Source organism: Papilio xuthus, unplaced genomic scaffold (assembly GCF_000836235.2).
Source record: "Papilio xuthus unplaced genomic scaffold, Pxut_1.1 DF826923.1, whole genome shotgun sequence".
Taxonomy (NCBI): Eukaryota; Metazoa; Arthropoda; class Insecta; order Lepidoptera; family Papilionidae; genus Papilio; species Papilio xuthus.
The window spans coordinates 4,043,508-4,115,596 of record NW_013531726.1 but is presented as its reverse complement, the minus strand read 5'-3'; the positions used below and the strand labels follow the sequence as shown (position 1 = coordinate 4,115,596).

At 33.8% G+C, this 72,089-nt stretch overlaps 1 protein-coding gene across 1 annotated transcript; it reads left to right on the top strand.

The window, feature by feature from the left end:
• Positions 1 to 27,235: 27,235 nt before the first annotated feature.
• Positions 27,236 to 39,620, top strand: LOC106122604 (protein sax-3). The gene is made up of 15 exons (XM_013318673.1): positions 27,236 to 27,556; positions 33,603 to 33,795; positions 33,877 to 33,980; positions 34,061 to 34,214; positions 34,367 to 34,571; positions 34,725 to 34,908; positions 34,982 to 35,433; positions 35,506 to 35,791; positions 35,863 to 35,978; positions 36,252 to 36,463; positions 36,643 to 36,797; positions 37,306 to 37,437; positions 37,926 to 38,080; positions 38,503 to 38,934; positions 39,006 to 39,620. The coding sequence occupies exons 1-15, from the start codon at positions 27,448 to 27,450 to the stop codon at positions 39,024 to 39,026; spliced, it is 2,910 nt and encodes a 969-aa protein (XP_013174127.1). The 5' UTR covers positions 27,236 to 27,447; the 3' UTR covers positions 39,027 to 39,620.
• Positions 39,621 to 72,089: the final 32,469 nt, after the last annotated feature.

Here is a 72,089-nt window from a genome sequence, read left to right as displayed (position 1 = left end):
GGATATTAAGTGAATTGTGGGCATAGCTTGGACGTCGGGCCTTGTGTATTAAATGGAAGACGTTTGTGACAGGCTTAGGCGCAGTGAGATAATATAGTTTACCTTGATATTAGTAAAAACATTTTGACACGATTTTTTGCTTTTTATTATATTTTTATGTGAGTGAGAAGCGCTCAGAGTGTCTATCATGAACATTTGCGATATACGTTTTCGTAACGTCAACAACGAAGTATTACAAAATTAGTATGATATCTACAAGTATTTTATGCCCGATAGTGTAAAAATTTGATTCAAATTTTGTCGATTGCGTTAGGGATATTATCTCGCAAATGTTCGTGATACGCCCTCAGATGCAACATGTTTTTGAAATCCTTACAGTTAAGAAATTACTAAATTACTTAAATTAGAAATGTTAATAACAATCGGTAATCTTAATATAGTAAAATTACTTCGATTAAACAGTAGAGTCTGTGTGTATAACGTGTATTTTAACACACAAACTCTACTTCAATGTAGGGCAAGTCAATAAAAGTCTGTTAAATCACTCATGGTTTGGCATTACATTTCCTAGTTCCGTTTCTCCATACTTTATGTCTATTTATCATTAGCCAGTAAACAAAATTCCTTCACTACTAAATATTTTGTATCCTGTATATTATGTCGGAGTAAAAGGTCTGACGCGTGAACGTTACACTAACGAACCCTGTTTATCTTAGTCCGTTATCCTGTAATATGGAGAAGTTTTTATTAGCATCTGGTCTAATAAAATCTTTACGATTCTATCTCTTGCTAATAAGTGGTACTAATTTATGTTGTCTTAATGTACTAGGTGCTATAACTCATAGTGGATTATAACTTAATTTACTTAAATTATTTATCGACTATTTGTCGCTCATGGCTCCGACCGCGTACTAAAAAAAAACTTAATAAGTAGCATATGTGTTCTTCCAGACTATGCTCTACATCTGTGTCAAATTTCATCAAAATCCGTTGAGCCGTTCTGCAGATACCTTCAAATAAAAATAAATACATCCATCCATCTAAACTTTGTCATTTACAATATTAGTAAGATATCTAAAACTCCGCATTTATTTTGGAGATTTATTGATGTGAGATAGGTGTCTACGGACTGTGATAGTGAAGAATTGCGTATCTTTTTGCACAACCTTGGATTATATTCCTGTTTATATTACATGTATATAACAATTGAAGTTATAAAAACAAAATAACACGGAACCAGAATAAACAAACAAATCCAATGAAACAGCAGCAAGGGTGATACATACGGGCAATAAAATTAGCAATAAATTTGAACGTTGTACGTTGGTCTGTCCCACACCTGCGCCGTCATAGGGATGACCAGGCCGTTACTCAACAGAATTGCCCCCAAAGGCTGTGCAGCATAACAAAGCCGGTTCTTATTAATAACATGTGAACTAATTCCGTGGCTGCTTTATGACTTAAGTCTAGTAATGTTTATGACTTTGGTAATTAAGTCGCCTGTTTGTTTTGCTTTAATGATATAGACATACATATTTCAATTATCATCAAAAAGGGTGTCCCAAACGATGTTCAGTATTTAAAAATCTTTTTGTACAGATATTTCTGCATTAAACTCACCGTCTATCGAAACTGTATACGGATACAATAATAATCCTAACAGAAAAAAGACTTTCGTGCGAATAAGTGCGGGCTATTTTATTTTTCGAAAATTTAGCGAAGGTCATTAGTCGTATGAAAATGTGTTTTGCTAGTGTAGGCAACTATAATACATTTTTAGAAAGTAGATTTCATTATTAGCAAGTCATAAAACATTTATAGAAATAAAAATTTCCTTTATATCATTTTTATTGAAAGATTCCTTTCTATATAGATTCTTTGTTTCAGTGCAAGCGATAGTCGACGAGGTGTAGAGTCGGCGTCAAATAGACATGCCATACGTCTGGACGTCGATAAAGCTACCTGATACAGACATTCTTGCAAATCGATAAGTCTGAAGTATTGATATAAGTGGGTGTTATTCGATTGTAATCGATTCTATGAAATATGACGAATTTCAGAGTCAATAGTTTAATATTAAGTGAATATTTGCACCACGAATAAAAAAAAATCTCGTAGTATAGTAAACATTTTCTATAATAACATTTATAAAAAAAGTGTTCGTACTAAATCTTTTCAATCTTTTATTTAAAAAGAATATGTCAAATTATTAGTTACTTTCAATGTGATATATCCGATAGCAAACTTTTACCGAAAAGTAAAGATGAACAAAATAATGATATTGCTTTAAAAGAAACGTTGTTAAAAACTGTATTTATATTACACAAATTTATGTAAATATATGTGAATATTTTAAACAAGTCGTCTAAGGATTTCCATAAGGGCAGTGAATCGTAAACCAGCTCTGAAAATCGGTCCGCAACGAACTAATCCCCGAGCGGAGCCGGGGGCAGAGCCTGTAATAAATACAGAGCAGTTAGTGACCGCAGCGTGCATTTTGTAGTGCGCACTAACCAGCTTAAATACTAACATAAAATTGAGGATATGTGTTGCACGCGGTGTCTGTGTTGTTGTGTAAAAATGAGATTAGCTCGGTAACAAAATATAACACATCAGTGCTGCAGTGTACTATACACGTGCTTTGCTTTTAGATGAGTGATGTGAGCATTTCACATTTTGTACAGAAGTGGATACAGAGTATATAGTGCGCAGAGATGTTAGGATAAAAAAACATCATTTTGGACCAACGCAATATTTTGGTTTGTTAATTTGTAACAATTTATTTATTTAATGAACTCAAGCTTACGGTTAATGTACTCTTTACAATATCAAACTTATATAATTGTAATTTCAAAGTGTATAATAATATGAAAGTGATCTAACAAAATTATAATCTTACTGTCTTACTTCTTACTAATATTATAAAAGCGAATGTTTGGATGGTTGGTTATCTGTTTAAAGGTATCTCCAGAATGGTTATGGATCTTGCTGAAATTTGGCATAGATGTAAAACATAGTCAGGAAGAACAAATATGCTAAGAATAATGTGTTTTGTAATACTGCGCGGACAGAGTCGATAGCTAGTTGTTCTAATAAAAACAAAAGACGTAAGAATTCTTGATTGCGTTCAATGTGACTATCTCACATAGTTTGTCTTCGTAAATGACGTTTCAACTTATCAACAGTGCGACGATTCGTATAATGATTTCGTAATAAAGCTCAACAAGATGTAACCGTGAACGCCACTCGGGTAATTTAAAATTAACTTAAATAACGCATTAATATTATTACTTGAAAGTAATAAAAGTACTATTAAATTGCACTTTCGACACCTCGGGCTACCGGCTTAGGGTGATAGACGATATTTATGGGCTGAGATAAAAGAAGAAAACTTGTTCATTGGTTCCCCATTATCCTTAATAACTAAGGATTAGTGAGGGCGAAGGATAACCTTACCGTAAATTAGACGAAGTCAGTCTTTTATAATGGATCTTTATTATCTCGTTTTACGGTCCAGGTTTCGCTTGTGTGCTCTGATAAGTGTAGTTTACGGCACATATATTAAATCGCTTAATTGGAGGCACCTACGCGTTCTTATTGTAATTTAAAACATCCTCTAAATATATTTATGATGTTCTCTATGTAATCTATACAGAAAACTAGCTGTCGCCCGCGACTCCGTCCGCGCGGAATAAAAAAACATAATTAGTAGCCTACGTGTTCTTCCAGACTATGTTCTATATGTATTCCAAATTTCAGAGCTAACTTCAAACAAACATCCATCCATCCCTCCCTCTATCCATCTTCAATGGATGGAGATGGATGGACATTCACATTAATAAGATTAGCAAGATACTTTAACATTTAATAGTTCGTTAGAATGGTAATATTACTATGATTACCTGAAAATATCTTCTCACTTTTTAGTACTTTATCGGCTGGCATTAATAGTCAATAAATTTGAGAAGTGTTCCATAGGTCAAAGGATTAATCAGGTTGTGTCGTTACGAACATTTCTCAGCGTAAAGTTATTACATACTGACGATCTTATTAAAGTTATAATCCAAGTTCAATTATGAAGTTATTATCTTATTATCATCATAACATCGTATCGAAGATGATACGAAGGCTATAATTTCATACAACAAATATAAAATGTCGATAATACGTCAAGAAAATTAATTTGCAGTCTTCCTTTTAGAAAAGTTTTAGCAATTATATTAATGTCAAGATGCTGCATTTAATATTGTGAAATGCTAGCGAATGTTCTGTCATGTTAAATCCTATTACAGTGAACGATGTCAGCAGATATGAGATTCTCGTCTCGCATCGTACACGAGGAAACGTAAAATATCCAAGAAGTTCATAATACGATCACAGCGTAATCCAATTTATTTCCCCCTATTCGTTACATACTAACTTTGCTTCGAGTTACGAAGATGTATTTGACCGTTTTATTTACTATAAATTTTATATTATTGAAAATGAAGTTGGCAGAAGGAAGCACAGAGTTAATTCAATCGAAGCTTTTGTAACATATCTACAAAGGTTATTGGATCAGTAGCAGCTTTTTTAAAGCTACATTTTCATAGCTCTAGCTAGTTGAGTGGCTACTTAAAGATAAAGAATGATGTAAAGGAAAATTAAATTAATTACAAAAGCCCATAGGAAAAGTTGTTTAAGTAAAATAGTATGTCCCAGATTGTTTTAGTCAGAGTACATTTTTATTAGTCGTTTGTAAATTATACATTACGTTTTTGCTGATTTAATAAAAGAAAACGCTATGCAGGGACACCTCCATAAGACAGATGTATCGCGACTGTAAAAAAATATGGCTTTTGTTATAAAATATTAATCGATCGTTATCACGCACGGACCAAGATACGTACAGTGGTCACGTCTGGAGTTATGCGTGCCATTTATCACGCTACCGTGTTTATAGCGAAACCGCTATCAAAGCAATATGTCAAACGCATCCGCCGCAACCGCGCGCACGTCACCTGCACACATTTGTCAAAACTCGCGAATACAAACAATTTCATTGCGCCTAATCATTCGCACATTCATTGGAATATCGCCCTTAGTACAATAGACTTTAGTGTTATTGTTAATTTTTTCCTGTGGTAAAACTGTTTAAGTTACGCGAGTTCTCCGAATATTGTATCAAAATGTATTAGGCTGTCATCTGTGGTCTCGCATGGACGTCGGAAACTGCGAATTTATTGTTAAACTTTAATACGCAAACACATCATATATCGTCTTCGGAAGTAAGAAATATTTTATACGGCTTTGGAATTTAAAGTTTCACTTTCAAAATAATATAACTAACATTACAAAAAACGAATTGTAGCAGAGTTTGATGACGATGCTGTTTACATTACCAGCATATAATTTTTAATGGACATTCGCATACGTTGGGGCAAATATTAGTTTGGTTTTAGATGTAAAAAGTGCTATAAGTTTTAAATTATCCCCAACAGCGAAAGACTCGACGTCTAATGTTATACTCAGTTATTTCTGAAGAATCACCATAAAGGAGGAACGAATTTTGTTTTCATCCTCCTCTACTTCCATCAATCTTCAATCGATAGATAATCGATCCAGAATCGTGTACAGTTAATCGAGTCCTTGCGAAGTGACGTCCTACGACTTCCATAAACTTGAATTATAAATCGAATGCACCTTAAATCGCAATTGGATCACGTAGCCAGTTCATTTCCCGGAATCTTCATGGCGTTTCGAAGTATCCGAGGCGGGAGGCACCTACCTGCGCCCCCGAGGGTGTCCGGGTAATTTATGAGCCGAGATAACGAGGGCTCACAGTGGCCTTATCGACTTCCCCTCCTATTTTTTTCTTGACTCTCTAGTGCCTTTTTTCACTAGCAAATCGTCTATTACCAAAGCGAGATATCGAACGAATAGGCTATGCCATTGATACTTATATCTCGAGACTCGATCATTTTCTGGCGTCTTTATGGTTACTGTCGTCTCTTCCTATACTTTACTGGTTTCGAATTCGATTTCGGATAGTGAATGATTATTGATTCTTCAATACCTATTTTATTGTCTATGATAAATTTAATAGGGGTTGGAAGCTAACTGTGATAATAATTCCAATGTTTTCTTAAGTTTTTTTTTATAAATTATAACACGATGAACGAGCAAACGGCCACTTGCGTTTGCCGGAATGGATAAGCGAACGATGCCCAATGACCAAAGGAGTTTTTCCCACCGAGTGGAAAGACGCCGAAGTCATAGGGTTCCTCAAACCCTCTAAGCCACCTACAAATCCCACCTCGTATCGCCCCATCAGCCTTCTCAAAACGTTTGGGAAGATTTATGAACGCCTGGTTTTAGCCCGCCTTCGCTCTTTTATGGAAACGAAAGCCATGCCCATTGCCGAACAGTTTGGATTTCGCGCCAAACATTCATGCACTCATCAAGTGCACCGCATCACGGAGTACATTCTTTCCAAACGCCAACGCGGCCTTAACACCGGAGCTCTCTTTCTCGACGTAGCAAAAGCGTTTGATAAAGTATGGCACAACGGGCTCATATACAAGCTATATGAGTACGGAGTACCCGACCGTCTCGTATGCATAATACGAGATTTCCTAAGTGATCGCACGTTCCGCTACCGCGTCGAGGGAATATGTTCTCAATCGCACCCCGTTCGAGCCGGGGTGCCTCAAGGGTCGGTGTTAGGGCCGGTCCTATTTACGCTCTACACCAACGATATACCGCGCGTACATGGTGTAGAACTAGCATTATTTGCCGATGACACCTGTATTTACACGTCTGGTCGTAAGCCCGAAGCTATTTGTCGACGCCTTCAGACTGCAGCCAACACCCTTGGTGCCTGGTTTCGGAAATGGAGGATCGAAATAAACCCTACCAAAAGCGCGGCGCTCTACTTTTCCCGCCGCAAAGTTACTCGTCTTCCATCCGTCACACTCATGGACAGCCCAATACCATGGGAAGACAAAGTTAAATACTTAGGTGTCATCCTGGACTCTAAACTCAACTTCTCCGCACACGTAACCCGGGTTAGAAACCGCGCGGCTTTTATACTAGGACGTCTTTCCGCATTACTCAATAAAAAGAGCAAAATGTCCCTTCGGAACAAGGTGACACTCTATAAATCAGTAGTACGTCCCGTCATGACGTATGCTAGTCCGGTATTCGCGCACATAGCTCCGAAACAAATACATCGACTTCAGGTGATTCAGAACAGATTTTTACGTAGAGCCACGGGAGCCCCGTGGTACATGCGCAACAGTGATCTGCACATAGACCTGGACTTGTCCACCATAGCCCAGCACCTGAAGTTGGCGTCGCGTCGTTATTTTGACTCCGTCGTCGGGCATCCTAATCCGCTAGTTGTAGGTGCCGTCACCTACAATCCAATCGTGCTCGGTAAATTTCGCCGTGATTATCGTAGACCTAGGCACGTCCTCGACTTTCAAGATGACGCAACTACCATCGCTCAGGCTAGGGTTAAAGAACTTCGCAGTCACACCACACATCCCAGTCGCTGCCGGCTACGGCAATCATTCTCGCGATATGGCCTCATAGCAGGCAGATTTTCACCTGTCAACGATAGAAGCGTAGCTGGAGTTTCTTCCGCCACTTCTTCTCCCAGCGCTAACGCTTTCCGAAGTGGTAGTAATATTAGATGCATAAGGGCTAATAATAATCAGGAAACAGCAACCGACCAAGCCGAGGTTCGGCCCCCTCGGGCACCCTTGAATCGGAACGCTAAACGCGTATCGAGTGACAGCCCAAGCCCCCTCTCGGGGGCCCTTGAGCCCCGTCACTCCATGGAGCGTCCACCGAAGCGACCTAAGAGCTCGGCGGCCTCCCAATCCGGTAATAATAACGAAGTAACGGCCCGAGCCGAGGTTCCCGAGGGAGCCCTCGAGCTTAGTTACTCTTAAACGAGGTTTAGGCTAAGTGCCATCTGCGCTCGGCCACCTCAAGCCCGGTGAAGCTGTAAATGCCTCCTCAAGGCAAACAGTGGCAATCAGTCACAAAAAAAAAAAAAAAAAGAACGATGCCCATAGACATCCACAATTGCAAATGCGTTGCTTACCTTTGATCGACGGAGGAGAAGATGCATAGAAATAAAGATAGTTAACACAAAAGCTTTCATTTTAGTAAAATCTTGATAGAACATAAGTAGTGAAATGTGATACGAATCTTATTCTATTCTTTTATTTACTCTAGACGAGAAAATTACTAAGTTAAAGCTCAAAGTTACTTTCACGTTTCTTCATCAAGATATATGGCCTCGTAAACTTAATAGAATCTTTCTAAAACTACTTACAACAAATTTAAATTGTCAACGTTAGATAAGATACAAAAAACAAATGAAAACAAATGAATTTCGAAACACGCGAGATACGTTAGTTTACGTGGTTTACCTTTCCTTTTAAGCCACTCCTAGCTGCGATGAATTTCAAAGTATACATACGTGTTGTAAAATTTACCAGACACGAAGCAACGCCGAAAATTACATCGACGCTTCTAGGAAAGTCGAGAAATGTTTTTCTTACTTGTGGTTATTTCTGTTGGAGCTTGTTGCTCTTTATTGTTAGGAGCTTCGTCTACTTTCTGTTGTCGGTTGGTTAATTTTAAAAGAAACGTAAGAACATCGTTGCGGTACTATGTTGCCGAACAATGATGCATTCCTTTGTTTGAACGTTTTAATTATTTTTTGCCGGAAGTTGTATTCGTATGTTTTCTTAAATTTTAAATATAGAATTCTTGTTTAACATTCTTACAAATTCGTACTATTGTTGAACTTTAAGAAATGGTATGTGTAGTACAATAAAAATTTCTGTAATTACGGACTGGACTCTATTATAAATATAAAAATTTAAACTATATTTAGGCTCTTTTGGCCAAAATGATCCACAAAATGAATATAAAATTACTTCATTGTGCATTTAATAATATTAATTCAAAAACATGTTTTGAGAAAACTGTATTTGCTTGTGGCAAAAGAGTAAAGACCACTATGTCATATGATGGAAGTATGAAAAACGTAACTGGGATTTTTTTTGAATATACATTGCCTTTTTACCTTATTTCACGCTGAGTCCCGCCGCCAATCAGAGTTCGTCGTCTGATGAATGCTCTCCATTTCCTGACCCGTTTTCACGCCAACAATATAACTATTATTTACCTGTGAAACATTGCCTCGTTTATGGTGGTCTTTTATTTAAAGCGGTTAATATTTTATTTTAATACTTTTTTATGAACACTTAAAATTTATTTTCTTTTATTTCCCGTGAGGTATTTAAACAAAATGTAACGAATTATAACGATTACATTCAGAAGATCTTCTTTATTTGTCTTCCAAACTAATGTATTGTAAACCTTAATACTCTTACTTTCGAATGTTTTGATGGATGGATATTTGTTTGAAGTTATCTCCAGAGCGTCTACATAGATCTCGCTGAAGTTTGGCCTATATGTAGAACATTGCCTGGAAGATTAAATAGGTGGGCGATAGCTAGTGAACGATAAAAGTTTTCTACTCGAAATATAGTTGTAAACCTTCATGATTCAATGCAGAACGTGTCCTTTGTTGTTAAGTTGACCAATAATTAAGAAAATTTAAACTTGAAACAAATAGAAAAAAAAAGAAAAACTTTTTTAGATTATTCATTACAGAACTTTGTTCACTAAGGAATCGTATTAACTTACTTCGTTTCTATATTTATTTATGCGGCTTTTATAGCGCCCTTAAAGTTAAGGAACAATGGACGGACCTAATGCTGCTTAGCATTTTCTTCCAGTCAACCCACCACTTTGTGAGAATTCCAAATAGATTCTTTGAAATAAATGTATGTGGAAAATAGAAAAGTATACGTATTATTGTTTTTCACAAACATAAGAGACCATTGGCTTTCTATATCTTTTTTGTGTTGCAACTAATACAATTTCAAATAGGTATTTATTAATTTACAATTTTGTTAGGATCAACAACATACCTCTCGATTTCGTTAGTGTTTCCTAATTTTTAAATTATTGTATGAAATTATCAATCATTGCAATTTTACATGAATTAGTACTCATTGCTGATGACATTTTATAATGCATTACTTTAAAAAATGGTTTAAGTCATTGTTAACTTTCCACTTTATGAATCTCAAAAAGTTTACAGCACTTAATAAATCGCTAGAAAAATAATATAAACACATCATAACTGTATTCAATTAACAATCAATCCAGTAGATTTTAAAGGTTGCATCCTTATTAATATTCGAGATATCGGTATGAAACTTCGGAGATGAGATTTGAGCCCTTAGGATATAATTAAGGCCATTTCACATAAAACGGCAGCTGTATAGCGCCTCGACAGATCGCTCAGACGATTACGAAGAAAAGATGTTTGATAAACAGTCCACTTATCAATTCGCTAGAGGCGTGATTGCTTGAAGGTAATATAAATTTTATTAGTTGACGTACTGAGTGATATATCCGTCCTGTATAGTTGTGTGAATGTTAAACTATAAAGTTTGAAAAGGAGACGTTATTGTTTGTATTCATTCGCCAATTTGCGTGATTTGTATTAATAGCTTATTGTATCGTAACAAACTAAGGGCCTATCCATACTAACAAAGAACTGGGGGGTTAGACAAAGCGCTGACTGACTGAACGACTGAAAATAACTTTCGATAAGTCACGTGATTGTTGCGCGTCAGTTCAATACATTTTTGAAGTTCGCTATGGAATCGCTTTGAAGTGATTGCATTTTGTCTAACCCCTGTAATAAAATTTTTATGATCACTCTGTATAAAATTGATACTTTCCTTTTAATTTACAGTTGCTGTTTTTGTAAGACCGTTGCTTACATTTTACAAAAGAATTCATATAACTAAATTTTACTGTGGAGTACTCATTATTAAGAGATAAGATTTGGTAAAGGAAGACATATATTTTCTCAAAATAACTTTGTGATATAAAACCACCAGTGCGTATCAGAGTTGGCTGTCATCATATATTATGTTTCAAACCACGATACGATTGAGACAAGGTACAGAATAACGATTCACGTTCGAACATTATTTACTCAAAACATATTCCCTTTCTGGTCGAGGTATACTATACCGAAATCCAATGCACATGAGAATAAATCGTAGACGCGTCGTAACAAATATAGCATCCGATATTCCCATCGAAATGCTATCTAATATAAATTGGATTTTGAAATATGGTCCGAATGTGCCGCGCGGTAATATTTTAGCGAGCGCATTAATTACCTTGGCAATTATTGATCAATATGATCCCGGATGAATATGAAGCAAGTAAGCCATTAATTTCCACGTATGTACAGCCTATAATATTTATTAGGACACATTACCTAATTAAAGTTATTTAAAATTCTGATGTGATCGAATTTTACAGTCATAACATTAAAATGTTGTATTTCCTGTGTTACATTAAAATTACATACATTTAATTACAATGGCAATTAAAATGGCAAGAACTGGATGAGAGTGGCCTAGGATCGTGCTCAGTGGCGTGCAATGAGAGAGGCCTATGTCCAGCAGTGGACTAGTATAGGCTGATGATGATGATGATGATGATGATGATATTTAATTAGGACAATTTTTTAAAAAGGAACTGTAAGTACTAAAACTATATTCTAAATATTGACCTTACAAAAGTTATAATTTAACGGTAAGATTATAAATTACAGAATCCAACCAAGTGGTTAAGTTTTTTTCTATAAAATTCTGAATAATCCCATCGATATCCACAGTAGGAAAAAGATTAAATGCATTAGTCTTAATAAAACTGTACGGTACAAAGAATTGAGATTTGTTGAACACGCCGATTAGAATACAGTACTGTAAATTAAAGTCTCCCGGGCGCCATAAATACAGTACCGTCGCCCAAGGGGCGTTTTGGTACCGCTCCTTTTGTAACCGGTATAAATTAATTTGTCCCGGGGGTATATTAAACAAAACATCGATAACCTGTGACTACATTAAATATGTTTTTCTTTCTAATGCAATAAAAATATATTTTATAAATTCGCTCATACACCAAAGTCTCATTATAAAAGAAATCATTTTCATTATCTGTGGTTTGGAATAAATTGAGGAATGATAACTGGCATGTAAGAAAAATTCGAAAAGCAAAATTATTGCGATTTTATTCTGAATAATAAAGTTAATTCGAAATATGAAATTGAGAAAAGAAAATTAAGAAGAAACGAAGAATCAAATCTAATTAAGATCAAATGATATTCTTGTCGACGTAGATTAAGTTGCAAAGTCGACGAGTAATACCCAGTTTGCGAGAGCATAAACGGTCGGAAACAATTTAAGTTTCTTTATAATAAGCTTGGAGCGAATCCAAATATGAACCAAGAAATTTCTTGTTCGATAGCTTTATCGTACGAGCTGTTATAATGCTTCCTTTACATAAAATTGGCAAGATTAAATATGTACCAAATAACATTTAATATTAAAAATACTATGAACCTAAATTTTTAAAACATAGACATTGTTTGAAATATATTTTTGCTTAAATATATGTCAACCCTTTCATCGCACGCTGATATCAGACATTACCAAAAATCCTGATTCATCATCATCAGCTCACTATACGTCCCCACCGAGGGGTTCAGAGCCTACCCTAAGCGAGGGATGACTAGGCCATAGTCAACCACGCTGGCCAAGTGCGGGTTGGTTGACTTCACACATATCTTTGAATTTCTTCTCAGCTATGTGCAGGTTGCATCACGATGTTTTCCTTCACCGTTAAAATCCAGATTATTGAAGTATGGGTAGGCTTCCGAAGTTAGATTTGACAAATAAATAAATAAAGTATTTATATCAGAAGCAGTTTTCGTGATACGTATGGACAAAACATACTCATTTATAATTTCTTTCAGGTCTATAATATAAATTACAGTTAAAGGGTGTTTTAAAATCTTCACTAAACTTACCAGTTCTTTTCTCCAGTAAAAATCGTTGGCGCGAACCATTCATATTATTCATATGTTATCAATTTAAGAAATTTCTACTCCGATCACGTAATTCTACGATTTTTCACCATCTTATTTGTTCGTTTTGAAATATGGCACGAGAATTTTGTATCTAGATTTATTACAATGACTTGAATGGGCCATAGTTTTCATATGTTAAACTAAACTTAAAGCAACTTTGAACTTATAAATTATAGAATTCTTATATCATCAAATCATTTATTAACTTCTTGGTCATTATTATATATTTAGGACAAAAAACATGTTTGGTGACAAAAAACCCTCGGAATGTTTCCGAGATTTTTCGCATTCCAATAAGACAAATAATAATTATAAAAGTGATGAAACATTTTAATAAAGTCTGTTATGATTTAATAATAAAAATAAGAAAAATATGAAGTTGTAAAAAAAAAACGTGGCTGAATCGTAAATCTAGTACGAGCGTTGTTTGACAAAAAGAAGAATATTTTCCTGCGTTTATTTTTATGACGGTTGGACATTATCATAGAGAAGGTGCGGGCCACTCGAGTATAGAGGCCATCCCGTCCGAATTACGGTCCGTCCGGAACGATCCTCTTTTGTCCCTGACGTCGGGTACTATAAATGTCGCCATAATGCGATAAGGCGAACCAACAATCATTTGCATATTAAACTCGAAATAGATAATGAAATTAAAAAATCATTTGAGTAAGAAATCTTAAGAAACTAATTATTATAGCATTTTTGTGTCGAAAATCGATTAAAAAGTTTTTTTTTTCTAAAAAGTCTCAAAAAAAAAATTACATTCATTATTTATAATTCGTTTAGATCTTTTTTCACCATCTCCATCTCAACCAGAGAAGAAATTACAAGTTCTTCCAGCTATAATTACCAGCGCTATCTCATTTATGATAAAACTTTGCAGTAACAAGCAAGCCAACCTCTCGGAACTTTTTACAAATTATTTCCTGAAACCTTCTGTCTTATCGTATTAGAATATTCATCAGTTTTAAAGGGGTTTTGAGTTACCAAGTCTTAAAGAATCCCAAGAGTATCGACTATTAAAAAGCCTCGGGGAAAATCGTAAAAAATCTCAAAGGCGAAATAAAGAAAACTTATTAACAATTTCTATAAAGTTGACTTTACTTTTAAAAGCTCCCGTCTCTATAAAATCTTTTTAATTAAAAAGAAAAGTCGAAGTCTAAGGAGGGAGTTGCAAATCCGGCTCAGCTTACAACAGAGAATATTGAGGATTGAAAGTTTTCCCTTTATAGGATTTAAGCTTTTCATGTTTCGTACTTGCATCTTAAGTCCCGATCAGGTATCAATATGGAAAAGCGAAAATGGAAGTAGAAACCTATATACGTGGTAACTATAAAATTATTTTAAATGATTTCATAATTATTTCCATATTTTAGACATTATAAGTTGGAATCATTTAGAATCGATAAGAAATACCAAGTCTTTTTTTGTTTTTTTTTTTTTACGTTTGATAACCTAGCGCTTGACCACGATCCCACCTGGTGTAAGTGGAGATTTGGTCGAAAGATGGTACGCGCTAGCTTAGTAATTGCCTATTCACTCCACGAAAAGAGACTTGACTTAAAGTCCAGTGTTGGATTTGAGGGGACATAAACATTTACATTTTAATAAGGCTAGTGTTGCGCTGATGTACCGGCACAGTGTCGGATTTTCTTCCTAACAATATGCATGATATTTTCTAAGTTTATTCAGACTTAAAAACAAAGATATTTATTTAGTAATTCTCAGGATATGCAGCAAACTACATAAAAACATAACAATCCAAAGTTTGTCCCGGTTTACGGTAACAACCAAAACAAAATACTCTCGTAGGAGGGTACTATACAAAAGAATCTGCACGAGAACTAAATATTCCTCGTAGCGTTAACTTTCTTAAAAACGTATAAAATTTACGTTCGCCCCGCGTGCTTCTATTTATGTTTGTAATATTAAAACAAAAGTTAGTCTAGACTCACGGAAGGCGCAACATTCTTTAGTCTCGGGCTCTAATATAAGAGTTAACGCACACTGCTTAGCGAAGCTATTGTTTCTGCCGAGACGCCCTGTTATTGTTGGCGAGGTGATATTTTACAAGTATCCCGACAAACACTAACCGTGTTGTTCTAAGACGAAAAATCTTCTTTAAAAACATATTGTTATCTCTATTTTGTCAAAGATAATGAGAGGGATGACGATATGTTTTATAAAGAGGTTTTGGTCTTAGAAGTAAGGTTTCGCTAAGTCTCGTTTATGCAAGATTATACCGTGATACTGTTTAACACATGACTTGGTGATTCATGATGCAAGTAATATTATGCAACGGTATTTGCATTTTCTTTATATTTACATATATAAAAGATGAACTAGTCTGTTGTAGGTCACCTAATAGGGAAGTTTCTGGGCCCGAAAAATTGAAGATATTTTAAGAAAAAAAAAACAGACAACGTTTTTATAGTTATCTTTGTATTTGATACAGACATAAAATATTACGTGTCTATTTCTTATGAATTTTCCAAGTTTTTAGGTAAACATTAAAGCTGTTCTATTTTTACTGTGTAGCAGAGTCTCGGTTTAATTGTTTGCGCGCAACGAAGCAAACGAGGTGAACTTGGATTTAGCAGAGCTGACATCCTTTATTTCGTACTCTTGAAATGGTACCAGAATAATAAACGAGATCACTTTAATGCAACTGACGTAAATAGAACTTTTTGAAATACGTATACTTTCAAACCTCAACAAAGATGTTTATAGATCATCTAGTCATCGCCCGCGACTCCGTCCGCGCGGATTTAAATAAAAATAATTAGTAGCCTCTGTGTTCTTCTAGACTATGTTCTACATCTATGGCGAATTTTAGTGAGATCCATATAGCCGTTCTCAAAATACCTTTAAACAAAAATCCATCCAATCATTCGCATTTTTAATATTAGTAAAATAGTTTTTGAAACGGAAGTACAACTATTTGGCAATCGAAAAATATTAATAAAATATAAACATTTAAATAGTAAACCAAAGATAGCATAAAGGAAGGAACACACAAATCATTTCCAAGCTATTATTCAATAAGCTTTGCGATAGTAAATTTCAAACTGTATCATTTAACCGGCGCCGTAAAAATCTTACTTCATTTCCTGTACAGACGAAGTGTAAAAAGTTTTCTCTCACTGAAAACTCGAAGCCAAGTACGCGAAGAAAATTAAAATAAAGCTTAAAACTTGGCGTACAAGTTTTACAATGTGTATGTCACCGGTAAATTGTGTATTTCGCCATTTATAATTTATCTAAGAAAATTGCAAATACTCGGCAAAATACATATGAAACAAAGTAATTTATAAACTGACGTGTTATATTTCAACAATTTGTAGGTGACATTTAATAAGTCCCCGTCACTTAGAGATTCTTTAGTAAAAGTATAGAAAATTACAGCCAACGATGTAACCTTCATAAAGTTTCCAAATAGAATAATTGAAATAAAATAAATCTTTACTTTTGTCTAGGTAAATAACAGACGGGCATTACACAATTTGCCGGTGACATCTACAAGAACAGAGTCTAACAAAAACAGCTTCTAGTTTTCCGTATCTCCAGACGGTTTATTCTAATGAAATTCAAATAGATGGGAGCAAAGTGGGAAACTTGCATGTCACCGAGTTACCTTATAAGGTTAAGCACAAAAAGGCTTTGTTCTCATAAGTTTTTTGACTAACAACTTGTGGATAACTGGTCTACATTGAAAGTAACTAGAAACATAACCTATTTTATATTTAAATGAGCCGTAATCGAGTTTAATAATTGTTTTTTTTACTGATAATAATGGCAGATAGAAATGGTTATGGAATTGCAAACTGGCTTCTGTTGACAACATTTTTTTTCTTACAGTTATTTCTAAACAGTAGCATCGAGTGTTATAGCCTCGAGTACTTATGGTGTCTTTTAAGTTATTATAGAACAGATATAGCCAACTTTATTAGACCAGAAATCTACTGACGTACTGACCCTTTGCCATCTACCAATTATAAACATCGTGAAATCTTAAATGAAATAATATGAAACAAAAAATTGCGTAGTTTTTTTTTTTTTTATAAAACGGAAATCATAAAACTGACAATCATTCTTAGTAAATACATATTAGTGTGGGCATTGCGTCTGAAAATGTTCCGTTAAGATGTTTTACGAAACATTTTTTCTTTCTTTGTGATCGACAGGAATAATATTCAGGATCGACCAGTTAGCCACTCCTATTGTGCAAAATAAGTGGGTCATCTTTAGAAGTATAATCGTAAATGGAGAAATATCATATATTTATATCAATACATTTAAACAACATATTTTATAAGATATTATGTATGAAAACTTTAATAATTCAAAGTTGTAAGTATTGAAAGTTGTTTGATACTCGTTAAAAGTTAACAACAGACGTTCTAAACTAAAACTTACAACTAGAAAATAGCGTACATTATTAGTTTTTAGATGAATGCGAAACTATGAAAATTTAAATTGAATAAATTTGTTGTTGTTTGTATTTTATAACTTAGGTTTTAATTACACGTCCTGCTTTCATTTTCAAGTATATTTTACTATGAAAAAGTATTAATAAACTGTTATATAATTACTAAAGACTGTGAACAAGGAAGTACTTGAAGGAATGAAGTTTTTAGGTTAGGAAAGACTTGGACATCCCACGCGGTCTCTATGATTCAATGCACGAACGAGAGAAACGCTGCCGCGGGAAATTGAGTTAAATTAATGCATCATCTACGCATAGTGAAAGGAAATGGACTAACATCAAACAGTATGACCGCGCCATCACTTTAGTACCAATATGATTAATCATTTTGAAACCAAAGATGCCAATAATGGAAAGTAGTTCCACGCCCCCTTAATGACTTTAAGAATGAAAATAATGGATGAGGTTTTTGAAGACTTTTACCGTTCAAATACTCGAGAAAAGAGATATTACGAGCACCCAAAACCATGCATGTATGCATAAATGTATTAATGTAGAAGAAGCGAGAGAGGTGTGTTAGGACCGCGACAAATGGAAGTCTATGGTCTCTGCCTATCCCTCTGAGTTACGGGCGTGAGTTATGTTCTTATTGGTGATTTTAGTGTCTTCAATTTTTTAAGTAATTCTATTTCTTGAATAAAGACGGTTGTGTTTATGTTACTAGAATTGGGATTGATAGAAGAAAATAAATAGCCCCTTCCTAGTCTGAAGCCGTAGGATTTAAAGTCTAGACGTTTAGAATTAACTAGTGGATTTTACACATCTCTATACTACATCCAGGATAATCATAGGATAATTCTTAAGCGTCATTTTGTTATACGAAATAATTTTTCGTGTTTACCCAAGAACATCAAATCTTTGTTACTGGAGTGAAAGCTTCGTTAACTTTCGATATATTTGAAAGAATTAAAATTAAGGTGTAGCAACTTTTGTTAATTTCTGTTATATATCGAACAGAAAATTAGGTTATTATAATATTTTTAATCATACACGCTTTTAATTCCAACAATTTTAATGAAAGCAATCATAAAATTAATTTGGTGAGATTTCGTCGAACTTTTTTTTAATATAGATTTTAATTTTAAATTATTTGGAAACAAATTTGTAACAAGATAAGGATTAAGTTTCTAGTAAATTACATGTCCAATCTGAACATATTGAAGCGGATACCAATTATTGACTTTAAAACGCAAAAGTAACAGTATATTTGGTGTTATTTTTATCAGAAATACATTCAAAACGTGGATTTAACGCGATATTATCGTTGGATTTTGATTTTCAGTTAATTAGTTTTTGGAATAAGTTGTCAACTTAAAATTTGTGTTTGAACTCGTTTTTAAAATAACAGAACAGTTAACACACGTTAACCGTTGAACCCAACTTTCAAATTCGGGCAAAGTAGGTGACATTGATGTGTAGTTACAGAAAATTGGGTAACTTTTAGTGCAGATTCTACCAAACAATCCTTACCTTGAAGATAAATATGACTGTATCATCATCAGGTCACTGTACGTCTCCACTAAGAGGCTCGGAGCCTACCCAAAGTTAGGGATGGACTATGACAACTCATAGTGCAAGGCATATTAATTATGTAAAATTTAATTGATAGTGAAAGTTGTAGAATCAAACTCATAAAATAATGAGTCAAATCATCATCAGCTCACTATACGTCCCCACTGAGAGGCTCGGAGTCTACCCCGAGTTGGGGGCGACTGGGCCATAGTGCGGGTTGGTTGACTTCACACATATCTTTGAATTTCTTCGCTGATATGTGCAGGTTGCACGATGTTTTCCTTTACCGTAAGAACGTCGGATAAATGTACATATGTAAATCGAAAAACACATTGGTATATGGCGGGATTCGAACCCAGGACCTGCAGATTACAAGTCAAGTGTTGAAACCCCTGAGCCACCAACGAAAATAATAAGTACAATACATATAAATAATAGACGCAATAAACTTATGAAAGAGTAGTGTGCAAGAGTCATACCGAAAGAAACTCCGCAATCGCTTACTTCTCTGGTTAAAATTGTGAATGGTTATTTATTTAGCTTGCTTAGCGGTATATCCATATCAGTACGGATTCAGTTCAGCGTAACGTGTTTGTGCTTTTATTAAATTGGAGTTATTTTCATCTTTCACCACCCACATAGCGTGCGGTTTCACGATAGCTATTAGCAGGTTGCAAATTATCTGAGTTTGCGGGCGCGTGGGCGCAGGCGCCGGTGCCTACGCTCAGTTTCACTGCGCCACATTTATTATAATTTGTAAGTTATTTTAAGCGTATCCCTTATTTGGTTATTATTTTAGCAATGGTCGTTTAAATTATACCACTAACTGTTTTGAAGAGTATTTATAAACGCAATCGAATAACTGTGGTTTTAAATACATTCTAGGTATTTATATCCTTTATGTTAAATATACACTGTGGAAGTAAGCAAATTATATTTGTACGAAGAAAATAAGCGTCGGTGGCTCAGGCGCTTAGCACTTGACTTGTAATCTGCGGGTCCTGGGTCCGAATCCCGCCGTGTATTATTGTGTTGTTCGATTTACATATATAGATTTATCTGATGTTCTTACGGTCAAGGAAAACATCGTGATGCAACCTCCATATATCTAAGAAGAAATTCAAAGATATGTGTGAATGCACAGGGTCAGCGTGATTGACTAATTTAGGGTACGTTCCGAGCCCCTCAATTGGGACGTATAGTGAGCTGATGATGATGAAGAAAGTGATTCAGAACAGACTATATTTTTGAAAAATTATTGTACTATATTTTTTAATATATTTAATTGTACTAATACTGTATGTATTGGTACAATTAAACTTTCCTTGTTAAACTTTTCCCATCTAAAGGCTTAATTTATCTCGCTTTCATCTTGCGTAGTTAAATTAGTTTTTTCGTTAAAATGATTATAGAAAACCTATCCAAAGTTGGTTGTCTGAATGTTCCCATAAAAGCAACGGTAATTCGTCAATTTAAATTCAGTTCGACAAACTCCAACATGAAAGAACACAAAGCAAGAAAGTTAAACAATATATCATTAATAATACTTTTTGTAAAAAAAAAGTAAGCGTGCAATGCGTTTCCTTCCTTGGACGCGATGAGATCCGACTTAAGCACCGTTTCCTAAGCCAGCGATGCGTACATCCAGTCCTCTGGTAATAGGTGGCGCTAGGTACCATTAATCAAGCGAGGCGGACGGGTTAAGCGGAGGAAATGCCCGTAAATAGCTGAATGCAAAACACGCTGGTTGTTCGCCCATCAATCAATAAGTGTCGTTCTGAGTTTGCTTGGGTACTAGCGTGCAAACGGCTGATCGAAATGATAATTTCATTTTATTATTCTAAGGTAATTATATTGTTATGAAATTGGAAATTTGATTTAAGGTAATCTAAAGTGTAATTGTTTTTCAGAACAATTTAAATTTAACGTTTCTAACCGTGGGTTTCTGAGACCTAAATCTCCGTTTAAAACATATTTTTTTCTGTTTTGTCAAAGATAATGACAAGGATGACAACATGTTTTACCCACAGATTTTGGTCTCAGAAATCCACTATTAATAATGTAAAAAAGTTGGTAAGTAACTCTGGTAAATCAGATAAACTCCTCACTATGTTGTTACATAATCATGCTCAAGACTAATTATTGTACTTACGTACGTAATTTAAATATAACAAAGAGTTTTTAATTAACATTTTAGTTAACTGTACGTTACTATGTATACTAATTATATTAAACCTAACGAAGCTTAAATAAAAGTTGTAGAATAACGATAATAATTTACGACTCTGACAGATGCAAAAAGTTTACGAGTGTTGCTATAAATTAAAAAAATAAAACAAAGGCACGAAGCAAAAATAACAGCATAATGTGTTGACCACTTTAATTGGGCATGTAAATTATTGCAGATTCCATTTCAAATATATGAGTAAGGCTTATTTTAGAATAACATGGATTTAGTCCGGCTCCCGAATGACGGGCGCCAACGAATTCGATGAGTTGTTTATTGTTAGGAATGTGTTTGCAGTTATTGGTGTTGACGGCGATTTACCATGCATTCGTTAAAATACGACTTTACGAATGTCGTATTTCGTTTGGAACATCGTCTTTTTATAATCCACCGACTGAATGAATTTTGTCGAAACTATTGTTATTATTTAGGATTACTATAAGCTCACATGTACATATAACGATTTTTCTGTGACAGTCTTGTATCTATTACATTAATAACGGCTTCGGTTTCACAAGTAAAGAGCTCAAAAAACAATTATTAACTAAAGACTAAAGATTGGTTTAGATATTATGATGTAATTACGAACTGTCGTTGTGATGGTGTATGGGAATTCGATTGAAAATACACAATTTAAAGTATAGTAAACTAACTGTCGCCTGCGACTCTGTCTGCGTTATATGGCATATAAAAAAACTTAATTAGTGTAGCCCTCCCATCCATCCATCCACATGACATCCATCTAAACATTCGCATTTATAATATTAGTAAGTTAAATAAAAAGCAGCTCTTCAAGGCATAAATTCGAAAAAATAAATAAAAAAACGAATAAATAGTATCTAATGTCCGTCTCCTAGCTCTAAGGTACCTCTTCACCAATTTTCAGCCATATCGATAAAGCCGTTCTTGAGTTTGAAATACATTAACACGACTTTCTTTTATACTTTTTCTTTTTTAATATAGATGTAATACCTATTTAATTAACTTATTCGAAGTCGAACGTGCATAGCATAGAAGATATAAAACAATCGATACTCGATATTTTTAACATGTGTTTATGACGACAGTCGGAAGTTGTCTAATACGACCAGTGGATAATAGTAGTATGTAGGTCCAACGACTTTATCCACCAAACTACAGCAATATATTTGGGACACATCTAACCGTTTGGTTATACTAACCACAGACAACCGTCTCGTCAATCTCCTGTCTTATTTATTTAATTAATTTTAGCTCCAATTATTCATAAATTATAAATAATTCAGTAATAAATAATTTCACATCGATATTAACAATTTATGAATATTTTATGTAATGACAAATAGTCCATAGCGAAGATAATTGAATAATTTATAGCGTCCGTATATATCTGACGGTTATTTCCGACCACCGAGACATTCTATTTGTTTTCGTTTTATTTAAGTCTGTAGTGAGAAAATTGTCTTTTATGGCATCTTGTTCATGCCACCAGAAAGATAAATGTAAAGATGTAAAAAAAGTTTGCAAGATTTATTACAATTCATTCGTCAATTTGCTTCGAAAAAGTTGTTTCTTCTCATGGGATTGTAATGATAATTCCATTTTGTAGCAAAAAAGTTTTATATTTAACCCTTATAAAGGAGTATACACATATTTCAATATCAAATCTCCTTTAATAGATATTTACTTCTAACATTACTCTTATCGCTTTTTTCTAAATACTATTAAATGGTTATGCACATTTTTTAAAGCCAGACTTTAATTATAAAAAAAAAAACAAATTTATTTTCGGCCAGTAACATCTACACATAAAAATAAATAAGAATAATATTTCGTTCAAACAACAATCATAAGAAAACTGTTAGAAATACATACAACAAAATTTATTAGAACTAATCTTTGTAGTTAGAATTTAAAAGAACAAATCGTTTTTACTAAGCGAACAAAAAAAAATATTCCGCGAAAGAGCGCATTTATTTCTGTATCATAGTAAAGATATGTCGCTGATGAGTGCGACTTGGAAACAGTAAAACGACAGTCCATCGCGCAACATTAACGACTGACGACCACCTCTGGACCTTCCTTGAATCACTTTACTTAGAAATTGTACGACAAAGTATAAAAATCTAGAAATAAACATTCTTAAAATTGACAATGAATATGTAAAACCGTTCATAAGACTTAATTATTCTATGATAATCTCGACAAGTTATGAAAATAAATACGCTTTTACTTATTGTATCTGAACTTTGACTTCCAAACCAATAGACCATATCTTTCGAGAGCAAGTCCCTTCCAGTCAAAAATATTGTTTAGGTCAGAGATTATAAGCCTAGGTCCAGAAGATTGAGCGCTCCCTTATAACTTTACGATTAACAATCAAGTCACATAGTTTCAAGTTTCTATATTTATTTCGCTTTTAACAAGGGGTAAGAAGAAACTTGTATCGCTTCATTTGATCTCGATTGGATATGTGTTGGTCACTTAATACCGAAGCGAGTCCTGCTCCAATTCAATGGAATGAATTCAAACGATTTCATATCGCAACTACGATCTTGTCAAATTCATTGTTCACATTGTACCGCGTTATCGGACACGATTTGAACTGGTTATGTTTGTTAGGATTCCACTGCCGCGACAATTGTAATTCGTTTCTTTCTTTCTCTTTCATAAAAAGAGACTACAATATGAGGATACAGCAATGTAATTCTACGTTAACAACACACAAAGATTTACATATTATAACGTTGATATATTTTATAGTTTTAGTAGAATACAATAAAATATTATTCGACCAATTTAAATAGAACTTTAAATTATATCTGCCGTCATAGTTATGTACGTTGTGATAGAGTCATAGTTGAATGGTTGTGGTTATTAAGAGTGTAGGCACGTAGCGAGTAAGACATCCGAGAGACTACTGCAGTTCCAAACTGATTACAAATGTTCCAAATTTATTTTCATGCTGAGATTAAGTGTTGAAAAACAAGTTAAGATTTTATTGATGCATTTCTTTTTGTCTATACTATTGGTCTTAACCTTTTTATTATCGTGATATGCCAGTTTAATACATAAAAAAATAAAAATTCTATATCACCAGATAGATAAAGAAGTAACGAAAAGAACGTAAAAACAATTACCTCTGATATAAATAGATATTTTAATAAGCTAGTTCTATTTTTAATTTTTCATTCAGAAAAAAGTTTTACATTAAAGTGATCCTTTTTGGTCTGTGTACGTGATTTTTTCAAGTTTCTTCTAGTTTTATTTGTGGCGTATTTATTAGCAATGATCTTAAAACGAAACCTGTGTACATTATCTTTGTAAGATAGCAAAGTCGTTGCGCCGACTGTACCGTTGTGAATTTATTAGTTCTTACACTTAGTTGCAATACTAAAATTATCTACATATTGGTATAATGTTTTGTTAATTTCCATACTAATATAAAAGGATCGCCGTCTCTGGGATTGCGGTTCAGACCTTGTTCACTTAACAGATATTTTTAATTAAAAATTAAAACGGCAAATGGTTTCATTAGCCGTGTTAAAGCCTATGTTTCCACTTTTATATTGCTCGAGTTTTAATTATCAGCTAATGTAGCTCTGGTTCTTATTTCAAATTAAAATAATAAATTGAATCGACTACTGATTACATTGTTAGTGGCTTAATCTTGTAAAATACGTATTTTATTTTGCTAAAAGAGATTGTGCAATCAACGTTTGTATACAATCTAAAAAAAATATGACATCGAGCTTAGAGTGCAGAGGGAGAAAGATGATTTTACAAAATAATTTTGTTACAGACGTATTTTTTTGTGTAAAGTTTGAACAAGCAAGATGCGTAATTGTTATCTACATAAACATTCACACATGTATGAAGATGTGTTCTCGGTTCAACTTTATCTGTGTTATGTTAACGGCCGGCCTCAGTTCAAAGCGAGTTGATTAGTAACGTATGCACCAGACGGATGGGAACATCTCGTACCTCCTGCAATAGTCCCGTCCTTAACACAACGAATATTAGTTTTTTATACTTATTCGAAGCGTTTTTACAGAGATGTTAATGCGTTCTTCACGTTTTCACCCGAGAGGGGAGTCGTTAGCTGTGTTTTATTGTGGCTCTAGAAGGAAATTTATGATTAAAAGGGTTTACAAGCGACCGGCCTCGCCTATTAGCAATGGCCGATGTATGGGTGCTATTGTGCGAACTGTGAATGACCTCTTCACCATAATAATGGGCGAGGGATGCGCAGGAGCGCGTGCGGGAGGGGCGACCGGTTTGAAATTAGAACGTTTTTTTATTTGAAAGCTGAGCTTTGTCGGCGCCGCCCCGTGCGCATGCGCTAACTCGACAAATGCGTCAAATGAAATAAGCCGTATTTTATTTCCTTTTCTTTTTTTGCCTGTCTGAATGCCCTTTTGAGATTTTAAACTTATAAGATTTTTCTTTCATATTCCCTTTCGGCATTCGAAAGGGGCTAGTATATTGTGGGGTGTAAACTGGGTTAGGTACGGCACTCTATAAATGTTCCCTTTGAACAAAAAAAAACTTTTGAAAGTTATAAAAGAATGTTACGCCATATGATTTTATGATAAAAAAATCAATGCATACGTAGTCATAGTAGTTTTGTACAATACATAATTTCTGTTTTTAAAATCAAGATGTGGTAAAAAGGTTTAAAATTTAAATACAATATATATAAATAAATTAATTAAAATTCGATCCTCAACCAAATCAGACTAGAACCATCTTAATACTCTTATCCACTGAACAATCGTAGCATAAAAATCGATTTAAAAAACTATAATAAACAGCGGCCAGTAACGGATTAAAACTTTCAAAGTGATATTAATTTGAATATATGTTACGTAAACTGACTTGATCAAAAGTAGATATGAAATTTAAATACGTATGTAGGAAAAAATAACTTTGTAGGCGGTGAATGCACTTATAGAAGATTCGACAAATATTCCGAATCTCTACTAATTATTTGTCTGCAACAAAAACATTTATTTAACTCAATCAATTAACATAGGTCTCTTTTAACATAAAAAACAGTGTTCAACTTTAAAATCATACAGACTTCGATATACAAATCTATTGGTAATATATAATTAGAAGAATGAAGATACAATCCTAGATCCTTTAACATATTTATCTTATCAATTTATATATCCGTACGTACACATTTATATTATATATTTTAAGTTAAGTTGTTTTTCTTTTCATTAATTAAAATTTTGTTTTTTATTACATGTATACTGGAGTAACTGATAATTGTTAAATGCTAAAATGTCGTGAGTGTGGGTTTTGTAATTTTGTGGACTGAATATTTTATACCTATCTGAATATCGGTGCCCACGATACAGGCATTGCCTAGTGTGGGCATCACTAGATTATCCAAATTAACCATAAATGGTAACTTAAGTCTAATTTAATTTCTTAGTTATGTGCAATTTTATTATGTTAGTTATTGTTTCTTGGTTTAATCTGTATTACCTATAATAAAAACTTTTCTTTCTTCTTTCTTCTTTAATTAAAAGTAAAAAAGATATCTGCTTCAAAATACAGTTCCAACATACATAGATTGCAAGTTCAATAAAAACTAAAAAAAATATTGTCCAAATAAAATTAGAAAATATTAAAAAGTCCTTTTACAATAACTAGTAAACAAATCTATGATTTATAACAAGTTATCCCTATTCGTATACAGTTTATTAATTTTCAATTAAGTATAGATTAAACAATTAATAACAAAGCATCTTTTAGTATTTCTATAAACGCAAGTAAGTTTAGAATTACTTTGTGAAAAGATCGACGATAAAGCTCATATGTAATTAAGGGAATGTTACACAGCAAAGGTCATATAGATCACTGACAATAGGTCAAGCAGCATTATATCCGAGAAGATCAGATGCAACACGCTTTCGTATCCCCCCATTTCACAGAGTAAACATCTAGATTGAGGAGGGAGAATGGAGAACCGATAGTTCGTGTAAAGACACCGCGCCGAACGGACGTATTCGAAACATGCCGCGCACTCTCAAACTTCCGAACACGAAAACTTGAATATCGAAATAAAAATGACTTTATAATTATTTCACAATTTTAATGGAATGCGAATGGAAAACTCCATTCACTGTTGCGTCGTGAATTCGTTACCATGTAAAATAAATCGAATGTGATTGATAAAAGTTGGTGTAATTCAGTGGCAGTATGGTGTATATTGGTGTAAATGAGTGTGACAACACCATAAATGGAAGGAACCAATTTGTTTATTTTATATTTGTGCATTTACTTTTAATTGGACTGAACGGCACTAATGGTAAATATTTTTTTCTATTGCATATTAAAAGTTTAAGTAATTGTGTTTACATATCATGTTTTAAATATCTTGTAACACCAACTTATTTATGAATAATGTATGTTTATATGGATATAAATAACTAAGCTAATTAAAGTTGAGAAAGTTGACTTTTTATTTTTACATTGAAATAATTCTTAGCGTAACACTGTAGGTATTGGGGTTAGAATATGAGTCAGGGAAAGATTGATTACACAGTAAAAAATATTATTAATTATTTTTTTTAGATCAAATGAAATATGTTGTAATATTTATCGCACCCTTGCTGATACAGTATACGTTTTTACGCATATTCCAGGTTCAATTCCCAAACAGGACGACGTATTTTTGATCCCTGTTATTATTATAAACGGTCTGAATATTCAATGAATAGGTTGTTTGTATTAATGTAAGACGATAGGGGCATTCTCTATTACATTTAGCAACAAATAAGTCTATTGAAATAGGATAGTAGGGTATTCCTCGTAATTCGGAATTAACGGTACATTAATGTCCTCGTGAATTCATATAAAAATGTTAGAGGGCAATTAATATAATAATTGACTAAAAATTAAAAACGAAATAAAAAATAAGTTATTTTAATTATTCTTAATCTTAGACCGGAAAAAATTGATCGGTCTCAAACTAGTCAGACCCAACACCGGACTAAGTAATCGTGGGTTTAGACTTTTAATTTCGTACTTCTGATGAAACAATATTGTATTTAGGTTTTTTTAATTCTTTTTGTGTAATTGATAAATAAAAAAAGTAATAATAATGAGTCTCAAAAATTTGAACATTTTTTTTTTTTAATTTCAAATGTTTGGAAATTTAATTAACTATCTTTGTACTTCGGTATATAGTTGAGCAATGTCGAAAAACTTTTTGATATACAGCGTGTCCCAAAATTTAGTATTTTCCCCGTATAGTTATCGATCTGGCCATACACCATTACAGTTTTATTGTTGAATTTTGGGACACACTATATACTAAACGAGTAAAACAACGCTACGTTTATCAGATCGTCTGGTCGAGTAATTAAAAGCATGAAGCCAATTAACGAAATGTAGTTCCGTGGTAGCGTTTCGTTAGCAGAACAATGGAGCTTTTATTTCTTTCAGTTTTTTTCCAACTTTGCCTTAATTAGTTCACCGTCGGTAAAGGATACCACAGCTTATTACCAATTTCCTTTTTTTATTATAATTACAATGTAATAATATGCAAATTAAATTATTATTACACGCTATTTTACTTTTATTACAAACGACAAAGCGGAAAATATTGCGCTTAAAAATTATAATTTTTAACACAATTTTTTTTTAATAATATAATAAAAATATAAATTTATTTTCTCAGTAAAATTTTTAAATGAATGTTTTAGATATAAGACAATATATTAATATTCATGTACCGTGCTAGAAGCTTATATAAAAATACATAAAAAACTTAACAAATACACAACAAAAAGCTTTTGTTACAACCATTGTATTCACGACTAAAAACCGGCAGGTACAAGGATAGTAAAATTGTACGCAGAAAAAAAAACATGCATTTTAAATTCTGTCGTAAAATATACAGTGGGCCTAGCACGAAAATTTTTCACAATCTTTATCGTCACGTTACGTATCGTCATATTCAATTATGGTAAAATTAGTATGAGATTTTTGTGCACTTTACGCAAAATCTCATACTAGAGTTCTGCACAAATTTGATCAATGACAATACGATGATAATTGTCACTAATATTCGTGGTAGGTTCCCTGATTTTCTGTATCTCAAAAATTTGAACCGAATTACAGATTGGGATCCTTAAAAGCTAAAAAATAGAGTTTTATTGATTAATTATTGGACCATCTAATTATTGTGAATTTCAAAATATAATTTTATATAAAAAATATAACACACATACGAAATTAATTTTGTTTTCAAGATTAAAATTTTAACCTTTAAAATTTTTGATGCATAGATTATAAATTAACAGTGTATTTTTGTCTATTTTAAGCTATTAAAATTTACTGCAATTTCTTAACTATGGCACAATCATTCCAACAGTTCTGGTCCACTTTCTGATCTGAAATTAAAATTAAGTAGATTTTTTTTAATTCTAAAGCTTATATGTTTTTTTGTTTTTGTTTGTCGTTTGCGATGGGAACATCACAGATGTGCGTACTTGAGAAGTTATCGTGCGTGCAGCGCCCTCTCTTATCTTACAACTCAAGAGCTGGTTGAGACTTGTACACAAGACCTATTGCAAAGGGTCATAATTTCGTGTTTATATTTTTTTATTATTTTATTTGAAATAAATATTGGTGTCCAAAGTATGCATAAAATTGGCAACTAATTTATCTTTTTGAATAGATAGTTTACACATAGGTACTACATAAGAAAAAAACAAAATACAAAAATTAATTTGTGAAATAATATAGAAATAAAAAATTGGCAAAAGACGTTTAGGTTAGCTGGTGCAGGGACGGATTCAAGGTTTACTATCAAAATTATTTTTTTTTTGTTGTAAAAATAAGTGAAAATTCGACAGATTGGGTTTTGTATTCGTCATATCAATGGATAATTTGATATTGTACTATTTATTTCTAGTAAAAGATATCATGATATAAATTTAAATCGCTTCTATATATAAACCGTAGCCCAACCGCTGTGAAATAAATGCTTATTTATACAACAGTGTAATATCTTCTATAAAATTAATAACACGTGTTTCTTATCTGGTAAAGAAAACGCTATTAATAATAAAAAACACTTTTAAAAGTAGACGCAATTACTAAAAGATTTTTATATGAAAAAGTTAATTATGAATGAACACAGTTAATGAACTGAAAGATAATTTTAAGATTAACGATTTAAGTTTTTAGTGAAAGTAATCATCGTTAACAAACGTTATTTATAACAGTTTCCAGTCCGCGGTCAGATTTTGTATAAATATTTAATTAACAGTTAAAGTTTCGGAGAATAAACTATTAATAAACAAGTCATCTGAACTAATTTGTTTATACTGTCGCTGCCAAATCTGAATATAGCTTGTGGTGTAACGAACCTTTGCATATTTAAATATATTTGTTATAAAAGTACACGTTCTAAAAAAGCAACTTTAAGTTTCATTTCATCAATAACGTTTCTTTTTTTAATAAATTCACAATTAAATATTGTTAGGAAGAAAATCCGACACTGTGCCGGTGTCCTGGCGCAACACTAGCCTTACTAAAATGTCGACGTTTATGTCCCCTCACTAATCATTCTGACACTTGACTTGGTAGAAAACGCGCGCCGTTCGCGCTGGAGGATTCTGGCTAATAATGTCTAAACATATGAAGTTTTGAATTAATCATAAAACATCGTAAAATTCGCTCCATCCTCTGGGACGTTAGCTGATATTTTTGTATCATGACTTAAAACACGACCATTAGTGGTCTCTTTGTATCTACCCCTGTAAAAATTAGTTGTCACCATCATCATCAACCTGCCCTTATCCCTTCTGAGTATACTACTCTTCCGTACATCTCTATCAGCCGTCATATCTGCATTCACTCCCTTCTTACGCATATTCTCTTTCACACATTCCTACTTACTTTGGTCTTCCTCTACTTCTAATTAATTTTATGTTTATAATAGTATGCAGAACACATACAGCTGAGCAAAGGCTCTATCTGTTCTGCATTGCAACGCTTCATTGTGATTTCTTTGATTTGTTCTTTTTTCTCTTTTTGGTTGTGTTATAAGTGTTGTAATGTTTTTGAACGGATTAAATGTCTGATTATTATTATTAATAATTAATACTTGTACTTAGAGCAGTTAGCTTTGATATAAATAATCTTATAAAACTTCTTATGGTGATCACATTAATCCGTGTCAAATCTAAAGTTGAATCTATGAACGTCTTTATACTCATATTGTCTGTGGTGCACTTAGATAGATTGTCAGATAAACCTACGCGGCTTGGTATTGTAATAATTTTTGATTTAGTTTTTTTGTGTGTTTGTCTCACCGCGGCTTCGGTCAAGCGCTCGGTAGTCGTCCTTTATTAATACTTGTCACTGTCACTGATAACCCGACGTACAAAGCGACTATACATTATCTTGACGAGCGTGTCTTTTTGTATACTTCTATCATGCGCGGGTTCATCGACACGGGAATAAAGCGTTTTATTATTAAATTGCTGATGTAATTAGTGTTTTACAAAATAGTTTCTTATGCTTTTATAATAATGTTATGATCAGAAAAGGCTTTTTCCCTTGGACGGCAGATAAATTTACCTTCATCACTAACAGTTGGATTCCGAGACGAGAATCTCTGTGTAAATATTTTGTCATCCCTCACATTATCTTTGAGAAATCAGAGATAACAATATGCTATAAACGGAGATTTTTGTCTCAAAACCCGACGGTTACACTAACTAATCAATTACAAAGTTGTTATTTACGTCGTGAGAGTTACAATAATGTTACTTTACACTCATAGTTGCGTGAGAATTGCCTTTTCTTTTCTGATTACAGTAAAATGAAATTCAAATAAATTATAAGATATCGTTTCATCATCATCATCAGATCACCACTTAGGGGCTCGGATTCTACACTAAGTCACCGATGACTAGGCCATAGTCCAACCACTCTGGGCCACTGCTGTTTGGTTGACTTCACACATATTATTAAATTTCTTTTCCGATATGTGTAGGTTGCATTACGATGTTTTCCTTCACCGTAAGAACGTCGGATAAATATATATATGTAAATCGGAAATAGAAAAACATATATGTACATGGCGGGATTTGAACCCAAGACCTACAGATTGCAAATCAAATGCTTGACCCCTGAGCCATCGACGCTCCATATATCATAGATATCGTTTACTAAGCAAGAATTATCAGAAAAAGTGCTTTCCTTATAATGAACTTGGTACAATATTTACTCAAGCCGATTATCCGATCGCTTTTTGTTTCCGTCTGATAATGACATAGTAATGATACTTTAATTATCTCATTATACGATTACACAAACATTATTAAATGATTTCACTGCATAATTTTCAATCGTGCTTTTTATAGGAGTTTTTTTACGTGAATAAATTGCCACTGTTTGCCTAGAAGAGTCATATACAAATTCACCGGTCTTGAGGTAGCCGAGCGCAGATGGTGCTTAGCCTAAACCTCGTTTAAGAGTAATTTTTATGGTAGTGGTAGACTAGCGGCTGATATTATGACCGTTGCTTAAATTTTGCAAGACTTTTCAAATGGTAGCCATAGTGTTTCGTTTTTAAAATTCAACATTTTATCTCACAAACGGTTTCTTTCTTTCGAAACTATACTAACAACAATGAAAACATTGGCGACTGTATCTTCTTTTATTTTCTTGTTACATTTTTACTTGATTCGTAAGTTATCTTTGATCTTCGATTAAAAAGGCGTAATGTATCGAACATTGAGTTAACATGTCTGCTTCTATGTGATACAGGATGTTTACTTTTCCTGGCGATGACGTAAAACTCAATGCTTTTAGTACAACGCAAGCTACTGGTGCATGATAGTAGAAACCGATTCGACACAAAAACTTCAATGAGTGTTCTGAACTTTTTGATCCGATCATTTCCACTTTAGGTTACCGTTCTTTGTTATTCTTGTTAGCTTCCATTGCTTTACCAGAAATCAGTTGTTTCGAAAATACCGACAAAATGATATTGATGACATCTCAGTCAAAAATAGTCCCTTTGTATTCACTTTTCTCCTTCAATCTGTAACCAGTAAAAAGCCTAGATACAGTTGACTATAGACGTATTGTAGCCGCTTGATTATTGCCTTCGAGTTAATTAACTTTACCTCAAAATGAAATTGAAAACAAACTTTTTGATGCAAATTTGATAACTCTCGTCTTCAAATTATAATTTTAACAACATTGTTTTCGTGTTTTCTTCATAAATGTACATGGCTGTATTATCGCATCAGTTTTTTTTAAATAAAAAAACACACACAAACAATTTTCATGTAGGATGTAGAAGTTAAATTATTACTTGACATTTGTAGCTCAAAACCGAGCGCCTCGGATTAAGGAGCATCCGTCGAACACGGTGTCGGGTCGAAGTGAACCGGCGACACTGCGGTGTGTGGTAGAAGGTAGGCCCAAGCCCGCCGTCCAGTGGTACAAAGACGGGTCGCCTGTGCCCCCCGCGGATGACGGCCACAGAGTACTTTTAGAAGACGGATTGCTGTTTTTAAAGTAAGTTGTAAGGTAGATATGGAATCTTCCATTCAAAATGTCATGATCGTGATATACCTTATCCAATTAAATTTATTTTAGGGTGAACCGGGGTAAAAAAGATAGTGACGAAGGACTGTATTGGTGCGTTGCAAGAAATATCGCCGGAGAGGCTGTAAGTCATAACGCAACTTTAAATGTGGCTGGTAAGTTTGAATTCAAGATATACAGAGTAATTACGGTAAAATCATAGCTGGGCATCCAAAGCAATAACATATTATTTTAGTGCTTCGAGATGAATTCAAAGCGGAACCTAGAGACGTGCACGTGGCGGCGGGGGAGCCCGCGGTGTTAGAATGTTCCGCACCAAGAGGCATTCCAGAACCTTCGGTGCATTGGATGAAGGATGGACAAACGTATGATGTTGAAGTGAACGGAAGGTACAAACTAAATATAATAAAATCACTGTTCAATCCTTTAAACCTTAACGAAAGCCAAAAACAAGAACAACAAAATTCTAAACAAGGTTTTAAGAACGAAATTGAAAAGCATTAACTATATTTATTTGCTGATAAAATAATTATAATTTTAGGGTAACAATCACAGAAACTGGAAGTTTAAAAATATTAGAAACGTTGCCGACCGATAGCGGACTATTCAGATGCGTCGCTTCAAATGTCGCCGGAGAACGACAATCGAGAGCCGCGGCGTTGATTGTGTTGAGAAGACCACATTTCGTTGTGAAACCTAACAATGTTACTGCTTTAGTTGGTCAAGATGTTGAGTTTAACTGTCAGGTAAATATTTTAAAAACTTACAATAAACATAGATGGTAATAAACCATTTTGACAGATCCAAAATCCATGTTTTATTTTGTCTTGAGAAAGTGGAATTTATTTTTTTATTTTTATTACTTGGATTATCAAATAACCAGGCATATCAAATTTTAGAGTTATGATTCATCAGTATCGATAACATGGGTGAAGGAGGATGGTGTTCTGCCAAAGCACGCCTCAATACATCGCGGGCTGTTACGCTTAGAGCATGTGTCCGCAACAGACGCGGGCGTGTACTCCTGTCGGGCGGACAGCGCCGCGGGCTCGAGTACAGCAAGCGCCTCTCTCACCGTGTACTGTAAGCTCGGTCATTCCATTTTAATGGCACACTTCGATATCAAGATCTATTTTAATACGGCCATCTGTTCCAGCGTTACCACACTTTATACAAATACCCTCCAATCTGACCGCGTGGGAGGGAGATGTGGTCTCCATACCTTGTGAAGCCAAAGGTCTTCCTACGCCAACCACCTTCTGGATTCTACAAGGAACGGAAGATGTTCTATTATTTCCGGAATGCACGAAGAGCAATTCAAGTTTATTGTATTTAGACGGTGCAAAACCAGAACACGCAGGAAGAGTTATATGCGTAGCTGTAAATGCGGCTGGAAGTGTAACACAAGAGGCCCACTTGAATGTTTTAAAGAAAGATGTTGACGCTTTTAACCAACATGTAGGACAAGAATCCGGGGACGGGTATGAATATGAAGCACAAATGACAGAATACGAACTAGTTCAAGCGAGAAAGTATTTAAAGCAAAATGTTCTAAAGTTGAGAAGGGTGGAAACTTTGTCGTCGACTTCCCTTAAAGTTGTTTGGGATGTAGGTATTGCCACGAAGTTTGTTTAAAGTTGCACGAAATTACATAACTTTACGTATTAATATTCATTTCAGGTACTGACGGATTACAATGAATATTTGGAAGGGGTAAAAATATGGTATAATGGAACATCTCTCAACTGGCGTAATTCTAGTTCAGATGATGTTACAATGAATTCATCTCAATCGGACACTTCCTGTTCGAACGGTTCCCTGACAAATGTGGATAATAGCGGTTCATCTAGTTACGTGCTATCTGGGTTAGCTTCGTATACTCAATACGATGTGTTCGTTATGCCATTTTATAAAACGTTGTTGGGAAAACCTTCTAATTCGATGACGGGATATACCGATGAAGATTGTAAGTAGTCTATAATTTCATGACATTTATTGCTATTGTAAATATGTGTTTGTCAATAAATTTTGTTTTAGTGCCATCGCTGCCACCACAGAGTGTGACTGCGAGTGTAATTAACGCGACCTCGGCGAGGATACGCTGGGAACCGCCACCTGCTAACACTTGGAACGGAGAACTCACCGGTTATTTGGTGAGTTTTCGTTTAACGCCCACAAAAACATTAAAGACAGCTGTTTGTGAAAAATTACAAAACGTTGTTGGAGGGTCTCTAAAAGCTTTTGTTATTTACTTTTATTTTCAAGTACAAATATATTTTTTATTTATATGATGTTCTAATTATAGATAGTTCGATTGTTTGATGAAAGTACGAAAGAAAGATAGAATTTTATAAGCTTTCCTCGAGTCATTTGTTCAGATTTAAATATTAAACAAGCTAACAGATATTATTCACCTCAAATAACAGATCGAAATACGCGTTGGAGGTAATTCAGGTGGTAGAGTAGTTGGTCAAATGTCGCTGGGCGCACGCACCCGCGCGGCGACCGCCAGCTCACTTCGAGCGGGAGGCCGCTATAGTGCCCGCGCGGCGGCAGTCACGCGCAAGGGACATGGGCCCTTCAGTGCACCCGCTCTCATTCATATGGTTCCCACACAGTCGCAAAGGCATTACGTACAGTAAGTAAGGTTCAATGTCCTATGCACTTTATTATCAACAATGTGACCTTAAAATTGTGGAAAGTAAAAATAAAACAAGTTTTATTTTATATAATATCTAGCAAATTAAAATACTCTTACCCATTGTTTAGTACTTCATAATGTTCTTAGTAATTTCTTACACTATTCCTTTTTTACAGAACAGAACCGCCGAAAGATACAAAAATACCCCACATTCTTCAAGAGACGTGGCTATTAGCGCTCTGTCTTACTTTATTCACTATCATTATTATTGGATTGTTTAGTATTTATTATATTAAGCGGCGAAACACCGTCCAAAGGAAGAAGTCTACGGGTAAGACAAATGTATCGTAAACACGCTAACGCTTGGCGCACATTCACACTGAAATCAAACAAACCAATGAACACAAATATGTCACGACTAGTTACGGCTATCAATATTTTACTAAATACAATTATTTTAGAATATTCACCATTGTTTTGTTTACATAATTGTGTACATATAAAAACGATTACTTACAAGTATTCCGCAACACATATGTTTTAGATCAAGGACTTACATTACTAACCGTGGGTTTCCGAGTCTAAAAGATACGTTTAAAACATATTGACATCTCTGTGTTGTCAACGATAACAACGAGGATGAAAATATGTTTTATACAGAGACTTAGGTGTCAGAAGTCCGTAGTAATACGCTCTTGTTGCTCAAAAACAATTTTTTCATGTCTAATGAAATCATTTTGTTAGTTTCATACGTTCATAGTGCACGCATTCTCATTGTGAATGGGCTTATCAGATGAAATTGACTGGGTAAGTAATTGAGACATTGAACCCAATTGTAGGTCAGTCGATTGTTACGGCGCAGCAGTGTCTATTGAATAAAGACACTATCTGGCTCCGCGAGCGACCCGTGTTCTCGCCGCCCAACGAAGCACCGCTAGATGTAGGGAATTGCCATCAAACTTTATTACAAGGTATGGTTTTTCTTGGATTTATTAAAACCTTTAAAAGGTAACTTGACTTTGTTATGCTCATGTTTACGCATTTCATTTTAAGTTGTCACAATAAACTGTGCAACTTAACAAAATGCAAGTTTATTAATGTTCTACATAATACCACTATAAAGGAGTTAATGTGCAAAGTTAATAATTAGGAGTAAATAATTGCTTTGTTAATTATATTCAGAATGCTACATAAATAATAACTCGCTCTTTGGATTCCACCCTAATTTGTAAATTACTGAAATGTTTTCGAGAAATTATGAGAGCGGAACGAGATGTAAAACAAGTTATGCAAAAGTTATATTGTTTTTTTTTTCTAATTATGGTATTAATTTTATTTATATGGATATTTCGATAGATAAAATTGGTATTATCTAATTTTGAAGATGATAACCGTATTCAAAAATATATCTCTTAACAGCTGGATCTGCGTGGTGTCTAAAATAATAATTTTTTCCTAGGAGGTCAATCAACGAACATTCTAAACGTAGAACCTGAGTACTGTTTGCCTCAAAACTCTATCCAGGGCTTGGACGCATCCAGTGTAGACAGGATGAAGCGCGGCCCGCCGGAGCCGTACGCGTCAAATGCTATTTACACAGAACTGAACTTCAAGGTACCACGCGATAAGCTATGAGAATCACATTGTTTGCTTTCGATAAGATTACAAACGACCGGTCCGTTTTGCGCAACTTCACAACGATGTCTGTACGCTAGTGACTTTTTTAGTTAACATTTGCTTATTTCTGACATACTTATCCTATTGTTTACCTAACTAATAAATGTAGATAGAGAAAATATTATAATTCCAAGATTAGCATATAAAGCTTTGATTAAATTAATATGACTCATTTTATTTGTAACTTTTGACATATTTAGCGTTTACCAAATAAAACTTTAATTTGTATGTAGCCTGAAATGGTACTGTTGATTCAATTTCAATAGAAACTTGTCCCCATCTTTTTGCTTTAATAACAAACACATTTAAAAATTTAAAAGGTGATTTGATTCTTGAACAATGCATAATTTTCTGCACAGGACAATAACGAAATCGGAGACCTGAGAAATTGTCCAGAAAGGCGATCCCATAACAATAGCATTGTTAGATCGTGCAATGGGAGCATTCAATACTCTAATGGGGAATGTTCAACTTGTTGTCATAGCACGTCCAGTCGTTCTACTAAAGACTACAGAGAGTTGCGACACGAGAATGTACACAACGAAATCAATGTTATTGAAGACGATTGCGCTTCATGCCATACCAACAGATCAGGATCTCGAAGTAGACAGGACAAAAGTAAAGTGTGTCCGGCCAATGATTTAGAATACGATTATCCCCAGTGGCATTGGTTGGGTAGAGAGAACAGTTTCAAGATTCCCATTCAGTCGGGTAGACATTCTAACGTTGCGAGGAGTGAACAGGGCTGTCAAATAAATCTGAGTGATATACTGCCGCCTCCACCATATGAGGTACATTTACTCTTCTTATTGGCCATGTTTCATTCTCGTTACTTTATTTTAATCTTTCCTTTTACTTACAGAGCCCTGACGGTAAGAAATGAATAATTTAGAAGTCGATAATTTTGATGTCTTTAGAGAAATATGAGAAACTTGAAGCAATAAATGAATATCAATATTTAAAACTAATAATATTGTAGAATCTGTAATTAAAACACAATCTTTAGGTAAAACATAATTAAGTAAATAGAAGAAAACATTTGGGTATCAAAACGGTTGTATATGTTAAAAGTTAAAATAGACGCTTAATTGTAATACACAAGAAATAAAATAACCTAAAATGTACGTAATTTAAACATAACAATTAAAATCACCTAAAGATTGTAAATAAAAAGTAGTTGAATTCCTTTGTAGCGTTTTAATGTGTAATCGTAGATACTGATGTTTTGATATTTGTATAACTTAATTCTATTTCTAGTCACAATATAGACTAGTAATTTTTGAACGTTGTATAGGAGTTTCTCTTTTAAATGCATATACACCGCTGTATCGCAGATTGTTCGGAAGTATTCAAGACAATCATCGCCCTATTTAACACTGCCCTTTTATTAGTATTAGCGTATTAGTTGTATAATCTTTGACTGTGATATTTATATTAAATTCGTGTATTAGATATTAATATAAAAATAGTAATAAATAAATAATTTCCTTTTCGAAAATATTCACATTTCCAAAATTAAATGTCAAAAATCACATCTTGCAAACAGTAAATTAAGTTGTTTTGTTTTTGTAATATTATCAGAGTCAGTTTGTTTTGTCGAAAACAAAGAAAATAAAGGAACTTTTTGAGAATACGTTGTTTTATTGTTTTTTTCCGTATGCGTTTGAATGATATGCACGATGCGACGGGTGATTCAAAGCAGTAACACGTTGCTAGGAATCGAGTCATAAAAGCATCGTTTTATATTTTTATTTCGAGTATTTTATCGTCTTGGTTTACATGTCGAGTGAGCTTTAGTATATCGATGGTATAAAAGCGACATTTGACGGTGATGTAAATAGCAAACAACTTAGTAATGAAGTGCGTCGTTATTCTGGCATTACGAGTCTTTGAAAAGGCGTTATCTCACGAAACAGAAACTTGAAAAATTGTTAGTGACATTAAAACACACTTTATATGCTAACGTTTACGTTTGCTTTATTGTTGAGACTCTAGGGGTTTTATTTTAGCTTATATATGTATATTACTGTCTCATCGAGTACACTAAACAGCAACCAAATAAATGTTTTACTAAACATCTGTTTAGAAACCTTTAGCAGTGGGTATAGGGCTAGGTTTAGGATGAAATTCAACGTTTTAAGTGATTGCTGTAATTATACATAAGAAAGACGATGTATGGAGTTGACGTTGCAAAACAAACGAGAAGCGAAAAGAAAGGTGTCCTTACTCAAAAATACTAGGTTATTGCAGAGCCAACTGTTATATCTCTCGATTCTTGAATAACTTAATTCCCATTTACTCATTAATTAACATAAGTAAGTAGGCAAAGAGTGAAGATATTTCACCTAAACAATACCAACGCCTTAAGAGCATTCGGCAATAAATCCCGATTCTCAATTTATTCCCGTCTTTGCTTACTATCAACGTTTATGGAAACCTTTTCGCTACGAGATTTCCTTTATCAGGGCATTTTAGAAATGGAACAAAGGGCCATTCGAGTGAAATTACATCCGTAGCATTTGTGAAGCTATCTAGAAAATATAATACTGAGTACACTTCTAATTATTTCAAGGCAGTTAAAGCTTTGAATCGCGCAATTTAGGAAACTACACGGTCGCCAAGTAAGGCACTTTAATTATTCAGCGTAATCTGGCTTAAGTAAACGAGAGCCGTCTTTGCCTGTTTATTAGTTGGAGTGCATTTAGAAAAGTAAAACAATTCTATTAGTTACGTCACAGATTCATTGAACTGATAAAACCTGCATAAACTAGTCCCTGGATATCACCAGGCTTATAAGGATCCAAAGTGACAAGGGAGTCCTTGATATTCTGATACTAAAATAAGTTAAGAACATATATGTTATTCCGTACACTTATTTAGGAATTATTCCTACATATTTTCAACCTGTTTTTTTTTCAATAAATAGTTATTTTACTCTTAATTTACTACAAAATAAAACTCATTGAATATTTGAAATTAAGCTATTCATAACTGAGATTGTAATGTTTTTTTTAATTTTATTTCGTTTTCATATTTGGAGTAAACAAGAAAAAATTAGAAAAGTAATTGGATGGGTGAAACAACAGTTTTATGTCGGTGATTTCGTGAAAAAGTAAAGCTTAATCGAGAACTCAGATTAAGAAGATAAGCTCGCTCAGAAGTAGTATTTACTTTTTACGCGATGATATTATACTAAGATGTTAGTAAATTAACATTGTACCTAAACAATCAAATAACTTAGAAAATGATGGTAAAATAAATCCGTATAACTACATAAAAAACATAAGGAAGGCATTACTGCTATCGAGAACTTTACACTAACTGTGAGTTAAAAAAAAACTTAATTAGCAGCCTGTGTGTTCTTTCAGACTATGTTCTACATCTATGCCAAATTTCAGCCAGACCTATATATCAGTTCCAGAACTAATACCTTCAAACAACCATCCATCCATCTATCCAAACATTCGCATTTATAATATTAGTAAGAATAGAGCTCTCAAATATGTAGTAATTAGTTGAGCAAAGCTCAAATGGTAATTATAGTATACTTTTTACTATACGCATTTGATATTCTAGTATCTTTTATTTTCTATCATGTATCAAAAGTATTAGGCTATTAAAGGCGTGAGAGTTTATTATTTAAATGTTTACCGAAATAACATTAACTACTTTCAAACACAATTTCAAAAAAACGATTGCGAAAATTCGATAAGCATTGAATTTATCGATACATGGTTTACGTAGTTATTTGATATCGTGTCGTAAAGCACTCGTATGTCCATCGATACAAAAGATAACGATATAAATCTGTAATACAGTTATAGGCCGTAAAGTTTTATTATCAAAACGTAGTCACAATAATTGGCAAGTTTAATTTCCTAGTACTTAAGTTCGCATCCTAATTACAATATTACATTTCACATCACACCTAAGGAATTAATATGTGAAGTAGTTTATTGCGAAGGGTTTTATTGTGGCAATAACTGTATCAGTGGAGAGAACCAGCAACGGAAAATATCCGATATTAGGATGCGAATTGTGATTTGTATTCGTAAGGTCGTTATGTGATCCTAGTACAATTAATTTCTTTAAAAGTAGCAATGAAAACTAGAGATTAGTTTTGGTGTTCATTTCATAGAATGCTGTTTTTATTTTGATATTTTTACCGACCTAGTAAATAGATGAATTTCATCATAATTAAATACACTGTAGATGGTTTAACCGTGGATTTCTGAGGTCAAAGTATCTGTATAAGGTATATCGTCACACTTGTCTTCTTGAAATAACAGAGATATGAGTGTTTTAAACGAAAATTTTGATTCCAGTAAGTCTTATGAAATTTTACTAATTGTAAGGTTGAAGGCTAAAAGTGATAACATTTTACGAAGCACAAATTCTGGACCTATGCAAAGAAATTCTACAACTATAACAATCCTCAAAAACCGGATAAAGTCGCACAAGATAATATCACATCATAACAAAAATTATTGCATTTTGACACATTCATATAAAACACGACAAATATCGTCATTCCGGGAACACATCACATTTATTTGTACTGTACGTTTCGGTATGTCGTCAAACAAACATTTCAATGGCATCGAATTTGACGCCACGGCTCGAATTGCCGCCGGCGTCGGAGAGCGACATAATTCGTTTATGGTGGCTACGTGCCCTCAGACACCAGTGTTGGCGCTTAAATGTAATAACGCCTCGTTCCTATTCAATTTTATTGTTATCAAGAGAATATAAATTGCTACAGTAATATGGGAACTGGTTACTTTGTTGTTAACGTCGTCTTTTAAAGTTAGTGCTGGTTTTAAAGTAATTTATTACTATTAAAAAACCTAGCAATTAAACTGGAGGTTTCCAAAAAGCTGTTGATTGTATTGATATCTTTTATAACAGAAGGAGGCAAAAAGCAGCGGGTACACCGATTAGTTCAACGACGCCCTTGGACATCAGCAATACCAGAGGAACCGCAGAATTTCAGCCTATATATTGCAGATCTTGAAAAAGTCGCTGCTACGAAACTCTTCGCCTGTTAAATGAATGCAAACAATATCAAAAGTTAAAACTAAAAACAACAGCAAACAACTGATACATATCGATCACGATTCTATGCAAATATTTTAGAATGTTCGTTAAACTAACGCAAATGTATGACGAAAGACACTTTCAAATTGAATTAAGTAATTCACGATACAATTTAATAAATAATGCATGTCGATAGTAGAAACAAACAAGATTGGATTTGTTTTGAACGTTATTCATTAAAAATTAACATATCACCGCAATATGCGGCTAACTTGGTAAATTAAAATTAATTTGCGAGTATAATTTTATGTTAACAAATATCAGCTCCCGGCCTATTTCCATGGAGAATACATTTATCATTCGATGCTGATCGAAAATAAGCCGTGTTCGCAAATTATATGGCGGTCGGTTGCTATCTGGTTCATTCTACCCACTTACCTACATCTCATTTGAATATATTTCATCGAAATGCATTGCTTTCTGTTGAATAATTTCAGAGTTAGTCTATTGTTATTTACATAAGACTTCGTCTCATTACGAATGGCTGGAACAGAACAAAGCCGACTCTAACAAGCGCTGTGATCTTGCATTTATTTTCGTACTAGCTGTCGCCCGCGACACCGTCCAGGATTTAAAAAAAAACTTAATTAGCCTATATATCCAGACTATGATCTAAATCTATGCCAAATGTCAGCAAGATCCATCCGGCCTTTGTGCTTTCTAGATTACAAGGTATCTACCTCGTAATAAACATCCACACATTCACGTTTATATTATAATTAAGATGTAGTCTGGAGGTTTGTATGTCATTTCAGAAAGTTAAAACATACTTATAAATAATAAAGAAGCTAAAATTCAACAGCACTTCGGGCGAATACACCTCATAGTTCCAATGGTATTTTTTAAATTAGACAGCATTCTATTTGAATAAGAGTTTTCCAAATCGGTTCCGTAGTCAGCGTCAAATACTAATCATCATCAGCTCACTATACGCCCCACCGAGGGGCTCAGAGCCTACCCTAAGTTAAGAGTGATTAGGCCACAGTCAACCACGCTTCCTCAGTGCGGGTTGGTTGACTTCACACATATCTTTGAATTTCTTCTTAGATATGTGCAGGTTGCATCACGATGTTTTCCTTCACCGTAAGATGTACATACGTAAATCGGAAATCGAAAAACACATTGGTACATGGCGGGATTCGAACCCAGGACCTGCAGATTGCAAGTCAAGTGGTTGACCACTGAGCCACCGACGCTCTTAAATACTAATAATCAATCATATTTTATCTCTAACATTAATAAAGCATTTCAAGTTGTATAGCCCTTAACTTAATAATGTTATAAACAATACGACCACAATTTCCCCAAAGACCTAGAGTAAGCCAATCCATTAGTGTAACATGAAAAGCAAATACAAAGGTGGCTATAAAAATAGAGGCAAGCGAATTACCCCCAGGGTGCAGCATGCATTGCCGTAGGCTTTTTGATATCGTTTTATATCTACGTGGATATCTTTATAGGTTAGATAATTGAAGTTAAATGAAACAGACACTCAAAAGATTTCAGAAGGAAGTTTATACGTTTATTAGCTACAGTATTTGTACATAAACAACTTTATAACATCAATTACGATGTAAACTCAAATACATTTGGTGATTGGAATGATTCGTGAACAATATTTAAGACTTATCAAAGTCTTTTCTATTAGCAAATGTATGTAATACGTTAAAAATTACAATATTATGGGGATGACATTGCAATTGTTATAAATTACAAAAAATGTTGAATATTCCGACTGTCATGCAGTCATATGCAGTCTTGGAGTAATATAGTAGTACTAGCTATCGCTCGCGATACCGTCAGCGCCGAATTAAAAAAAAACATAATTAGCAGCCAGTGTTCTAAGTGTATGCCAAATTTCATCGAGATCCGATCAGCCGTTCTCGAGATACTTTTAAACAAACATCCATCCATTTAAACATTCGCATTTAGAATATTAGTAAGATGTAAGATATTGTTTTAAGTGTTTATAATTCCGTAACGGAGATCTCATATCTATAATTAATCTTTGTTGACGCTATATTAATCTGAGCAGATTCCAGGAAGCTTTACACACGCCGTTACGGGTTTTATATCTTCCTGTCAATGATTTGTACAATGTCCGCGATGTTGTAACATTATAAACAAATACAAGAATATGATGCAACATTACAATCTTTCTATTTGCATAATATTATAATCTATTCTTTCAAAAGTTATATGTAAAATTACTGTGATGTGTGCTGTAGCCATGTTTCATTATCAATCGGATACATTTATTTGAAGCTATAATTTTAAAACTCTGGTAATCTAATTATTAGGAATGCTATTATTTATATTATTGACGATATTATAAGATTTTGGCCATACCTTGTCTTAAAAATTTTTCTTCCGACATTACACATTTCCCGTCATCTATTCTTCACTCATATCCTTCCTTTGGGTCCGTTGTTCGAGTATGCCAAAAAGTAGGCAGGTAATAATAAAAACAAAGAAATTCTCATTTAAAGCAAGGTCTTTAACAAAAGGTGTGTTTCACATCTAGAGGGAGGCCTATTACTTTTTACGACGGCCACTATCGCCGCGTAGACACGGGGATCAAAGTGAAACGAAGTGTAATGGAAGTCTTTGTCGAAGCTCGCAATTAGACGAAGCGTTTAATTACAAAATTCACCGTACCAACGAGGCTTCACTTCCCCTTGTCTTTCATCGGATTCCACTTAAAAGGGTAGCACATAGTGGAAAAGAAATAGCGATTCTTAAATCTCTATACAATGTTTGCGAAATTTAAAGGAATTCATTAGGTTTTCAGTGATCATGTAGTCTCCATAAAAATTTAGGAAGTCACATTCTCCTATCTTAATTAAAGGAGACTGAAATATTTTTAAAATACAAACCAGCAAAACATTGTGACTAAAGGTAATAAATCATATTTCATAACCATATTTGAAAATTTATAAGATAATTTTAGTGTTTGAAATGTAATTTTAAATTTGTAATTAATATTCACATTAATAAAACAACATTTAATAAAACACAAAACCATTGCTGTTTGTTTTAGACAAACAAATGGTTATACAATAATATTAAAAACTTCGTGTATAAATATTTAAATATTCAAATACGCTATCGCTTAATTTATGTATCCATACAAATAACCTAACTGATACTAGGGCTGCCTGCAATTCGATATTCGTAGGATCTTTAAGTCAATTGTGATATGTCTACTGTTGAAGCTTAAGTGGTATCAAACAAGGAGTTTGAATACGGTATGTAATCCTATATGTCTGATACGTGCTGACTGGTATTGATAGTGTACAGGAGTAAGTATACTTCAAAGAATGCTACATACAATTTACCTACTTCTTGGTTCTTTTATATCATCAGCTCACTATAGGTCCCCACTGAGGGGCTCGGAGCCTACCCTATATTACGGGTGACAAGGCCATAGTCAACCGCGCTGGCTCAGTGCGGGTTGGTTGACTTCACACTTCTTTGAATTCCTTCTCAGATATGTGCAGGTTGCATCTCGATGTTTTCCTTCTTGTTCTTCTTCTTGTTCGATGTTCTTGGTACCTTTACCTTCAATTTATTAGTGACTGAAAGACGATTTTTTTGTATACTTGTACGATATAATTTCCTTGAAAACCTTATAAAATGCACCAAATTCGTTATAATTTTATAAAGTTTGCATTTGCATTTTAATAAAAAGTTAAATGTCTGCAACGTCACCTAAATGGTTTACCTTTGCCGTTGCTACGGTATGTAGTCGTATTACATATCTCCTTTAAAATTTCTTTTAGATTATCTTTTGATATTTGTTACTTTTTTAAAGTTATAAACAAACGAGCAAGCGGTCACCTGAATTAGCCGAAATGACGAAGCGACTACTGCCTGTAGATCCGCCATTGCAGTGGCATTGCCTAATAAAAGATTTTACCATAAAGCTTGACTTCATCAGAAGCAGTGCGTGATGATTTATTAAATGGAAGCGTTCCACAGAATTACAATGTTTTATTAGCGAGTTCACAGTGATAAAAGAAACGTTCGTAGCGTTGGCGCGCTATAAATCATCGGCTTTTAATTTGGTCGAAGACATAGCGGTACGTTTAACGTCTTGCTTCTTCCCCTTTTATTTCCATTCCCTTCCAGTGTCGTAAAACATAGCCGTGACGCCTCTCGCATATCCAGTCCCAGTTTTCACGGATCGGATGTTATGACTTGCGCTTTCGCTTTTTAGTTTCAATTTTCAGGTTCTCGAGTACTCTTTTGATTAAGTACGGCTTAAAATGTTTTAGAACAAGTTCAGACATCTGTTGCATATATTTAATGTTAACTTGATATAGTCTTGCTTTAAATAAAGTTACAATTGGAAATTGGAGTTTCATTCTTTCAACTGTTTGTTACTTAGACACACGAATTGAATTATATGTCATTATATTATATTATTATATGTCAGTTATATTTGAAGATGTTATGATTATTACATATTGATTAAATACTTTGAAAATATCAAATGTACCTAAACCTTAAGTATATACGTTAAGTATATACGTCAAGATCATGGAATTTATTTTAACGTAATTAAATCATACTATTATATATTATATGTAATACGTATTTGTTTCACTAATTCAATTCTTATCTACTTATAGTTTCAATAACGTGGATGCGACCCCATAAACAACAGTCGGAGCAGTGACTTGTTCATGTTACTTGATACCAATAACATATAACATTGTACACGATAAAAATTTATCGACAAAGAAAAATTAATGAAACATTTCGATCCCCTTGAACTTATCCAACAACAAACTTATCGTTTTTATTCATTGTTATCAACTGTAAAAGACGTTGAAAGAAACAAATTACCTCTTTAAAAGATTTCGCCGAAGCCGACATTACTCGTATGCAACGCCCACGCATACAGTTTAACGGCACTCTACTTTGACTACAGACAAACGGACTATGCAAAGAGCTGCCGCTGTATTAAATGAATTTGCCTCAAGGATAGATAGATAGATATAGCAACTATATGTGCATATTATGTTGTAAATTACGTAAAATTGAAACGACTTTATGAACACATACTGAAATTTAAATTTACAAATTTTCATAAAACAAGCACAGAAGTAATTAGGTTTACAACTTATTGTTCGCTTTCGTTTTGATAGAGGGGAAAGCGCGCGCTTGATAGGTCCTGTCATTTAAAAGTCAAAGGAACTCTATAATCTCGGCCCGCGTTCAACTGAAAATAAGTTGCTTTGACAACCCTATGCACGGACTAGATAACGGTTTAATTTATTTACATTAATAAATTAGTTGAAAAAATTTCTTATAAATTTTATTTAATTAGGTCGGAGGGGAGTCATTGCTGTACGCTTTTAAAATTATTATGACTTAAAAGTGACAACCTTATTTATGGTATCGGGTGGGAAATCTTCAAAGATTAGGTGGTCTAGGTAGAATTTTAGGTTATGTTTTTAGTATATTTCTTGTAGGCTATCTATAAGAGTTTCGGGAGGAAAGGTAAGAAAGAACGGAACATAATATAGTGACGGTTATTGCATACACCAAGCAAAAAAATATTTGAATTGTGGTATATCTATATTTGAAATACAAATTTAATAAATGTAGAACAAGAAATATACGACATGCGTCCTAATTTTTTATTTGTTTTCTACCAGGTACGCTCTTAAGATGTTGCATTTTAGGCCAAGGCAATTAAATTTAACGCTCCAATTATATCGACGAAACATTCGCAGTTCTTGTAACAAATCGAGGAAACCTCGAACATTTTTGTTTCCATAAAACGAGGTAACATCTCCGATCACAAGTTAGGATAGATAGTTCCCGAAAATATTTCACCGTCCGTTCCGTCGTCGAATCGCAAAAAGAGTATGCGACATCAAAGTCTAAAGGAACGTGAGTCGAGTTAGAAATAGCTACAATCGAAGTGAGGACAGGACCATATTCGCCCACGGAGTTGCAGCTCGGTGTCTCGTGTCGAATCTTACTGTTGTATTCCGGCGTGTGAATAATTTGTGCAGTCGCGCACACCCGTTCCGTTTCGTTTCACTACTCGCTTTAAACCCTCTTGCTAATAATTCACACGTCCGCGTCTTCGTGTCTGCGTGGATTCCTTCATTATTCTCGACCTGATGATGTACGGCTTTTTATTTTCTGCGTCGACAATATGTTAATCTTCTGCACTTGATTTACTTCTGTGCTTAATGTTAATGCCATATTTAGATGTGTATGGACGATGGTGGTGATAAATCGTCGGAACAAAACTGTACGACACTTAATGGAAAATTTAATGACATGACTTCGAATAATTTCTTTATTATCTTCGGAAAATTACATTTAATCTTTTCCAAAAAAAAAATCTATATAGTATTTAAGTATATAGAAATTCTTTTGTACCACTAATATAAATAATTTTATTTTAGTAACTTCTTTAATAATTGATGTTTTATTATAATTATCTTTATAACAATTGGAAACATAAAAATTAATATGAGTCACTTCAATTACGTTCAACAGAGTAAGTACGTTATATAATAAAAAGTACATTAAAATATTCTAGCAGCCGTTCAAGTGTTGTGGTTATACCATTGACGCCTTTTATTAAATAATTATACGTTATGCGAGTACCGAAAATTATAGCAATCAGCGACGGCCCGAAGGGCGAAGAGTGGCGCGGTAATGGCTCGTTAGAGTTGATGAGAGGTCCGCGAGGTTCGCGCCGAGCCGCGCCGCCGCGTCCACAATACTTCCTACACCATAAAACAAGTTTCGCTTTCCATCTTATTTGAAATTCACCGACCATTCAACTATGATGTATTCACAGATCAATGAATTAAAATTAATGTCTATATTAATTTAGTTTGATTTTAATTTGTATTTTGAAATGGATACTTTTGGATTGACAATTTATCAATATTACTTTAACTATAATAATTTCCAGATAACATTTTACATTTTTTGTAAATTATTATCTCCATACTGGTGTCGCTCGAGACTCCGTACGTGCGGAATAAAAAAAAATAGTTTATGTGTTCTTCCAGATTATGTTCTACATCTATGGCAAATTTCATGGTGATCCGTTGAAACGTTCTGGAGATATCTTTTAACAATCATCTATTTATCCAACTTTACATAAACACATTTGCATATTAGTTAAACAATACTGTATTCATAATTATTAAATGAATTATAGCTTCATGATAGAATCCATTCTATAGCAACAGTGAAAATACCAACCGGCTCGTTACGGGCTCCAGAGCCGGTGACATAATAAATGTCAACGAGATCAAAATACTGTGGGCGAGCTGCGAGCTTCGAGCAGCGCAATGCAAAGGGGCTTACCGATGCCTCTAATTATATCTAACGGTCTCTGTGCCGTTTACACTGAACACATTAAAATTAACTACCCCGCGTTTGATCTTTCCATTAGAGCATGACTATAAATATGGACGTAATAAAAAGACAACGCGCTGACTCAATCTCGCGCCTTTAAAAAGGAATTTATTTGAAACAATGTAACGCGCTTTGAAATACTCTTTGAATCTGAACGTATTAAATCAAAACTGAAGGATGAGTGTTTTCTTAAGACATAACTTCATTGTTTGTGACATCGGTATTTTGTGGTCGATTGAAATATTCGACCGAGCGAAATACGAGCTTTAAGAATAGTCTTAATAAATTGGACATAGAATTGCGAGCGTCGCGAAAGCTCGAACGTCGCGAAACAAAAAGCTGACACGGGTCTTCGTTTGTTTGCTTCGAGATAAAAGTCGCGAGCGCGGCATTGTTCTGCAAATGGTGTGCAAAAACAAAAGAGGGGAGGGCGCGGTGCTCGCTCCGAGCGACTCCGTCCATAATTAATTACGCCGCTTCGCAGAAATCGGTCGACAGGCAAACACACGGGCACCGGCAAAATGCCATTTTATCACTTGCAGACGTATTCATAAATAAATTTTAATATCAATAACGCCGTGATTCGCGCGGCCGCTGACGGAAACGTCTCACTCTCGACTGCGAACACGACAGATCACCTCAATTAAGCGTTGTACTAAAATATTTGACGTCAAAAACCGTAAGACTCTTCGACTATAAAATCCGAAAATATTTTATTGAGCACTTTTAACAAGTGGTTTAACCAATGTAAATTTATTTATTACAATAACAGTTTTTAAATACAGGTCTGGCTGTATACTGTAGTTAAAAAAAATCTTTTGCCTTTAACGTATATTTCTACATCAAAATAATTTGCTAACTATAAGCAATTTCATAAATAAATTTCTCATCCAACAAAGAATCTACATATCAAAACAATCTACTAGAACATAACTTGGAAGACTTGCTCGGTAAAGCTAAGCTCAAACATTCTCTTCTAGTACCCAACTATTCAGTCTATACCACAATATGCTCATAGTATAAAAGTAATTGAGTCAATAAAACAGCAAGGGTAATAGCGGACTATATCGGAGACTCAATAGATATCCTGGTCCTTAATAACGCCGTTCAGTCTATCGGTGGGAGCTTATGCTGTAAGCCAACGGATATAGCTAAGTTTTCCACCGTCCTGCAAGAAAATAAAATAAAATTCAGCTCTTTATAGCATTGGGTGCTTCTATATTGTATCGCTATGAGCTTCGAAAATGGCGATAGTTTTTAAAATATTGAAGGTTACATGAATTTTTAAATATTTTTGGCATTATAGAAAAAGCATTTTAAAATTCTTAACAGTATTAACGACTACTTTAGGTTATTTATACTTGTTTAACGTTAATCTTGAAGGAAATACATTAATGGTTTTCGGCAAAATAATTTCCAAAGAATACGAAACATAAAAGGAGAAACATCATTTAGTGTAAAAAAGTAGCATCTGTTTTTATTTCAATTGACAAATTAAATATCTTATTGGAATTAAGCATTGTTACTAAACGATTATATATAGTCATTGTAGGAGTTTATTTTTTTAATTCCCAAGAGAAACCTGGTCAGTCACAAACTCGTTAAGGTATAAAAATCGAGCAGCAACTTTGCGACGGTTATAAAAGGCAAATTAAATAGCTCTAAATGACCACTAAACGATCTTAAATGCGTACTTGTTACATTCATATCCGTTTTTGGCACACGCTATTCAATCCACATTTAACACGTTCTAAGCCACTATAAAAAAGTGTTTAAATTTTCTAAACCAGAACGTTGTCTGATTCAACTGTTTTTTATATTGATCCTATCTAAGACTTTGTGTTGAATATTTTTTGCCACAGTCACGTTTTAAATACCTAACGCGATATGCGAACAGAATATTCATATAACGTTTATTACATTGGTATGAAAAGATCTAAACAGATAAGGTAGCGTTCAAGTTGTAAGCTAAGCAACTTAGTTTGATTGTAGGTACATTAATTGAACCACTAAGTATTTGTTAAATCCGAAATACCACTTAATTATTATCTATTTATTTTCAATGTATATTATTATACAATACAATACGATTTTTATAAATTACTAGCTGTCGCCCGCGACTCCGTCCGCGTGGATATATAAAAAAACTTAATAAGTGTAGCCTATGTGTTCTTTCAGACTATATTGTATACGTGTGCCAAATTTAATAGAGATCTGTTCAGCCGTTCTAGAGATATCTTCAATCACCCATCCATCCATCTACATCACATCCATCTAAAAATTCGCATTTATAATATCAGAAAGTTAAGTAAAAAGCAGCTCTTCAAAGCATAAATTCGAAAAAAATTAATAAATAGTACCCTATGTCCGTCTCCTGGCTCTAAGCTACGTCACCAATTTTCAGCCGTATCGGTAAAGCCGTTCTTGAGTTATAAATAGTTTAACTGACACGACTTTCTTTTATATATATATAAAATTTATAGATTTTTTGATTTAAGAACATAATAATTTATTACCTTACTTTTTAGTCTACTTATCAATCTTTGTAGACGAAACCCACGTATCTTAAGATAAGTATCAGACTATTAACAATTTAACTGTTAGGAGATTAATCACATTGGCACAATAGGTGTCAGGATAGCGTATAGGGGATCGTAAAGGCAGGTTTGAGAGGTAACACCGCCAAAATGTTTGACATAATAGCGCCGCGTACGTTGCAAATGCCTCACTACTCCGCGTTACAGACGAGAGATAAGTTTAATAGCTTTTAAACTTCCGCTTAATATTTTCCAAGAATACAATAGCTCTAGCTGAAAATATTATCTTTGTATTGTTGTGTTGTTTTATTTGTTTCACTGTGGAACTTGTTTATTTTTCTGTTATCTTTCTATTTGTCGTTAACTCCTATTTATCCCTCTGACCGTGGGTTTCTGAAACCAAAATCTTATTTTTGTCAAAGATGAAAGACAGGAATGATGATGTGTTTTGTACAGAGATTTTGATGTCAGAAACCCACGGTGAGGCGCTCAGCGTTTCTCAACTTGTGACTAAACCTTCAGTCACGCTGGTAAAGGTCGGGTTGGTTGACGTCACACTTTTTTTTTTACATGTGAACAGTACAGGCTCTGGTGGGATGGTCTCCTTCATTGTAAGAACTTTGAATAAGTTTACATTGAAATATAAAAAGCTAAAATACATTGGTACATGTCGGAAATCGAACCGGGTTAAATATTTTGGTCAAGTCCGGTCAAGTGCTTAGCTGCGCCAACGACGTCTCCTTTTTAATGTTACAAAAATTATACTATGAACAACTTTCGGCCGCGCGAAATTAAAAAAATCCTTGATATGTAGCCTATGTATACTTTCAGACTATCTTCTATATTTATACCAAATTTCATAGAGATCCGTCCAGCCTTTCTGGAAATACCTTCAAACAAACATCCATCCAGCCATCCATCGAAACATTAGCATTTGTAATATTAGTAAGATATACACAACATTAACAAAATATTACTCATTGAGAAAAATTGTTCCAAACGTTATATTCGAAATTCAAATCTTTTTTCTTTTTCTATTTAAATTATTTCGATATCAATAACTCATTCTAACGGCTAATTAAGATACGAGTAAGCTGACAGATGCAAAATAAGATACATATTTCTATAGGTACATTGTCATATACAATGAACATTTTACCACACAGTATCATAATAGGGTCTAAGGTGTAGGGGGATGTAAACATATATTATGCATGTCAGTGGGGTCGTCGGACGACGCCCGCAACAACTCAATTATACGCACCTAAAATAACAGCCGTCGAGTGCCGTGGGTGGTCCAACCGGAATAGACAGGACGCCTAAAACGGTTGTAATAAGCACATCGGCATGTTTTATGGCGGATGAAGAAGTTACTGCCAACTTTTATAGATTACCCCCAGGTACGGATAGCCTTCGCCTAGCTCTTTTATCTGATCTAAGAATAGAATCGGAATTATTTGTTCATAGTAATACTTAAGATAATTAACTAATTCAAAATATTGCGATAATCAGTATTCTTTATTTTTATTACAACATAACTTTTAATTTGCACAAAATTTGATTATCTGTCGCCCGCGACTCCGTCCGCGCGGGATTAAAAATAGATGTCGGCCGATTCTCAGACCTATTCAATATGCTCACAAAATTTTATGAGAATCGGTCAAGCCGTTTCGGAGGAGTATGGGAACGAAAATTGTGACACGAGAATTTTATATATAAGATAAAAAACCGTAAACTTTATTTATTCATATTCGTATCTTACAAAAACTGGATAGATTGTTTTACAAAAGAAACAAACATAAAAGCAAAGTAAGTAAATAATGACTAATTCTTGTCGACAAAGACAGACTTTATAAACAACAAACGCAAAATAAATAAATGCTTGTTAAAAGAAATATCATCATACAGAGTAAACGAAAATTCTCGTTTACAAAAACAAAACACTGATGAACCCTAAGAAGCAATCTTAAAAAGTAAAAGTGTTTTACCTGTACCAAAACTGTTACAGTATGAATATGTTGTTTTACACTGATTATTTGTCACTGATTGATAAGGATCTATAATTCAAAATCACATCCTCCAAAGTGCCCCTCAAACGCCTCCTATCTATCCTGATCACTAACACATACCTCTTCACTTGGTGGTTCCGTTAGCACATCAGCGGCCACAGGGGCCACAGGTGCAACACAACGTACTTCAGCAACAAAGTTGCTCTTCTTCTTCTTCTTCTTATTCTTCTGCGTATTCTTCTGCGTATTCTCCTTCTGTCTCCTTCTGTCTCCGTCTGTCTCCTTCTGTCTCCTTCTGTCTTCTTCTGTCTCCTTCTTCTGCGTATTCTTCTGCGTATTCTTCTTCTGTCTCCTTCTTCTTATTCTTCTGCGTATTCTTCTCCTGTCTCCTTCTGTCTCCTGTCTCCTTCTTCTTATTCTTCTGCGTATTCTTCTTCTGTCTCTTTCTGTCTCCTTCTTCTGCGTATTCTTCTGCATATTCTTCTGCGTATTCTTCTGCGTATTCTTCTTCTGTCTCCTTCTGTCTCCTGTCTCCTTCTTATTCTTCTGCGTATTCTTCTTCTTATTCTTCTGCGTATTCTTCTACGTATTCTTCTGCGTATTCTTCTTCGTATTCTTCTGCATACTCTTCTGCATATTCTTCTGCGTATTCTTCTGCGTATTCTTCTTCTGTCTCCGTCTGTCTCCTTCTGTCTCCTTCTGTCTCCTTCTGTCTTCTTCTGTCTCCTTCTTCTGCGTATTCTTCTGCGTTTTCTTCTGCGTATTCTTCTGCGTATTCTTCTGCGTATTCTTCTTCTGTCTCCTTCTGTCTCCTTCTTCTTATTCTTCTGCGTATTCTTCTGCGTATTCTTCTCCTGTCTCCTTCTGTCTCCTGTCTCCTTCTTCTTATTCTTCTGCGTATTCTTCTGCGTATTCTTCTGCGTATTCTTCTTCTGTCTCCTTCTGTCTCCTGTCTCCTTCTTCTTATTCTTCTGCGTCTTCTTCTTCTGCGTATTCTTCTGCGTATTCTTCTGCGTATTCTTCTACGTATTCTTCTGCGTATTCTTCTGCGTATTCTTCTGCGTACTCTTCTGCATATTCTTCTGCGTATTCTTCTGCATATTCTTCTGCGTATTCTTCTACGTATTCTTCTTCTGTCTCCTTCTGTCTCCTTCTGTCTCCTTCTGTCTCCTTCTGTCTCCTTCTGTCTCCTTCTGTCTCCTTGCCTCCTTCTTCTTATTCTTCTGCGTATTCTTCTGCGTATTCTTCTGCGTATTCTTCTGCGTATTTTTCTGCGTATTCTTCTGCGTATTCTTCTTCTGTCTCCTTCTGTCTCCTTCTTCTGCGTATTCTTCTGCGTATTCTTCTGCGTTTTCTTCTGCGTATTCTTCTGCGTATTCTTCTGCGTATTCTTCTTCTGTCTCCGTCTGTCTCCTTCTGTCTCCTTCTGTCTCCTTCTTCTTATTCTTCTGCGTATTCTTCTGCGTATTCTTCTTCTGTCTCCTTCTGTCTCCTGTCTCCTTCTTCTTATTCTTCTGCATATTCGTCTGCGTATTCTTCTTCTGTCTCCTTCTGTCTCCTTCTTCTTATTCTTCTGCGTATTCTTCTGCGTATTCTTCTTCTGTCTCCTTCTGTCTCCTTCTTCTTATTCTTCTGCGTATTCTTCTTCTGTCTCCGTCTGTCTCCTTCTGTCTCCTTCTGCCTCCTTCTGTCTCCTTCTATCTCCTTCTGTCTCCTTCTGTCTCCTTCTTCTGCGTATTCTTCTGCGTATTCTTCTGCGTATTCTTCTTCGTATTCTTCTGCGTATTCTTCTGCATATTCTTCTGCGTATTCTTCTGCGTATTCTTCTGCGTATTCTTCTGCGTATTCTTCTTCTGTCTCCTTCTGTCTTCTGTCTCCTTCTTCTTATTCTTCTGCGTATTCTTCTGCATATTCTTCTGCGTATTCTTCTGCGTATTCTTCTGCGTATTCTTCTGCGTGTTCTTCTGTCTCCTTCTGTCTCCGTCTGTCTCTTTCTGTCTCCTTCTGTCTTCTTCTGTCTCCTTCTGTCTCCTTCTTCTTATTCTTCTGCGTGTTCTTCTGCGTATTCTTCTGCGTATTCTTCTTCTTAGTCTTCTGCGTATTCTTCTGCATATTCTTCTGCGTATTCTTCTGCGCATTCTTCTGCGTATTCTTCTGCGTATTCTTATGCGTATTCTTCTGCGCATTCTTCTGCGTATTCTTCTGCGTATTCTTCTTCGTATTCTTCTGCGTATTGTTCTGCGTATTCTTCTGCGTATTCTTCTGCGTATTCTTCTTCGTATTCTTCTGCGTATTGTTCTGCGTATTGTTCTGCGTATTCTTCTGCGTATTCTTCTTCTTCTTCTGTCTCCTTCTGTCCCCTTCTTCTTATTCTTCTGCGTATTCTTCTGCGTATTCTTCTGCGTATTCTCCTGCGTATTCTTCTTCGTATTCTTCTGCGTATTCTTCTGCGTATTTTCTTCGTATTCTTCTGCGTATTCTTCTGCGTATTCTTCTTTATCATCATCATCATCATAATCATCATCATCATCATTATTATTATTATTAATTATTATACTTCTTAGAAGGCTTGGTATATTGAACTCCAAATCTCATGTATTATAAGGAAATACTCATTTAGCTATCACGACAATTATAGAATTATTTATCTGGATAGTTGAATGTTGTGTGTATTTGTTTGTTATTGGCCAGTAAGGCCAATTAAAAACAAACAAATTAACGGTTCTCTTTAGTAATAATAAAATGAGTAGGCGATCGCAGGAGTGGTTGTCGCTGAGAGGATTTATACGCCAGTGATTCATTCTGCCGTTGACAGTTATAGTCCCGGAGTCAGATATTGCACTTTTGCGCCGCATTCCCGCTCCTGAATTATGTGTTATAATAACCGAAGAGCCTCGCAGCCTTTGCTGATGTTATGCAACATCGATGAACTATCACCATTGTCCATGGTACGCTACCTAAATTAGTAACTTTACAAATTTGTCTGAATTTATAAATTACCATAGCCTTTTTAAAATGATTACGAGCGAAGTAATATTTGTTAAAACTAGAATTTTTGGACTGTATTCTTCCACTTTTATATTAGAAAATATAATAGAAGTATCAAATCTTATTAACTATATTGGATTTTAAAAGTGCTTGTAACGGGTCATATAGGGACAATCAAATCCTGACAAAAAAAAAATTGAGAAGAAAAGACAAAATTTTGCAAACATTTTAAAAGTCATTGTATTAGTCTTTGACTTCAATTAAGTAGTCACATTCTCTCAGTAGGATTAACTCATACCTAAAATGTGGGTGGTAATAGTAGGATATATCCTAAGCAGTATTTTCCGAATAACAATCCCTGTACTTAACAATGAATTTACTGACTCAATCTCGGCTTACCAGTTACCAATTCTAAGTAAACTCGTCTAAATTATGTGTTGCACTAAATCCTAACAATAGGCTTGACTAAGTTATAATAGCGATCGCACAGCCAAAGATAATTAGGTGATAGAGACAAAGTAACGTTTTCCAATCAAAGTCATTGACAAGAAATTATTTTGGAAATACCACATGAGATTTTATAACGTTCACAAATCTCAAAACTGTTTTTGAAGGCTATGGGTTTACTTTTAAGAAAAACATCAAATGTGTAGTATCATTCCAACGTTCACGCTATTCAATGCTTTAAATGATACTTTAAAGCCACTTCATGAGTATGTTTCGAAAAGGGGCTATATCGATGATTGAATTCATTAGAACTTTATAAAAATAAATATACTTTTTATGGCGAGATTTTTATATTTTGTGTTCTGTACAAAAAACGTCATAGCATCTTTATTTAAAGTTACACTTTGTTTAATCCCTAATATATTTATAGGTTGTTATCTCATCCTAAAGAAACCTATATCCATATATTTCTATAGTTTGGATACATTTAAATATTCAATAGTTATTAGAGTACCGGATATCAGTGCAAGACATAAATAGACATCGGAATTTGGTCAATTTTGTAGATTGCTTAAGCTGTCAATAGGTTAATTATTTGGTCGTTGAATTATTATATACAACACAATCAAACCTGTTTTAATCATTCCATCACTATGAAATGTTAAACTATAAATCATAAATAAATAACTACAGTATGAAAGTAAAACATATCGAACAATTTCGAATATGAGGCTAAGATTTGCGGTTATTAAAAAGATAAAATAAAAGACTGTGGAGACATTTTGCCGCTCATTGAAGTTGCAAAGACGTCATTAAGGTACAAAGAAAAGATAAAATACATTATCTTTAGATTAATGTTAAATTTAAATCCATTGAGAAAAAAAGAAATGTCACAAGAACTATTCGATGTAAAAGCGGTCGTAACTTCTAAATGGACCCTTAGCATTTAAACGTTCCGTTTGTTAAAGTAAACACCAACAAATGCAAAAAAGAGTCGATGCATTTACAACAAAGTCTCATCTTTACTTCACGACACAGATAATAAACATTATTTACGGCCGTTGGCTGTTTTTATATTTATATATATACCATTTAGTTGCTATGTTAGTGCCATAAAAAGTTGACCGTAAACTATGGTATCGGACATTTCTGGGACTGATCGCTCTTCTTCGCTATATTTATAGCTATTTGATTTATTTTGTTATCTCTTTATTGCTCAACTAACGACAACCATTCTACTCCAAAGATTAATCACTCACGTCAACGTGATTTAGCAGAGCGACCGATATTTAATGTACGCTATTCAGATAGGATAATGATCCCTGTTTATATTTAGACGATCCTTAAAGCGGTTAAATGTCCAATCAACAGCCCGCTCCGAGGCGTAAAATGATTCCGAATAATTGTGTCATTCGATGTTGTTACGTTAAGAGACGTTACCTTGGAATATGTTTAGATGACGCGATAGCTTACTTCTTGTGTGGTCCACGTAATGTTTACGTTCCTAATAAAAATCTGTATTCAAACCAAAAATCACTTGTAGATTACTTTTTTATAGACAACATCAATTGAGTTACACTAAAATGTTGAAATGTATACCAGATTTAATGTCCGAAGAATATAAAATACGCAATAAGTAAGAAAATGGCGAAAACATTCTGGTTATAAATACAAAGCGTGAGAATTAATTGTCTAAAGAAATAAAAAAAAAAACATACCCTTAGCTTACATATACTACAGGTATTAAAATATGCAATTACGTTTAACTAAAGTTGCAACTAATTTGGATAAAATGAGATTAAACAATTAGTGACCTACCTCTAATAAAACTTTTAACGCGGAGTATTACACTCTAGAGAGATATTTTCTCTTTACTAGCTTTACAGTAGCGTGAATAGTGTATTGAGTTACCGAGACGTTCGGTAAAATCGATTTCATGTAAGTCCTCAACTCGCCGGCCACCGTAACCGAAGCGAAAGTATTTATGGGAAGTTTCATCGGCAAACACTTTGTACATGCAGTAGCTACCGCCCACGAGTAGCAGCTGTTTGTATATCGTTCAAGAATTTTCTAACTTCATATACTCGTAACGAAAACGTAGAAAGTAAAAGTGTGTTTCAATTGTTAACTGAGAAAACACGCGACCAACTAGGTCATATTTACTTTCTTAAATCGATTTTGGTGCTTCTATTTGTGAGGTTTAGGAGAGCATGATGCTGACATGAAAAAGCTTATTAACGGGATCTGAATTTTAAAATGGACATGACTTTTAGTAACACAAAGATGAAATGTCTTTCTATTTACATAGATATATATTGTATAACAAACATGTACAGTCAGCTACCTTAATATGTGTATATTTTCAAAACTTTAGAAAAATGTATAAACCTTTCATTTAAAAAAAATACGTATGCACGTATGCATATATGCTTATTCGGTGGCATTCAGACGGATGCGTACATTAATATACTTGAACCCGAACACATACAAGTTTCTGAAGATTTTTACATGTATACATTTTTATATATCTGACTGTACTACGGACGACATAGCAATATTTTATCGTCATCAAGTTTTATTGCTACACATATATATAATACTACTGTACTATAAATATATGTGAAATGATCAATCTACTTACCATCGTGATGAAGCGATTTTCAATGTAAGCGTTAATTATTTTGTTAAGATGACAACCACATAACAACACGTTCACGTAGAAATCCTTAAATATCGGTACATGACTGTGATTTGCTTATTTTGAGGTTAATGTTTTTTCATACCATTTAAAATACTCATATTTTGAAGACAAAAGTCAATAAGCCGATGAAATTGTTTTTAAAAACGTATTCACCTGTAATAATAAAATCTTACAAACGTGTTTCGAGAAAATCAAGAAAATTTATGTTTAAAAGGTGTATGTTCTTGTCTTTTTAGCGATATTTTACAAGTTTAAACGCCATATTACAGCGTATTACAATCTTGTATACTATACTTTGGACATTGCGTGTTGAAAATAAAAGGCATTAAGAGTCTGCCCACGCGTTTCACTTGGGACAAGTTCGTTGTGAATTTCCAGATCTTGTAAGCGGTGTTTTAGTCGCTTTTAAAAAGACATACTTCTACCCTTTATACTGTTGACAATAACTTTACAAGTGGCCCAGTTGCACTACACGATTATGACCTCGCTTTAATGTAACGAGAATACTTTGAGAGCATAAATTTGCATGTCAGAAAGGGACTGCTGGTTTTCTTCAGTTTACGTACGAAATTTTAAATATTATATTTTATTAAAAAAACTTCTAATTTCCAATGATAACCATCACTTAGAATTCTTTCAAGTAGGAGTAGTAGTATCGTTTCAATTCTTAGTAATTTCTATTTGAAATTTCCATGCATTTTGAACATTTTACACGGACAAGGAATAATTTCATGTAAAATTTTCAAATTAACTTCTTATAGTTGTACTAAGGTCTGTTTTTTATTTATATTAATCTTATATATTGTTACTACATATATTATGTATTAGCCCGCAAGCCCTTATGTTATATTTTACATTTGTACTCATTGTAAGCGAAACTTTGTGTTTTTTATGAGTAAATAAAGATCTTTAAACCGAATTTAAGTAAATTATTTAATCCATTCAATCTGTATCTGAATTTTAGTAATTTTTATATCAAAATTGGGTAGGTTCGAATTCACAGTGGTAGTCTAGAAAAGTAATAGGTCTTGAGATTGCAGGGGAGAGGGCCGTGTGGGCCGTGGCGCCGCGACTCAGCCTTGTTTCGCTGCGACTTATCATACACGGACCAAGATTACAAACGGCCAATAATTATGGCGCCGACTATAATTATTTATATCAATATCTCTAGACCAATACTGAAGTAAGATTTGAATAAATAAATTCAATTTAAAGAAGAAATGCAGCTTGAATTACATCTAGGAGATTGATTTCAGATTTATATTTCGTCGTAAAAAAACACGTACTGTACCGAAGTTATAAGAATGATAAAATAAGGGTTAGGATTTTTTTTTAAGTTTAGAAGAGTCTTTTAAATAGGACACTTGCTTTGTGCAAAGGAAGCGAGTCTTGTAGCAAAGAACAGACATGTCAACGGGAGTGGTATGTTATCAGAAAGTAGCTTAAAACTGTTATATGTTGTGTAAATGTAAATAAATAATCATGGTTTAAGGTAAACCTGTATTTTAAAAATGTCGCGAAAAATCCTATAAGAAGAAGAAGAAGAACACTTACAGACACAGTTGGGTGTAGGGTCTGAAAATCTTGTTCTTCTTCTTTTTATTGGATTAAGGGCCCGACACAAAAGGCAGTTATCCTAGAAACCGCGCGCATCGTGAGAAGGTTCCTGTCTCTGCAGCCCTGACCACTGGTCGTTTGAGTCATGGGATTCCGCAGCCGGTGGTGTATTATCAATAATATAATTTTATATGTTTTGTATTATATATTTTTATTTTTTTTGGATATGAAATGTATTATATTAAAAATATCGTTTATTTAGGCAACAAAATTATGATAAAATTAGTATAGTATTAATTAGTAATAGTAATAGAATGTGTTCCAAACACCTTTACCTTGTCAATCATATTAAAATAACCTTCAAAAGTGAAATTATTTTGTAAGTAATTTTCCGTGATACTATCTGACATAAAAATTAAATATTCATTTCAATAAACAATGAAACAAAAGAGGTAAAAGCTACGTAAAATACTGCCAGCAGATATGTACACGCATAAAATGATTTGTTGGTCTCTGTTGGTTAACCATAATTAACTTATATTCAGGCTTTATGTCAAATACACAATACACAATTACCCACATAATTTCGCTGTAGGTAAAAACTAAAAATTATTGTGAACTTTATACGTAAAAGTAGCCGTCGCCCGCGACTCCGTCGACTCTTCAAACAACCATCCATCCGTCTAAACAGTCGCATTTATAATATTAGTAAGATTTAATTGAATGATAAATAAAAGTACTTACAGTATACACACGACGTATATACTTTTATCTGGAAAATAAACGATAAATAGATGATAATAGGTAACATATTCAGCATGCAATTTAAATTCAAATCGATCTTGTCAGATAACTTCCTACGCTACACGACAGTTACACTGATATCGTGTTTCAGTACCGGCTCGAAGCCTCCTACTCACGGCCTACGGTAACAGGCCATTTTTGCACTCTAATGGAGACAGGGCCTTTCATATTCATCACACCGTCTCCGCAATTAAGGCGTAGAACTTCGCAAGACACTGCCCGCCCTGTTACGGCTATTTGCATAATAATTTTCACTTATGAATACGTATTAGGTCTTTATGCCGTTTATAAATATTTACAGCTAATCCTGGACGAGATTTAGATAACGTGGGCGGGGAATTGGTGGAGCATTTCTTGTTGAGTTTCTGAATAATAAAGCAATGCGAAAACATGACTTTATAAACCAACTTATATATTAAGTCCTAATAGATAACGAGTATCTAATATAACAGTGCAACATTCTTAAAGCAACAATGCACTATTATCAAGTGGTTTGGTTATACTTTTTTAACAAAAAAATAAAAATTGGCACATCGTTACTGAATATTATTTATGTCGACCATATTTTTATCGTGCCTTTTTTGCGGGACACATAGAGCGTGCTTATTGCTCTTCCTGGAAGAGTGCCAATGCAGCCAATAGAATAACACGAACATCGACGTTTTGTCCTCAACGTCGGAACTCCACGGAACGAGCCTCGGATTTCATGCGAGTACAGTCAGCATCACAAATTATATCAGACTTTAAATTTATTTATACTTAGTATTTTATTTAATTGCCTAAATTATTAATATATATTTCAAAAACACCTTACAATAATAATCTGCAAATTATAGTAGTCTAGCCTTTGATTTAATTTTTTTTAATTCATACCTATAGTCCAAATTGTAAGGAAACAATAAGATGGAAATAATAAGATATTATAATATGATTTTAGTTTCCTAGATGGTTTCATTTCAAAATATTAATTTTACATTATTGAAAATTTAGGAACTTTACTAAATAATATTATTTCACTCTTTATTTTGTGTTTCAAATTAGCACATAATTTATAATAAAGATGATACCTTTTTACACATTACATGTGAGGCTGACTGTACAAGTGTGACCTCGGATTTTATTATAGGTGCTCTTTGTCAGCGATTCTTTTATATGGTATATTTATGTGTATTATCATGATATACAGCCTGCTTTGGGTATCTATAAAAGAGGATATTTCCATATTACGACAGTTACGGTAACAATTTGCCGAGACTTATCGATTTCGACCTTGTAACTAAGTTATCCTTTGGGACTATAACTAAGTTAGTGGGGAAAATGTTACGTATAGATGCCGTAATAGAACTTTAGAAAGAGACAATTAGATATATCTATATTTATCATAAATAATATTTTGCAATATATTTGATTTTTCAGAAATTGTAAAAAAAAAACATTTTTTTTTATTTTACAGAAAAATTGTTTTCTACAAATCTTTATGTAAATAAATGAATAAAGAATTTTGATAGCTCAATATAGTAGGCATTTAAATAAAAACTTTTAACACTTCCAGCACTAAATGAAATTTGGGAAAACACGAAAAACTTTTTAAAATACAATTCGGCACTCGGTTGGTTATACCCCGCGGGTCCATTTACGTAATTATTTACAACTTTGTTTTCGTATTTCAGTACAACTAAGTATTGTTTGTAGTTGTCCGTTGTGAAGAGGAAATACAAGCGAAATGAGTAAAGTTTTCCACAAAACGTTACATTCGACCTTTGTTATGTTATGTACGTACTGTGTTTACTAATGAATTGTTCTATTGTATCTAAAATAGAAATAAATAAATTAAATTTTTACAAAAAAAAATAACCATAGTATAATAAGCAATATAGTTAAATTTAAAAATAAATTATAAGAATAAATAGTGGAATAAAAAATGCATGAACTCAAAATAAAAATGTATTCGAATTCATTATTTTCAAACTATAAACTAAATTTATCACTGCTGATAATTTTAATATGGTCATACACTTATTTCTACGAATTCGTATTCGGACGACAAAACGCCACGTCAAAGTCACTAAGCTTAAAAAAGATTTATAGTAAAATAAATATCAGATTCAGGGTTGCCGTATCGGAGATAACGTTTATATTTATAATGTCTATAGATCAGCAGGTATCATTTGACCCGAGCTATAAAGTTATAAAATCGTTCAACCCTGCGTGACCGCACTTGTGATCGCGCCTGCTATCTCGAGGGGTAGTTTATTGAAAAAGTTCAAGTCGTGAGTTGACTGCGTACTGCTGTGGAAAACCGTCGTAAAATATGAATAACAACGATCATTGAACACCTTAAATTTTATCCAAAGTATGTGAGTGCTCCTTAATAAAACACAAGAAATTATGTTGCCAATGCTGGAAATTTAATCAAGAATATATATGGAGATGTACGGTTTAAAATATTACGCAATAAAACAGTAAGATTCAGCTCAAAAGTATTAAATACTCCGGGAGGAACTTAAGAGAATACAATATTTCACTATTATTATGACGTAAGTGAGGAAAAAGTTTTCTAATTTCAAACCTCACAGAACCCAGAAAATTAGAAGAAATAAATTTGAGATTTGAAAAAAATGTTAGTCGAGTGTTTACCATCAGCTAATAACGCAGTGCTAAGATTTTTATTTTCAAACTTTAAAATGCCGGCTGGGCGTTTGTTCGATCATTAAACATTCTTACCGGCCAGTTATTACCTGAAATTAAAGTACAAAAACCGCCCGTACCCGCGCGAGCAGCCTTCATTAATCACGTATTCATAACCTGCGTCAATCAGCGTCGCTCGCACACGTCGCTCTATCATTTGCCTGACACGCACGCTGACGTACGTAAAACGAGTTTTATGCTATCTGTACCGCCACAAAACAGCGCTATTGCAAGCCCTAATGAATGTCAACGCAAAAAAAAGTTTGAATTAAGAACAATCAAATTTGAATTTAGAACAAACATAGTCCAATAGCTATTTTCTATTACCATACATTATTTGTCTTTCACTTATACGGCATATAAAAAGTAAAATCAAATCAATGTCAATTGTTCAATTACCTGTTTCCAGAACATTACAGTACATTCCGCGTCATTTCCACTTCCAATACAACAGTTCACCGGATCGGATACCGCTCGGTGAGCACGTGGCATTGTGAAGCCAGACGTTCCGCCTCGCAGCCCGTCTGCGGTCACCCGGCTTTATTGCAATTATGTAACTATCAGTATAAAACGCTTATTTAACGCGTGACCGCCTCACAGGTGCTTGTTTTATAACACTAAACACAACAAAACACACAAAAATATAAAAAGAACATACACTGCAATTACTTTACAATAAACGATTAAATATAACCCTACTCAACAATGAACGCTTCACAGATACGATATGAAAATCATATATTCATATTTAAACACTAAACACACACAATTACTAAAATATTAAAAAATATCACGTAAAAACATGCATTGTATACTTTGCAATGCACGACGTTGTCGACTAATCGGAGGCCATGACACTTTTCAATTTTGACTTTTCCGATGAAATGAAAATTCGTGTTCGGATATTTACATTGTAATTTTTTTCCACACATTTAAAAAATCATAAAATTAATTTTATTTTTGGATTTAATCGATATTAACATATATATATTAAAATTAAAATAATTTTATTTGACATATTACGAAGGAGGTATAATTTAAATATGCTTTTTTTATTTTATAATATAAAATATTATATTTGTTTTGTTTTAACTTTTTCTAACCAATGATAATAATTCAATTATATATTAATGTTACACTAAAATATGTTTTTGCTTCAAATAGAAAATTCTTAGTAATTTAACTATTATTGACCAGTTATTTTATTTACAAAAAAAACAGTTGCGAAAGAAAATTGCTATGTTACGAAAATATCATATTCATTATAAGGTACTAGCGTTAGTTTAGGTTCACGTAAGTTCCGTACTTTTTTACATGCCGGCCATTGTTCGCGTGGAAGGTTAAAATAAAAAAAAATATCTTAATTATGGCCATGATGGCGTGTTCTATGATACAATACATGTACCTTAGCTGTTGTGTCGTGCAAACTGTGTTTACCATAATGACTCAGATAAGTCTAACATTTAATTTTAAACGTTTGCTTCCACTATAACCAATGGTTTTAAATTATTTATTATGTTAATTAATTTTATGATTTATTTTAATAAATGTTTTAGCTTCTTGTACGTATTTATAATTCAAATTAAACTCGTTATTAGATTTATGGTTCTCTTTTGTTTTATACCAACAAAAACAAAAGACAATTGACAATCTCTTAATCTAACTTTCGTATTTCATAGTAAGATATTTATAGATTTAAAAATCAACTTAGAGGACAAAATCCTGGTGCGCCGACCGTATGTAAGTGAGACCAGGTGAGGGAAATAACGATCGTAATATGCGTATAATATAAATGAAAATTTTATACAATTAAATTTTAACAGTCCGCTTAAGATTCACAGTCGAAAATCGCTCTTGTTAGCATAAGCGATTCATGAAAAATTCAAAATACCCTCTTTTATCTCGAAAAATTCCACCTCGTTCATATTCAAAAGGTGATTTCGTTGTATATTCCCAGTTCATTTGGTGTGCATTAACATTACGAGGTCTGTAGTTGAATAAACAGAGCGCTTCGCTGATCCACTGAAATGAGACTGTTACGTGGATTCTTTTAAAATAATTTGGACGTGAGCCAGCTCGGTGGCAACTGGTGGTGGATATACGAAGAAGTATATTGCAGAACTTTTAGTGTGTTTATAATTGCATACTTAAAGCACTATAAATTAACAAGTATGTATTTAAAAAAAAATATTAGCAGATTTGTGTAATTTACTAATATTTCTTGTACCATTCCAACTAAGGTCATAAGCTTTAACGTAGAATATGGTTTACGACATTCGTCGAATGGCGCGATTCGAACTCTCGACAACGTGATCGGAAATCCTCACCCTTAGCCATCAGGCTATAAGCTATCGTTATATCACTCGTCGTGAGCTCGATATTATTAAATTTTTAAGGTTATTAATTGTGTTGGAAGAAGAAATTAGGACTGAATGATTTATTTTTGTCGCTTATATAACGAAAATTTCTGTTTTATTACTATTAGAAGCAGAAAATAAATCTTTTTCTGTATTACTTAATAAATATATAATAGTTTGATTAAGAGTATAACTACTTTAGGATTTTTTTATCTTTGCAGATATGATTAAATATTCCGGGTATCGTTTGCTTTTTACCAAATCTTATATTTATGGTGAGTATTTATTTTACTCTTTATTTTCGAGATTGCCAGAACTGTTTTAAAGGGGATTTTACACATGTTATGTTAAATATTTACAGCCACGTTTGAAAACTTACTGTGAGGTCAATGTATCTTCACTTTATTACCCTTTCGTGCTTCCAACTGGTTTATTACGTACAAATTTTGCAAGGAAAACGTAAACAATTTTTTTCCATAACGGTCGAACTTCTCCGCTCTTTTTACGAAGGGAGATTATTGGTAATAATATGACTAAAGGTTCTGTGGCAATTCATCCGCGCAAAAAGCGAATAAAGTAGGGCCCATGATAAAAAGTTTATGGTGTTCGTAAAACGTAGTTTATAGGAAAATATTAATGGTACAAGCATTGCTTTATGTCTTTTGAAACATTGGAAAGACTAGACAATCTTTATATTAGTAATATATAATACATACACTAACCTTAAAAAAATTGTATGTAACTGATAAAGTTGAAAACTACTGGAACGATTATAAAAATAATTTTGCCATTACAAAGTTACATTAACTGAGTAACATAGACAATACTTTTGCTTATTTATTTTTTAAATTTCGGCCCAATGAAGTTGCGGGGAGAAGCTTGTTAGAAATATAATCTTAAAAACATATCGGCGGTATTTCCAAACCGCTGCGACTTAGGGTCCTTCAAGAAGCGACCTTATTACTAGCTCAAAGGCCGGCAACGCATCTGCGGTTCATCTGGTATTCCTGATGTCCATGGGCGTCGTTGAACGCCTCGTTGTTTCCGCTGCTCGTTTGCCCCCCCTTCTGTTATAAAAAAAATATATATAACAACGTATTTTCAAGAAATCTGCAAAATCAGAAGTGTCGCCTACCTATGTAGTTTCTTATATCTATATATTTTAGTTACTGATATTAAAAATAACAATAAACAAAAATCACGTCTCTTCGCTAAAAGTAAACAAAAGCAACAACATAAAAATGTACAAGAGGACAATCAAAAAGCAATACGAGTTCGACAATCTAGATACAAAATCTCGATATAACATCGAATGTTCGACCTCGGAGCTATTCTCTCGGAAATATGGCGCGCAATAAAATATCCGGGGGAATGGAAAAGCAATCGGTGGACTGCCGACAATCATTCGAGAGCGGCGTATGAATTCTGATCGTGGCCCTTCAATATGTTTACCTTATGTACCGTATTAGGAAAACCAATTCCTTAATGAAAGATCGCTGGTTATGTTAGATGTTACAATTTTCATATAAGAATTATTCCGTAGCAAAATTTTGTATTACTGATTTATTCGTAATAACAACCATATACAGTACCATAAAATGTTTATTAACCATTTCATTGCGAATGGTATGAAAATAATAAGTTGTATACTTAATATTATGAATGTGAAAGTAACTCTATTCTATAATATATTCTATTTATGTCTACTTATTGAAAATTTGATAAATTGTTGAATTTAATGAACGACGAAAAGCGAAAAGAGTTATTCCAACTAGATTAGGAGACCGTATTATTAGCGCGTGTAATTGATTTCTTTAGCATTATGATAGCAATTTAAATTAATTTAAGTAATAAATCGACGTCTTTCAAAGTAATTAACTTGTTCTCTGAGTCTGACAACACCAGATCACATTCAAATTCTAAGAAGTGTAAGTGACATGTCCAATTAAAATACGCAAATGGAAAATCAACGAAGACATTCCAGATTTTCAAATACGATTACTGCCTACGTTCATAGGATCGCGTGATTCGGGTACGGGGGGTTGTAAAAAATGCAACCGCTCGCAATCCTGATTTATCCAAACGCAAATAAATCTGTCAATTTCACTCAACCTCCCGTTGCCTCCACACTAGTTTTAGTAGTACCTATTTTGAAAACTTACGATACATCTCGAATTCGAAACCTGAAGAAAATTTTGTCGACAAATGAAATATTATAATTACTTAAACTCATAGATAGTACTAAGTTTTTTTTTATGTTAATTAGTATTAATTGAAACATTAACATTAATAGCATTTTTAATATTTTTGGTTCATCTAACCTTCACAAAATATCGCAGACGAATTCCTTTGTACATATAATTCAGCAATTTAATCGTAATATGAAGAAAAAGGTTAGTTTAACATTTTAAAATATCGCATTCGTATTTTCTTCGTTCAGTTTCGTCTGTAAGCTACATAATAGCCGCCTTTCCCCCTATTTACGATGGAGTTTGAGTTCACCGAGGCGTAGCGAACATCGGGCGAGCTTCAGTCTACGTCCAAATGAACCAATCAAACGAACTCTCGTATTTTGTTATGCGCTTCGTTTGCAAAATACATTGGTACAGTATTTTGATTAATACATTATTTTATAATTCAATCTTTATTTAATAAATTAAGCTAAAAATGAAGATATTTTCGCACATGAGTACAATGAACTTTTTAATATTTAAAAGATTGTGATTGTGTTCTTAATATTTAAGCTTAAAAGCATTTGCAAAATAAGTTAAAACGCGCAAATTATGCGTATTAAAAGTACAAATTGAGAAATTTAAATATAAACGGTTAAAAGGGTAAACATAATTTAATTTATTTTAAGAAAAAACAAGAAATCTATAAGCTAGGTTATGTAAATTCAATACCAAAAACGAGAAAGACATAGTTTTCTTACATCTATGAATAAATAAAATTGCACGGACATGAAACTACGACTATACTTGAGTTTCGTGACAAATCAAGTTACTTATAACATCTCTGGTGCGGTAAGGAAGTGGTAATTTCCCAGGGGGCGAAGGTATCGACTGTCTACCGTCTGACTCGCCTACGACTCCTTGTCTGTATTGCAATGATGTATGTCACCAACATATCGGGAACTTCGACAGATTACGACCGTACTAGGTACGTTACAGTAAATTATGAAATTAAAGTAAATCTCTAAGTATTATAATTAGCAAATTAAACTTAAATCTCTCATATTTATCAAATTGTATTAAACTTTAAGTAAAGTAAAATAAGCTCAGAATAAGCATCAGTAAACTTAATATAAAATTTATATAATTTAATTTATAAGCTGTCAAGGAATTTCAGTTAATAATTTGG

Coding starts and splice junctions, on each gene's coding strand:
- LOC106122604 (XM_013318673.1), top strand. CDS start 27,448: ATGGTGTATATTGGTGTAAATGAGTGTGACAACACCATAAATGGAAGG. Junction 33,796..33,876: donor GACGGATTGCTGTTTTTAAA/GTAAGTTGTAAG, acceptor AATTTATTTTAG/GGTGAACCGGGGTAAAAAAG. Junction 34,215..34,366: donor GATGTTGAAGTGAACGGAAG/GTACAAACTAAA, acceptor TTATAATTTTAG/GGTAACAATCACAGAAACTG.